The 72,089-nt window shown below is 32.4% G+C and overlaps 2 protein-coding genes and 1 long non-coding RNA gene across 3 annotated transcripts; all 3 read left to right on the top strand.

Moving 5' to 3' along the window:
• The first annotated feature begins 26,103 nt into the window (after nt 1-26,103).
• LOC143075501 (uncharacterized) lies at nt 26,104-41,872 on the top strand. The gene is made up of 10 exons (XM_076250937.1): nt 26,104-26,276; nt 26,921-26,995; nt 30,163-30,254; nt 30,473-30,767; nt 31,092-31,162; nt 31,659-32,784; nt 33,974-35,572; nt 37,255-38,322; nt 38,945-39,064; nt 40,432-41,872. The coding sequence occupies exons 1-10, from the start codon at nt 26,273-26,275 to the stop codon at nt 41,718-41,720; spliced, it is 5,739 nt and encodes a 1,912-aa protein (XP_076107052.1). The 5' UTR covers nt 26,104-26,272; the 3' UTR covers nt 41,721-41,872.
• A 5,568-nt stretch (nt 41,873-47,440) lies between these two features.
• Nucleotides 47,441-55,675, top strand: LOC143078991 (uncharacterized). The gene is made up of 5 exons (XR_012979327.1): nt 47,441-47,560; nt 49,944-50,068; nt 51,468-51,769; nt 53,167-53,347; nt 55,360-55,675. It is a non-coding gene; the product is annotated as an uncharacterized LOC143078991 (long non-coding RNA).
• A 746-nt stretch (nt 55,676-56,421) lies between these two features.
• LOC143061050 (uncharacterized) lies at nt 56,422-66,329 on the top strand. Its single transcript, XM_076233670.1, has 6 exons — nt 56,422-56,676; nt 57,474-57,878; nt 58,598-58,858; nt 60,022-60,180; nt 65,507-66,111; nt 66,321-66,329. The coding sequence occupies exons 1-6, from the start codon at nt 56,556-56,558 to the stop codon at nt 66,327-66,329; spliced, it is 1,560 nt and encodes a 519-aa protein (XP_076089785.1). The 5' UTR covers nt 56,422-56,555.
• The last annotated feature ends 5,760 nt before the right edge of the window (nt 66,330-72,089 follow it).

Genomic DNA, 72,089 nt, shown 5'->3' with positions numbered 1-72,089 from the left:
ATGCTTGAAATTTTTATACAACCACAGAAATTTTTGCGGTCCTAAATAGGTATCCTGTCGTCGTCGTCCGAAGACAGATGGTTTCCATATAATAACTTAACTATAAGCAAAAAGAAATAAATAAAATTATAACACAATGTTTATAACCACAAAAGGAAGCTTGGGATTGATTTTGGGGGTTATAGTCCATAAGGTTTAGGTTCCAAAGGTGCCCAAAACAAGCATTAATTTAGTGTCAGTACAAAAAGTTGTGTATAAGTATTTCAATTGCTCTGAAATTGTACCATAATGTTTAATACCATAAGTAGAAGGTTGGGGTATATTTTAAGGGTTATTGGGGCAAACAGTCGAGGAATTGAGGGCCAAAAACAAGCATGTTTGTAGAGTCGAGACCATAAATTGTCCAGAATAGTTGTTGAATTACCTAAAACCAATGCTTTATGAAATCTTCTTTGAAAATTAGAGTTGTCTTTCTCTGTCCAGAATAGTAGTTTAATCATCTTAAATTAATGCTTTATACAATATACAATGCAAAATTCACTTTACTACCAACTGATAAATTAAAGCAGTCTTTAATAACCATTCAGTGATTACAAGCACTTTGATTATCATTCTAGGGTTATGCCCTTTTACAAATGGAAACATTGAAGAATTATTTAGTCTTAACTTAAGTTTGTTTTAACTAAATCTAGTGAACCATACCAATAGTAAGCAAATACATATGAAAAAGATGTGGTATGCTTTCCAATGAGACAGTTCTCCACAAGAGACCAAATGACACAGAAGTTAACAACTATAGGTCACTGTACGGACATAAACAATAGGTAAAGCCAATACCGCATAATCAGCTATAAAAGGCACCGAAATGACAATATAAAACAATTCAAACGAGAAAACTAATGACCTTATTTATGTTAAAAAAAAAATAAACAAAAAACTTATATGTAACACATAAATAAACGACAATCACCGAGTTACAGGCTCCTTATATCATCTTCTCAAATCTAGATATCATCTCCCATATATAGAAAAAAAACGTGTGAAAAAATTAATCTATTATGTGTTGCTCTCCTAGATACAAAATGTATCCAAAATCAAAGATGTAGAACATATTCTATCATAATCCTTCGGTAACTAGTGTTATTACTGTCTCCTCCATGCCTGTCATGAACATAAAAAAAAATATTAAATAAATAACAGTTCTAATGCTCAGGTTGGTTGTCACCGTGCAACACAGTTAATAATATAAAAAACATATATGAGACAACTATCAACAAAAGACCAAAATGACACAAACATTAACAGTTATAGGTCACCGTACGGCCTTCAATAATGAGCAAAGCCCATACCGCATATATAGTCAGCTATAAAAGGCCCCGATAACACAATGTAAAACAATTCAAGCGAGAAAACTAATGGCCTCATTTATGTAAAAAAATGAACAAAAAACAAATATGTAACACATAAACAAACGACAACCACTGAATTACAGGCTCCTGACTTGGGACAGGCACATACAAAAATAATGTGGCGGGGTTAAACATGTTAGTGGGATCCCAAGCCTCCCCCTAACCTGGGACCCCTACAACATAAGAACAAACTATAAAAATCAGTTAAAAAGGCTTAACTCATCAGATAGACAAAAAAATAACACCATAAAGGAAAAACATAGAACTCCTTTTGTCATAAGACACTGTCAAACATCCAAACATACTATCCACACTCATCTGTGTCCACACTTGTTTAATGACAAAATACTGGATATTGTTGATGAATTTAACTACTTAGGAATAGTTCTAACAAAAACAGGCAATTTTAATAAAACAAAACAGTTTAATGTAGAAAGAGCTACCAAGGCTCTTTACGAAGTGTTAAGACTAGGTCGTCTGCATAATCTTTCTATATGTAGTCAGCTGGATTTATTTGATAAAATGGTAAAACCAATATAACTGTACGGTTGTGAAGTATGGGGTATTGACAATAATGACATGATTGAAAGGGTACTGACATCTAAAATTTCAAAATTTATAAACGAACAATTTTAATAAAGTTTGTTAAATCATGTCAGTAACCGAAGTACTGACTACTGAGCTGATTATACCCTCGGGGACTTATAGTCCACCAGCAGAGGTATCGACCCAGTGAAGTAAAAAAAAAATGGAAACAACACGTTTAATAATTTCTTGCGTCCGAAGCGCTTTTCTGGATTTACCTTCATTAGGAACGCTCAAAGCCAAACATTTGAAATCCGAAGATGTAAAAGTACCGAAACCGTTGAAGAGCTATATGTCAAAAATACCTAAAAATAAAAAAAGGCCAAATTCATCTAAAGCCAACTTGCCTGAGGGAGTTGAAACCTTAGTTTTCTTAACAAATTCAAAATTTATAAACGGACAATTTTAATAAAGTTTGTTTAATCATGTCAGTACATTATGAGATGTTCCGAAAAGTGTAAATATTACCTTTTTGCACATAGCCTTATCCCTCTTTCCATGTCAAAATCAGTTAAAATAAAACATCCAAAAGTTTATTTCAGCTCTCTTCTTTCATTTCCACCCCAGAAAAACTTAGAAATGTATGAGAAAGGGAAATAAAAAAAGTAAAGAAAAAATACACTATTTTTAAAGGGAACTATATTATGTTTTCTCAAAATGGCAACTGGACAACGAAAAGCGGGATCATTAATTGTAGTCATTAATTTTTGGCCCAGTGACAGCCAATATGTACTAAACACTAAAAAATAGCATAAATGTTTAAGACCGTCGTAATTCGAAGGAGACACTAATTTAAATCATTGAAACAAGTTCATAGATTTTATTTAGATAAAAATAGCTACTAATATAATGTCTTTTCTTCTGCCGACCGTCCGTCCGTCCGTCTGTCCCACTTCATGTTAAAGTTGTTGGTTAAACTTTTTAGTCGAGTTAGTTTTTGATAAAGTTGTATTCAAATCACTTGGCCACTTAACAAAGATTTAAGCTCAAATATGTCCTCAATATTTATGCAAACAAAAGTTTACGACATTGAATGTTTGGTAAACAGACACCAGATAAGATAAATGGGATATGTGTCCATGGGACACAGATGATAACCCTGCTTGCTTATATAAGATTAAAGCGGAACATAACTTAGGAACGGTAAAAATTAAGTGCTTAATATGTGTTTTGTGGTAATAAGCATTGTTTATAAGATTCATAACATTTGTTTGAGGCAAACAAAAGTTAGAAAAAGGAGAAATTAAATTCAGCATTTTTTCCATTTATAAAAATGTATAACTCTAGAACAGTAAAGGTGAGGCCACCAAAATTCCAACCTAATTTATGTTTTGTGGTAAAAGACATTGCATATAAGTTTCATAAAATTTGTTTGAGGCAAACGAAATTTAGAGAAAGGAGAAAATAAATTCAGCATTTTTTCCATTTATAAAGGGGCATAACCGTAGAATGGAAAAAGTGTCGCTACCCGAATTCAAACTTTATCTGAGTTTTGTATTAATAAGCATTGTGTATAAGTTTCATAACATTTGTTATAGAATGGAAACCAATTTTGGGACATACGGACGGATAATTTGGTAATTTTTAACCCCCTTCCTTTACGACCGGTGTGTGTTTTGTTTGTGGCACAAAAAAAGAATATCACTGTAACAATAAAAGAAAATATCTTTATTTGTGAGAGCTCATTAGATTTTCATCAATATGATTATCAAAATTAAAATTTTAGATGAAGGTATTTCACAAATACAAAATGTATTATACATTAAGTTTTATCTTGCCAGTTTTTACTAGATTAGTGCAAGTTTTTCAGTGCTCTAACTATTCTAAATGATTAACACATGTTCCTATATAGATAAGAACTTCCCAGGACTGGTGTCAGTTTGATCACAGGCTTTGGTCAGTCAGCATCGTTTATCTTTAGATTAATTACTTGCTATCTATATATATTTCTAATCATGTTGCTGGACAAAGAAATATCAGAGTTTAGTGCTGAAATGTATTTAGAACTTATAATGACGTATAATAATGATATTCATTATGATGAATTACATAGTTTTAAAGAGGAGGAGGATTTAAGGACGTTAAGTGTTTTGAAATTAAAAAACCGGTTAGAAAAAAGTTTGTCTGTTTCCATTGCCAAAGTGGAAAAGATGTTGAAAAGGGAACTAGAATCTAGTGACTTAATTAGACTTTGCCATATTGGCATAGAATTGGCAAATGCCAACTCAAGTGATAGTAGGAGACAAGAGAAAAAGAGAAAATCAGGGAATGATGATAGCTCACCAAGTAAAAAGATATCTGGAGAACCTACAGTAAGTTAAAATTATGCAATTATTGGTGAAGTAATTTTATTTTCATGCTCCCTGGGTAAATGCATTACAAGTTGCCATATGGAGTTACATTGTATATGTAAAAGTAGAAGTTACTGTAATAGAGAGTTTGAGCTCTGGTGAATGAATAGAAGTGTTGAATATGGCTTTAATTTGGCATCAGGGGTACTCCTGAGCAGGTGTGTCTGTGAATCTGTTGATTCGAAAATGCAGAATACCTTCAAAAAGTGAATGAGTTGTAATGCAGGTTTTAGATCAAATCCACAGTGGGCATGCATATTAGAACGGGAACTGTGGTAGTTTAGATCTCATGTCAATGAAATGGTCAAAATTTTTAAAAAAAAATAATCTGGGAGCAGGTATACTTGTATAGTATAGAGAATTAAAAAAGAAATGATGTGTGAAGGAAAACACAGTGGGCATAAAAAGAATAAGAACTGTGGAGTTATTTTAAGGAAACAACAGTTTCTATGAATTTTACATCGGTATACAGATGAAGGCATGTGTATTTCAGTGAAATAGCTTAAGTAACTTATTAAGACGGTCTAAGTTAAGATTTTAACGACGACTAGATATTTTATATTATTTTAATTTTTTATCTGTTACTTTATTAAAGTTAACAGCAACACATAAAAGACATCGATGTGAACACGTATAAGTCTTTAATTAAATAATGTGTGCACATATTTCTTTCATATTAATAGTAGTTCAATAAAAAAAATTGTTTCCGATTTTACAGCATACATGTGATAATTGTGCGTCAGGAGAGATGTCTTTTAGAGAAGAAGAGTTAAATGGCAGGATACTTGAATTAGACTCTTTACTTCAGAGTACAAAATATTCTAAACAGAAACTCGTATTACAAAAAAGTATTGTATCATTTCTAAGTGATTTAAATCCTCAAAAATCATTAAATGACGCCCTACCATCTGACATTAGGAAATTCTTGGTATACAAAGATGATAGCGGAAAAACCCAAATTCATAAAGCACAATGTAAAAATAGGGGAGTCAAAGGAAAATTTCAATGTGGATGTCCCCTTCGACTTTCAGCTGGATCGGTTGATAGTTTGATTGGTCAACTAAGGGCAATTTTTCGTGATCACGGTCGTGGCACAGATTGGAATGTAGACTCAGTTAAAGCTTCATTTTTTATAACAAAAAAACGTAAGGAAAAGTTTTGTGCTCTTCGAGAATCTATCCTTAAAAATCAACTTGTCCAATTACTATTCTCCAGAAATTTGTAGGAATATGCATTTCTTTGTCTTTGGCAATTCCTGGAGCAAAATTATATACATCAACGTGTAACAGGGCAATTTCAAAGGCTATTAAAGGTCCAATGTTTATTATAATAGATGAAGATCTACGAAAAGAGTTACAATATTGGAGTTTCATAGACAACTGGACAAAACCCTTCCCTTGGGTTAACGAACGTCATAATGTATTATCTTTGTCACTTTCTTCTGGTGCGTCCGATTATAAATGGGGAGCTATTTTTAATAATGAAGGAGTAAGACATGATTTTTCTGATTATTGGAATGGTGAAACTAAAGACCTACCTATCATGGTTAAGGAAGCTCTAGCATTAAAAAACGCCCTCATTTGTATAAAAACACTGATAATAAACAAGAGAGTAACTGCAGAAGTAGATAATCAAGCTGTAGTCTATGCTTGGAATAATCAATACTCAAAACACAACTTAATCAATGAAATAATTGAAAGAAATTTTTCAGTTAACGTTTCAGCAAAATTGTAATCTTTCTTTGTCTTATATTCATACTTCTGAAAACCCTTCTGATTATTTGTCTAGAGTGTATTCTAAGTCAATGCATCTATTTCAAAAAGAACTTGGATTTACATACAACAAAAATTTGGACCACATTCAGTTGATATGTTTTCATTAGATAGTAATGCTATGTTAGATAATGAAGGTTTTGAAATATCCCATTTTACTCCTTATAAAACACCATTATCGTCCGGTGTAGATGCCTTTGCACAGATTTACAAGTCAAGTGAAATTTATTACGCATTTCCACCATTCTGTTTAATCTCCGCAGTTGTCAAATTTATTATACAAGAAAAATTACATGCACTTTAATTTTTCCTGACTTTAAACCGGTGAAGCCATGGTTTACGGTTATTTTATCTTATTCTAAAGAGATTGTTACTATTGGTTATAAAGGAGACAAGGGAGTTTTATTGTATCCTTCAAAGAAAGGGTTTTTACCAGATAAAAGAGGTCTTCAGTGCAATTTATGTGCTGCAAAATTTTCTTTCATTGGAGACAATAATACATGTGCAGATAAGTATTCGAAAATCATTTCCACAAATCCCCAAAAAATCATTCCAGTGTTATTCATTGGGGATTCTATAATTCGATTTTTGACAGATGTTTATGATAATGTACATGAAGTGTCAAATGGCGGTGCAAAATTGATGGATTCTTTCCATTGTTTGATACGTTTGATTGATATATTAGATGTATTCGTTGTTATTTTTCATTCTGGAACTAATGATTTAAATAAACATTTTAAACCTGGAGACATCCAATTAAAAAACGCAAAAAAGGATATACAGTATGTTTTCAGTTCTATACGTGATTTACAAACAAAGCATTATATAGCATTTGTTTTCTCTGGATGTATAAAAACATGCAATGATGTAGTAAACTTTAGAATTAATGATTTCAATACACACAGTAAAGAATTGTGTAGAAGGTTTAATTTTTTCTTTATTGATAACTCGAACATTTCAAAGAGAGGACTTGTAGATAGTGTACATTTAAATGAGACAGGAAGAAACATGTTTATTCAGAACCTGAATGGATTTATGAGCTAATAGTGTGAAATATAGCATGCATGTTAGTGATATAGTTTAGTGATATGTATGGCGCGGAATCAGGGTCAAAAATACTTATTTACGTATAAACATAATTATTTCTGTATATACGGAATTCGATTTATGTATATACGTAAATCGAATTCCGTATATACAGAAATACTATCTTTCTGTCTTTACATAAATATTTCTGTATATACGGAATTATTTCTGTATATACGTAATTCGATTTCTGTATATACGTTATTCGATTTCTGTGTATACGGAATTAATTTTGTATATACGTAATTCTATTTCTGTGTAGAGTGGGGCGCTCATATTCGCCGTGGACACAATTTCGCCGTTTTATGATTTTGAGGTGTAAAAACTTTAAAGGATGGTTGAAATGGAAGAAATATGCCGTTAAATTATATTTTTATAACAAATATGATTATTTTTGAAAATGAGACTAAATTTCGACACTTACGGCAAAGGACCGAAAAATGGACAACGATTTTCAGCCAATTTCCTGAATGAAAAAAACGATTTCAAAGAAGCATTCCTTAGTAATTCTTTGACTGATTGCCCTAAATTTCAGTTTTTTACACCTTTCAAATGTCTGCTATTCGTCTATAATGAAATTTATTTGATAAATATTGTTTAAAGCTGCAGTTATTTGGTTTTAAATAGATATGTAAAAACGGCGAATATGTGTCCCCCGTTGACAAAAAAATAGGAAATTTCATACACCCTTTAATCCAACTTTTCAGATGATTTTACTCAAAACAAACACGTTTTCAAGCTAAGAATATTTTGCATTTGAAGTTATCTTCATATAGAAATATCTGTATACTTCAAAAACATAAAGACCTAAACATAAACTGAAGAAAACATGGAAAGATATGGCGAAAATGATCACCCCACTCTATACGGAATTATTTCTGTATATACATAATTGGATTAACGTGTATACGTAAATATTTTTGTATATACGTAAATCGAATTATGTATATACACAAAGAAGTATTTTTGACCCTGATTCCGCGCCATAGATATGTAATTATTTGTTGTGGTAATAAAAATATGAATTACAACAATAAAGTTTTTTAGAATTTGTAAAATTAGTCAATTTTCTATAATCAATAAGAGTTGCTTGATTAATTGTTTGGTAAATATGCCTAGTGTGATTTATATCATGGTAAGAATACTTGGATACTGTCAGAATAAGTAGCTTTATCTGGTATTTGGATGTTGTGTCATTCGTCAGTATCATGTGCTTCTTATATATATATAGTTATCCAGTATATATGTTACAAAAAGTTTTCATTGTTGTTGATAAAATTTGCCAATAATCATTAAAAGTTTTTAGTTGAAATTTGTTGATGTAGTTTAAGGTTAATATATATTTTAAATTTAAATTCAAATTTAAAATTTGACGGAACAATTTTATTTTGGGGTCCTATGTTTTATTCAGTGAAATTTTCCAAACAATATTGAACATTCCAAACATTATTTTCAACATTTTAGAATTAAAAGAAATAATTAATTTGTTTTAATTGTAGGGAGGAAGGTAAATTATTTAATTGAGTATTGATAAGGATCATAGGGCTGTTGTTAGTTAAGGTGGCACTTGCAGTATTTTGATATGTTATTTAAGTAACGAGGTTTTGAGATGCTTTTCAATCCAAATCTTATATATTGGGACATGGGAATCATTTATAATAGAACACTATTCTAAATGATTAACACATGTTCCTATATAGATAAGAACTTCCCAGGACTGGTGTCAGTTTGATCACAGGTGAGGGATGAAAGTATTGTTGATTTAGTACATACAACATGGAAGAACTGGTCAAATGATGAGGTTACATGTGGACTATGGAAATATTGTCATGACATCTCAGGAGATGATAACACTGATAAGGGATTAATATATCACAATATATTTATTTATTCTATTCTGTGCCTGTTACACCCCATTGCAGTTATAGGACAAACGCCAGATTTTGAGTTTCTTCAGCAAAATAGCCAGAACATTATCCAATTAACAGATTATTGATAAATCATTTATTCAAACACTTGTTTATTTGTCGTCACAGCAGGAAAGCTTCTGATTACCACAATATTTTAGATGACTGACCAGAAATTACCACATGTGTACTATGTACTGTCAAAGTACTGTTCCAAATAAATAGATTGTTATCAGAATCAGCTAGGGGCAAATATTATGACTTTTGAATTTTATCCATAAAAGACCCCCCTTTTTATGATACAAATTTTGGCAATGCAAACATTTGAAAACAGAGTATTTGTATTCAGTATTTTATTTTTTATATTTAAGCATATAACTAAATCTACAATATAAATATGAATAAGAAATTACTGATTTTGCAAAATATTTTTTTGTAAACTGGAATGAAACTTGAGAAGTTATCGAAATTAAATGTTCTTTTACCACAGGCACACTTTGAAAATGTTTTCTCTTTTAAGCTTAGAAACGGTGTCAAAAATCCAACACAAGTTTTGACATTTTTAATAGTTCCAGTTTTAAAATTCGCTATTTGTCAAGCCTGCAAGTAAAGTGGCCAAATCTAGAAATAACAATCCTTCTATGGGGAACGGATTTATATACGTTTTTCTTGTTTCCAAATCCCTACATTTCTATTGTATTATTGCAACATGCATGTGCACTTTTGAAAAATAAAATACTGTTTTTGAACTAAACTATAATCCTTCTCTAGTGTCTCAACATTTAAATTTATTCTTCAGTTATTTTCCTATTTAAAACGTCAACATTTTTGTTAAACCTTCACATTATTTATATAACTAACAAACATATCTTCTACACAATTACAGCATGCAGAGAATTTTTTTTAATTTTTTTTCTCGATATTTTACCGTTATTTTGTCTTGGGTTAAAGTTTCAAATATCAATAACTTTATACAATTTTTTTAACCGGGACAGAATTTTCTTCATGATTAAAAAAGGCAACTTAAGAAAAGAAAAAAAATGTTTTAATGACCCCGCAACTGAAAGTTGAGAGGGGTCATATTGTTTTACTCCTGGTCCGTAAGTCCTGCTCCCTTCCATCTTTCTGTCCGTCTGTCCCTTTATGGGTATATAGCTTTTCCACATAATTTTTATGAATTTGAATGCTAGGAAGTTTTCACTTTACTGGCTGTATGTGCATGAAGATGTTCAAGTGGTCAGGGTTTTGATTTTTGTCGAGCCTGTGACTTTTGTCGCAGAACGTGATATACGGAGTGATTCTGGTGGCAGCGTAAGTTAACTTCTTCAAAGCTTTACATAATCGAGAGGTCAACTATATTTGTTGTTAGGAATGATTGTGAGGTGTATATATCTGTCTGGCAGCTATCATCTGACCTTGACCTTATTTTTATGGTTCATTGGTCAATTGGTTAAGTTTTCATGGTTAAGTTTTTTTCTTAGATACATGTACTATAAGCAATAGGTGAACTATATTTAACGCACAGATTGATTGTAAGGTGTGCATGTCTGGTTCATCTGACTTTATTTTCATGATTTAGTTGATAATGTTTAGTTTTCCTGTTTAAGTCTGATTCATAGAAACCATAAGCATTAGGTCAACTATATTTGGTGTATTGAATGAATGTAAGCTATGTGTACATGTATTTTCGGTGTGGTTTGGCTGACCTTGACCTCATTATCTGGGATCATAAATCAATGGTCAGTAAAGAAGTCGAGACATTTATGATTGTGCACTCTTGCTATTAGAATTTGCTCTTTTGGGGAATAGTTGAATTTTGTCATTTTTAGAGTATATACTTGCATTAGAGGTGCATTGCGTTCTGGATAACTTTTTTTTTGTTTTCCAGACACAATAGTATCTTAAAAAAAATCCAACATTGACGTTGTTATAATACAGTTACTTCACAAGTGAAGTGCGGTGATATCATTTTGTCTAGTTTTTATTTGAACTGTTCCGTACTTTGCTAATGATTAGAACTATTTTTGTTAATAAATATTAAGATAGATCATACAGTCTAGGGTTTAAGTTAACAAATATCAATAACCCTTCTCAAACCTTAATTTTGAATTATTTTCCAAATACGGTAATGATAATTATAAAAAAAGTTTTCCAATAATTTTAATTCAAGAATTTATTAGGGTCATATTCAAATGTAGGTACTCCTAACGGTGCCTTGTTGCATCCCCTTTTCAAAATCCTTTATTAATTTAGTAATTAATTCCTGTAAAAATCCTTTCAAATATATTTATACAAAGAACTCTTTTAAAAATATTTATACTATATACACATATGTTGTATTCCTGGAACAGATTTCACGCTATAAGTTTCTATACAATAGTGTTCTACAAATTCTGAAATATACACTAATATATTGTTTCTGATTTGATCTATTTGTCTCTATGGTCAGTGGTCTGATAGTAGTCTCAGATTCTAATCTCTACCAGCAGGGAGTCTGATAAGAGGTTGTAATATGTTGAATGGGCTAATTAACATCAATAAATTGTGCAATTTGATATCTCCTAAATTTTAGGATGAAATTTGGCGTTTGTCCTATAACTGATTGATAGTTGTGGCTTTTGTATGTACAGATACACTGATATTTCATTTATAATTATATTGACACCTGACATAATTTGTATAGTTGTTGAGTCTCATGGTATACAAGGATTTCATCGTTAAGTGTATCGTTAAGTGTATCGGTAACTAAAGCTTGATCCTGTGAAAAAAAAAAAAAAAAAAAAAAAAAAAAAAAAAAAAAAAAACAGAAAGAAAAAAAAAAAAAACAGAAAGAAAAAAAACAAAAACAAAAACAAAAACAAACAAAAACAAAAAGCAAAAAACAACCCATTAAAAAGTTGAAGGTAGAAAATAGAACAAAAATGTCAGTTTATGGCTTATCATCTTCGTTCAGAGGCAAAATAAAGTATGAATTTATTATTTTATTTTAGAAAAGGCAAATTTTATTTGTCAAGACATTATCATTGAAGCTGGTGATAACTACAAATTGTAGAATATAGATTAGAAATATAAGCAATGAAAGGAATTTTCGCTATAGACAGGAACAAAATTTGTTAACACATTTTGTCTTTTGTCCCTTTAGCACCTCGTTTAGAGATGCTTTTCAATCCAAATCTTATATATTGGGACATGGGAATCATTTATAATAGAACACTATTGATTAAGTGGTAATGTATTTTCATTGGTTTGTTCAAAGTCAGTTGTTTATATTAAACATAATCATTTGCAACTCATAAATTAAATCTTGGTTATTGATTGCTTTATGTACAGTTGGAAATAAATCATGCATATGTGAACAAAATAAGAATTAATTTTTTTAGGTTAAATTCATGGTTTAAAAGTAAATTATTATAATTTGCACTAATAAACTGCAGTGATGACTATTTATCTGATTACTCAATCAGGGAGGCGACCGATTTCACTGAACTCCTCTGAAACCATACAAGGTCAAAAATATTTTTGATATGACGTTTGCACGTAGTGTTTTGTAACCTTCAAAATTTTTCTTTGAATTATCTTATTTTTACAGGAAACAAATTGTTTTCGTCAAATCGAAAGAGAGCTTTCTTCTGTCGATCCCAGTGTTGTTTTAATATGACATGAGATCTATACAACTGAAGGAAGCGACAAATTTCATTTAGCCGCAACTCCTCTAAAACAATACAAAATTGGAAATATTTGTAATATGGCATAAACATCATGAGTGCTTTGTACCTCTTAAATTTTGGGTGAACATGAGATGATTTCCACTTCCCTTGCTCCTTTAATTTCTGTGAAGCATAAATCATCATTTCTTTCCTACCCTCTTCATCGGGTTCTCGCTCCTATAATTGAGGGGTGAACATTGGGTAATTTCCAGTTCCCTCCCCCTTAATATTTTTTTTGGTGAAGCATAAATTATCCCTTTTTTCTATCCTCGTTACCTTGTTCACGCTTGCTGTCTCCAGGGACTTTCTATACTAACGATATGTTTCAGTTTAATAATTTAACATTCTTTTAAAATCTTATATTTTTAGCCATGGTAAATGGATTTTAATAAGATTTTATATTACCACATAAAATATACTTTGAAATACGCAAATAACTTCTAGCTTCAAGATACGAAACTAAGTTTATTGTTGAGGTTAAGCTTTACACGAGCGGCTTGGTAATTAAATAAAACCAATAGAGACGCGTCCCTGTTGTCTCTCAATTCCCTTCAACCTAACTCCCTTTCATTCCCAGGCTTCGATTCCATAACGGGTCATAGGGGGTTGGCGGGGGTTGGAACCTCCTTTTTAACCCCTCCTTTTTTGAACGAATACATTTGAATGGGACATATGGTTGGAAACGGCATCTCCTACAAAAGTTAAAAGGAAACAGAGCTATATGTCGACTCGTGTAACCCACCCCCCTTTTTGGTGAATTTATATTAAGTCCAATAAATGACCCAGACATAAAATCTAAAGTTAACAAAAATTAGAGGGTACATTACAGCAGTATTTAAACTATTCACCAAAGCTTCATAGGAATTGGTGAAATTATTTTTGAGCAATAGTCTGAAAACTGCAACCCAACCTCTTTTTATCCAAAACATCAAATCTGAAATTTCTAAAAATCGAGAGGGAAAATTTTGATACATTTCTTAAACTATCCTGGATTTCTTTCAAACTTGGACAGAAGCTTGTTTACGACCATAAGATAGTATCCAGAAGTAAATTTGTAAAAAAAAATCCATTTTTCCGTATTTTTCTTATAAATGGACTTAGTTTTTTCTGCTTGGAAATTTAACATTCACTCTGTGGTTAAAGTTTTTAAAATTTTAATTACATTCTTAAACTATCCTTGATTTGTACCAATTTATACAGAAGCTTGTTTATGGTCCAAAGCTAGTATCTAGAAGGAAAATTTGTTTCAATTTTGTACCTGTTTATCCATATTTTGCTTATAAATAGACTTAGTTTTTCTTCCAGTAAACATTACATACAGTTTGCAGATAAAGTTTTTGAAACATTTATAAGATTCATAAACTATCCTGGGTTTTAACCAAACTTGGACAAAAGCTTCTTACAATCATAAAGATAGTATTGAGAAGAATATTCTTATCATTTTTTTTCCGCATTTTCGTTTAGCCTGCGATTAACAGCAAAAGTATTCGAGACACTGTGTTCCGCGGAACCCTTGCGATTTTTTTTTTTGTGAAGCAAAGAAATGTTCTATTTAACTACCATCGTCACCTGTGTTCCGATCAACTCCCAATTCCCTCTTACCTAACTCCAACTCATTCCCTAGCCTCGATCCAAGAATCTAGTCCACCTCAGTAGCGGATTAGGGAGTTGAAGGTCCGAGGGTTGGGAAAACCTTTAAAAATTGGCGGGATACACCCGCTCGTATTTGAAATCATAATTGGTATTATGGACAATACACCAGGGATCCTCTTCATCTGGTTCCCATCCCTGTAATTGAGGGGTGAACATGGGGTAGTTCCTACTTCCATCACCCTTTTTTATGAAGCATAGAATTTTTCTATTTTACTACCCTCGTCACCTGGTTCCCGCCCGATTCTCCTTGGTTGGGAACCCCCTTTACAAAATGGCTGGATCCACCCCCTCGTATTTGATTTCATAATTGTTATATTATGTACAATACTCTAGAGATCAAATTTAAGAAAATATTTATTATCTGAATCAAATAGGAATAACAGCTAAAGGAAACCTTCCTTATGAAAGACATTAATTGTCATCCGCAGCCAAGCCGTATGATGAAAGCCGTATGATGACCATAATTTAATAATTACCACTATTACAGCTAACAGTAACAGTTACAGGGGCGGATCCGGCCATTTTAAAAAGGGGGGTTCCTAACCCATGACAAAAAGGGGGGTCCAACTGTATGTCCCCATTCAAATGCACTGATCGTCCAAAAAAAAGGGGTTCCAATCCCCGGAACCCCACCCACCCCCTGGATCCACCTTGTTCAGCAATTACCCTGTCCAATTGCATGGTACATGCATTTTGTATAGCTCAAGTTACACAGTGTGACCTCTAACACTTTCGATCGGCTAGATTGTCACATAATATGCAGACTAGTCGAATCGATGGTGAAGGGATATTCAGTAAAATTACAAATAGCATATAATAAATCATGGAAGTGGGGAGAAACCCTATTTAAAAAGCATATTTTTTTAATATAAATTCTCTGATGGAGATTTAATGTTTAATGATAATGATGGAGAGCTTAGTCGATATTTAAATTGAGGGATGTAACTGTAATTGAAAAATTTGAGTCGTCTGCAACGGTCAAATGTTCTATCTGGATGGACAATTTCGAAAATGTGACCTATTTGGTCAGATGAATATTTCTGTTGTTTATATTGTTGTTAACCACTCGTGTTGAAATCATGCAATATTCAACATGTTCAAATCCAGCTCGTTATGATAACTACATTGTGCTATGCAGTATCGTTTGTGAATATTTAATATTTATGGTAAACTGATACTTCTACTGCCTTGACCTTAAAAAGCAAAGCGATGCAGCTGTAAAACTGTGTATTCTATTAATATGTGTTATGATGACATGTGTATGTTGTGAACCAGACACAAGTTGTTTCCTTTTTCCCGTCTCCTTTTTTCGATATTCAAATTTTGAAAAATATTTTAACAAACTGAATTTTTTTTTTACAAAATTTGTGTTTCCTCATTTTTTTTTCATTTCCTTATTTGGTTTCTATTTCCTTATTCGGTTTCTGTTTCCTTACTCGATTTTTATTTCCTTATTCGGTTTCTATTTCCTTTTTCCGTTTTTCATTTCCTTATTCGATTTCTTTATTCGGTTTCTATTTCCATATTCAATTTTCATTTCCATTTATAGGTTTTTATTTCCTTATTCGATTTTTCATTTCCTTATTCGGTTTCTATTTCCATATTCCATTTTTCCTTTCCTTATTCGGTTTCTATTACTTTATACTTTAATAAAAAAATAAAAATCAAATAAGGAAATAGAAAACGGAAAAGGAATAGAATCTGAATAAGGAAATGAAAACTGAATCAGGAAAGAGAAACAAAATAAGGAAATACAAACCGAATAAAGAAATGTAAATAATATAAGAAAATAGAAACTGGATAAGGAAATAGAAACTGAATAAGGAAATAAAAACCGAATAAGGAAATGAAAATTGAATCAGGAAATAGAAACAAAATAAGGAAATGAAAAATCAAATAAGGAAATACAAACCGAATAAGGAAATGTAAATAATATAAAAAAATAGAAACTGAATAAGGAAATAGAAACCGAATAAGGAAATAGAAACCGAATAAGGAAAAATTGAGGAATAATAAAAATTTTAGGAAAAAGGATTTAGGAAAAAATCAGTTAGGACTTGAAATATTTTTCAAAATTTGAACATCGAAAAAGGAAAAAGGAAAACGGAAACAACTTGTGTCTGGTTTTACAATATTAAACATGGTCATATTCTTGAACTGACTAATCTAAAGCAGATACATTAAAGTATAAATACAATGTAGATTATGGAACGCCATGACTGCCTTATGTTAATGATCAACATTATATTAAGTGCTCACAACATTATATGCAGTGCTCACACCATTATATGCAGTGCTCACAACATTATATTAAGTGCTCACAACATTATATTAAGTGCTCACAACATTATACGCAGTGGTCCAAACATTATATGCAGTGGTCACAACATTATATGAAGTGGTCAAAACATTATATGAAGTGCTCACAACATTATATGAAGTGGTCACAACATTATACGTTTTTTGTTGTATGATGAGATTGATGTATGATGAGATTGATGTTTGATGAGATCATTCGGTAAACTTCGTTTTTTAGCGGAAATTACCGAATCCATAATTGGTAAATTACGGTAATGCCCAGCCGAAACAAATTTAAACAGTTATTAAAGTCATGTTATCATAAGGCAGTATACACTATTTAAAACTGATTGAAATAAGTAAGGAAAAGATGAAACTAAGAGGTGAATGATTGAAGTAGTTCTGTTCGTCGTAAGAAATACGAATGGCAAAATGTAAGTTAAATAATAAAATGTTTATTTAATGAAATATCGAAGGAAAATTTGTATGATATATTCCTCGAGTTCATTTCCTACTAAAAAACTTTAGCAAGGTGCCACTTTATAGTCCGTACTCCGTTTTAAAAAGCTTAATTACCTTTTAAATAAAACAGTCAGCATTCTATAACACATAAGTGCCATATTACGCTAGCGTATATATGTCATGATAGAGTCATTTTTGGCATCGATTTTCAGAATTTGGCATTTTTACATGAATAAGTATCTAACAGATATGGAAAATGCAGTTTAAAGCATTTCATTGTAGGTGTTTAACATAACTTTACATCAATTATTCCATTTTTTTACAAGCTTTTTAGCACGCCAAGTAGTTTGTCTTCTAAGTATGATCAGCAGTCTTATATAGAAATATAAACTTTCATTAGAAAAATTTACCCTTTCAAGACCCAGTTTAACATCTTCATTTAAAGTGATCATCTCTTATGAAAACTGAGTTTGTGGGGATGAATAAAACGTTTACTACGTTTGTTCGTCAGTTTGCACGGTTAATATATATAAAAAAGTGGTATGGTTGCCAATGAAACAACTTTCCACAAGAGACAAAATGACATCACAGAAATTAACAACTAAACGGCCACAGTACGGCCTTCAACAATGAGCAAAGCCCATACCGCATAGTCAGCTATAGAAGGCCCCGAATTGATAAACATAAAACATTCCTAATTTATGCACAAACAAACGATCGAAAAACTAACATGTATATAACACATTAACAAACGACAACCACTGAAATAAAGGCTCCTCCTGACTTGGGACAGCCACATATATACAGAATGTGCGGCGGGTTTTAACATGTTAGCGGGATACCAACCCTCCCTCTAACCTGGGACAGTGGCGTAACAGAACAACATAAGAACGAACTATGAAAATCAGTTGTAAAAGGCTTAACTCATCAGATGGGTACAAATATAAATACATCTAACAAGAAAATAGAGTGGACGTGGGCGGGTACTTGTATATCCCAACAACAAAAAGACACTATAAGTACTGATCTGAGAGTACTCGCAGTTACTGACAGCTAGTTCAAAGCCACTAACAACTAATAAAAAAAAACATGCATCTAAGTTTTGCATTTAGGTAAAGATTGAAACAAACTGTGAGTAAAAAAGAATGATTTACTATTATTGGATAGTAACGATTGTCCATGAAAAAAGAGTCATTTTCAATGCTCTTCAACTTTGTACTTGTTTGGATTTATAAATATTTTGATATGAGCGTCACTGATGAGTCTTATGTAGACGAAACGAGCATCTGGCGCACTAAATTATAATCCTGGTACCTTTGACAACTACTTGACCTAAATTAAAGGTTCTGGTTAAGGTACATTAAGATACAAAATATAATCAACTACAAGTCATAGAAGAATAATATATTTTAGATCGCACTTCTTTGATAACAATAGACCTCGAAAAAAGATTCAAATTTGTGTTTAGGTCCAGATGATAGCAACAACATATAACAGAGGAATGCTATTTGTTGCTGAGCACTTATTTTAAGTCCACACAATTTATTTTGTAACAGAAGCACACAAAAAAAACGATACTCGTTATTATGTCAATATATAATTGTAATATAAGTATATTAATTGAAAACTTCTAGTATTGTTTTACTGTGAATTCTTTTCGTTGTTGTTATTGGCGTTCTAATTCTTCTCACATACAAGCTTGTCTATAGTCTGGGGATTTCTGTTATTTTTGCTACTAATTTTTTTTTCATATCCCATGTTAGGATCAATGTAAAAGGTTGAAAAATTCATATCTGAATATTTTTTTCGTTATCTGGAAACTTTTAAGTTACTTTTGACGACGGATCTTGATTGTTTCTGTGGGGCTTCTTTCTCATGGATATGGATCACTCACGGGAAAAAAATGGAAAATTGTCGAAACTAATTTGACTTTTATGTATAGCATAGTCCGAATTATATTCTTAAAAGAATTTAAATTCACAAACTTTGTTATTTTGCACCAAACATTGCTATGACATGCCTTTTTAAAATATGATTGAAAACCGTAAATGTTTAAGTAAAATTCTATTTGCATTTGCTGACCAACATTGATAAAAAAAAATGCAATGAACAGTATACTTCTGACAGATATTTGGTTCTCCTTGAAAAATACTGGGTCATAACATACATGTATCTTAATTACAATCCCGAGTAATCTGAATATATTTATTCAGAAATGCACAATATAGGTGTATAAATCTACATGTTTTAATACGACTGCAAGAAAAAATGAAAAAAAAAATGGTCGTATATTGCTATCACGTCGTCGTCGTCAGCGTCGCCGAAGACAGATGTTTTCTGGATAATAACTTTTGTTTAAGTAAATAGAAATCAATCAAATTTTAACACAAGGTTTATAACCACTAAAGAAAGGTTGGGATTGATTGGGGGGGGGGGGGTTATGGTCTTAACTGTTTAGGAGCCAAAAAGGGGGTCGAAATAAACATTTTTGTAGTTTCCAGTCATTAAGTGTATGAATCTCTCTGAAATTATACCACAAGTTTCCAAACTACAAAAGGGATGGTTATGATTTGCTCGGAGGGGTAGGTGGGGGGGAGGTGTTATGGCTCAAACCGTTCAGGAATTAGAGGCAAAAAAAGAGGGAAAAACAAGGGTTTCTTGGTTAATGGTCAATTAAGACAATTTGAAACCAGTGTAAGGAAGGTAATCCAAATATATTAAGGTAATCCAGACATGTTTGATTACCTCCCTTACACTGCTTTAAAATTATGTGTAAAGATTTTTTTTTCCCATATCAGATTTCAGAAATTAAAAAGAAAAAAGTGGGGGATACATTTTTCTTTTCTTGAGGTTGGGGTCAGTATGCAACAGCATAGTATATTGCACAAACAACAAAAAAAGGAGGGTATTTTTTTAATTCTTGGAGGGGGTGGGGCAATTCGCAACAGCGTAGTGCAAAAGCAAAAAATTAAGTATAAATTCAAATTATATAACCAATTTTTAGTTCTTTGACTACAGTTATTCTGTGTCAGAAACCTATTATGTGTCAAATATTTAATTACATTCCAAATTCAGACCTGAATCAAGCGTGAATAGTGTGTCCATTTTTGTCCGAACGGTTCAGGGTTGGACCTCTGCGGTCGTATCCAACTGCGTTCGGCGAAGCAATTTAATAAAGACTTAAATATAATTTTATATAAATATTAGGTTGTAAATATGGTGAAACTGATCCTCAAAATAAGTTTACACTGCCCTGGTGTGGAATAAATTTGTGTTAAATTGATCATACTTCTTAATTTACTTATTTCAATCAGTTTTAAATACTGTATACTGTTTTAATGAATTTTGATAACATATATAATAATAACTGTTGAAATTTGTTTGCTGGGCATTAATTTACCGTAATTTACCAATTATGGATTCGGTAATTTCCGCTAAAAAACGAAGTTTATCGAATGATCTCATCATACATCAATCTCATCATACATCAATCTCATCATACAACAAAAAACGTATAATGTTGTGATCACTTCATATAATGTTGTGAGCACTTCATATAATGTTTTGACCACTTCATATAATGTTTGGACCACTGCGTATAATATTGTGAGCACTTAATATAATGTTGTGAGCACTTAATATAATGTAGTGAGCACTGCATATAATGGTGTGAGCACTGCATATAATGGTGTGAGCACTGCATATAATGTTGTGAGCACTTAATATAATGTTGTGAGCACTTAATATAATGTTGTGAGCACTGCATATAATGTTGTGAGCACTGCATATAATGATGTGAGCACTGCATATAATGATGTGAGCACTGCATATAATGATGTGAGCACTGCATATAATGTTGTGAGCACTTAATATAATGTTGTGAGCACTTTATATAATGTTGTGAGCACTGCATATAATGGTGTGAGCACTGCATATAATGATGTGAGCACTGCATATAATGTTGTGAGCACTGAATATAATGCTGGTCATTAACATAAGGCAGTCATGGCGTTCCATACTAATGTAGTATTGTTTTTGATTAAAACATGGGCTTTCTATTTCTACTGATTGTTTGTTTTTTTATAGTAGCACGGTGAATAAACCTCAGAACAGTTATGAATCCTGTAAATTAAAAATAATTGGGCAATTTTTCAACAATTTTTATGGACAAAACTTATGTTATATAATTGGAAGGAATTAAAATAAAACCAAATGGCACAATACATATAACATCATAATACAATGTAGCTAGTCAGTACTTGACTAATCAACCAATTCTCAATTCTGTCGCCTTGATGTAACAAAAAAAGTATATATATGACGCTCGAAATGCAACGAACACCAAAAACTTATAATTATGAGCGACCACAATATCTAGCACTTCGTCTTAACTTAGGCCTGCCTACATTCGGTAGGAGCCTTATTAAAGTTATCACTTTGTCTGTCTATCAATCTGTCCATCTATACTTTCTTATGTCGTATGGGATAACTCAAGTTTTCTTGTGACAGATCTCAAAATAACTTTAAGACAACATTTAGTACAACTAGGGGAAATTCCCTTTTAATATTTTTACTTTTCATATTCGAGATATTGGAATTGAGAAGATGACAGTATTCATAATATTGACTTTTCCATAATTCCCTGAAATTTTTGGTCTCAATTTTGTTCCTATTCCAATATTTTTTTTTCTCACATTCCAATTTACAAGGTTATGCATATTCCTAAATCGCATCAACCCTTGTGCTTTTCCATTTTTTTTTGTTTCCCAATACTTCAAAATAAAGCCTTTTTACTCATTCCATAACTTGTTCCCAGATGTTCACGATGTTGGATTGGCCACAAAAAAAAACATGAAATTGAATTTAGAAATGGGAAATGTGTTAAAGAGACAACAACCCGACCACAGAGCAGACAACAGCCACGTCAACTCTGTGTTTTTGTTAGATGTATTTCTATGTGTATCCGTCTCATGAGTTAAACCTTTTTCAACTAAGTTTGTTCTTATGTTGTATTGTTACAACACTGTGTCATGTTAAGGGAGGAATGGGATCCAACTAACATGTATAACCTTTCCCAAGTTAGAAGCCTGTAATTCAGTGGTTGTCGTTTGTTGCTGTGTTACCTATTTGTATTTCGTTCATTTTTTTATTGTACATAAACAAGTGTGGACACAAATCAGTGTGGATAGTTTATTTGGATGTTTGACAGTGTTTTCTGACATTGAGAGTTTTTTTCTCCCCAAGTAGGTTTCTATGTTGAACTGTGGTTCACAGTGACAGCCAACCTGCACCAAACCCTAATCAAAGTACTGAAGTACTAAACATCGGATGACCGCATGTGTTTGTGGATGGTCAAAAGCACTTGTCTCAGAAAAAATATGCTCATATCTATACCTGAAACTGAGGTTAATGTACAGAGAAATATTTTTTTTCTGAGACAAATTCGTGCGTGGATGATGAATAAATGACAGGACATCCAACCTCACCGTAATAACTATTATATTGTAGTGATACAAATCAGTATACACCGGTTTGTTGTTATATACTAGTATTATATTAATATAACAGTTAAAATTATATATAATTTTCTTCAATTTGTATATCATTCTATTCTACTATTCTAGTAAAAGTGCAGTGCAAGTGCATGGTGGACAGTCTTCTATAAATATTCGATTTTTCTAAAAAATTGGATATGGGTAGGCATTCATATTTTCCCCCATAACCAAACGTTCTTGAGATATTCTTCCGCATGCGTTAAGATATTATTAATGATTTTTTTTTTACTTCTATATATATATAGACACTTTTATATATATATATATATGTAGGACTCTAAAGTGCGAAGACACTATATATTTATAAAACTGTCCTCTCACAAAACATCTTCGCTCAAAGAAACATCCTTTTGATAATGTTACTTTCCAAATCTGATAGGAGTCAACACCGAGTGGGACACCACGTCGAGAAGGGGAAGAAAAAACTTTTGAATCCACCAGCTCCACATTTTAGAACCTGATGGTCTTAATGAAAAATAATGTAATAATGAACGTTGCAAAATTCAACCACCAATTTTGTAAATAATCTTGAACTTCATTCAAATTTTGAATTCTTTACGAGGCAGCTAAACTAATGTGCAACATCTACGATGAGCTTCAAAAGTTTCTAATCATGTACATCCGATGTCAACTTGTTGCAGCTAGTTTGTCTAGCAAAATATTGCGTTTATTGTTATCGCATTGTAAAAATAGACGTTACGCACAGTGTTCGGTTTAGTAATGGTAACGTTACTCGACGTAGTTTTCAATTATTTCAACCGACTTCTGTACAAAACGTTAAAGCTTTGCACTTTTTTTTAATACAGCTGACATTTTAATGTTTAACATCTTATTTAAAAAAATTAGACTGTAAACATGACTGATTATTTGTTTGACAAATAAACTTTCCATTCTCAATTGTATTTATTTCCTTATAACCATAACTTATTGAAAGTTCATATTTCAAATATTTGTCACTGCCCAAGCATGTCAATTGTTGCAAAATGCATATCCTCGATGATTCTTACGTTAAGTAATCACAAGTTTTTAAGTCTAGGCATACATGTATAGTATAATCGCGTGTAAACAGCCAGTATCAAAGCTGTTTAGTGCTTTAAGAGTATAGATGTTATCAACCCGCCTTCATCTGTAGTTTCCAAACTACAACGAGGGAATAATTTTAGGGTCTTTCTATCCGTACTACCAACATCCCAAATATGTGTCTTTCGAGAAGATTATAATGAAAAATAATCCTCGTTCGGCTCAATGGCAGCAACAGCTGCTATATATCCTCTCTTTGCTTGATCTATAATTTCAATTTCATCCTCAGCTTTTGGAAAGAAAACGGCTGTTTGGAATAGCTCATTATATTTAAAATTAACAAGAGGCTCTCAAGAGCCTGAATCGCTCACCTTAATTTTTTTGGTTAAATCTCTCATCAATGATTATTCTGGCTTTTCAATTTATTTAAATGTTCTTTGAATCGTCCTATTTTCTTCAAAAGCAAAAAAAAAAAAAACAAAATCATTTTCTCCTATGTTCTATTTTAGCCATAGGAGCTATGTTTCTTGACATACAAGGAAATAAAATATAAAATTTATACTAGATACTCTGAAACTCATTTAGCCTAAGTTTGGCTGAAATTGATATAGCAATTTCAAAGGAGAAGATTTTTTTAAAGTAAGTCAACATGATGAACAAATTGTGAAAAAAGTCTTTAAAGGGCAATAACTCCTTAAGGGGTCAATTGACAATTTTGGTCAAATTGACTTATTTGTAGATCTTACTTTGCTTAACAATTTTGCTATTAACAGTTTATCTGTATCTAAAATAATATTCAAGATAATAACCAAAAACTGCAAAATGTCTTCAAAATCATCAATTCAGGGGCATTATACCTGAAAAACCAGTTACCCAATTCGGCTGAAAATTTCAGGACAGGTAGACCTTGACCTAATAAATACTTTAACTTCTTGTCTTATTTGCTCTAAATGCTGGAGTTTTTGAGATATAAGCCAAAAACTGCATTTTACCCCCATGTTCTATTTTTAGCCATGGCGGCCATGTTTTTTTCACAAAATGGAAAATAAAACACATTCTTTATTCTAGATACCCTAAGGATCATTCAGCTAAAGTTTGGTTGTAATTGGTTCAGTAGTTTCAGAGGAGAAGATCTTTGAAATAGTTTACGACGACGACGGACGGACGACGACGACGGACGGACGACGACGGACGCCAAGTGATGGCAAGAGCTCACCTTTCCTTTTAGGAAAGGAGCTAAAAAGTGATGCAGTCCTTGCAATAGAATCAGTATTTTTCACATGGAAGTCAAATTTTATTATTGATTTGTTAAAAGAAATTATTAAAAATTATATCCAAAAAAATATATTATTACACGGAACGTGTCAAATGCTAAAGACACAAAAATGCAAAACTTTCAGTCAATGGAAAATAAAATTATATATATTACGTTAAATTGACATTCCCTGCAAAAAACGTTCAATTTGGACGTGATAACATTTTGGGGAGACACGGATATTTTGATGGAAATTGATGAAAAAATTACCGTTACCTTAACATTGAAGGCTTGAACAAATCTTTAAAAAAATCACATTTCAGTAGTAACATTTGTTTTCATAGTTCATTTGTCTGTCACAAATTTAAAATACCCTAAATTATCACGGAACTGAACAATCTTGAACGATGGCTCTATGGTAACATTTAGGGGAGCCACGGAAAATACTGAAAAAAAATAAAATGAGAGAAGCTGTGTTAGACATAAAAATGTGTTCGTAAAATTCAATAAAATCACATTTGCATGTAGAGGTGGCGAACCTTTTCTATACTTTATGTGAAAATATTATCGAAGTGCTTGCTTTCATTTTTGTAAAATCGAATTTTCAAATCTTACAGCTCTATATATGGAGTTTCGAAAATGGCCACTAGATAGCGAACTGAAATGATAGTTATCGTAACCGTTTCATACCATGAACATGATCATATTATGTCCCACCTGTACAAATTTCATCGAAATCCATTCAGTAGTTTTTGTTTTTTCTTCGTTTATATTTAGATGGTCAGTTATTGTTGTTACGTCTTATAATTACACGGCAAAAATGGCATTTTATGAACATGGAATCATTGTGTAATTATGTAATAATACATAACATTAAAATTATTAAAATCGGGTTTTATTTAATTTCGATTAAAATGATGAATCAAGACAAGTAATTATTTAATAATACGCAGAATTGATATGTTTTTGTCCTACTTATGCACCAAGAAATGGTCAAATGAAACATAGACCGAATACCGTGCGTAACGTCATAGTAAGTATGCGAACGGCAAACAAAGGCATTAACGTCACTGACGTTCCCGTGTTAACGTTGACTTCCGCCCAAGTCATTTTCAAGGAAATCATTGTAGTGTTCAGATTTCAAGAAACATTGCTTTATCAGATATCTACAATTTGAATTGTACAAGAACATATATTGGTGAACAATCGGCCATGGGTAAGTTTTTATTATTATCTTTGTATCTAATATTGGACTTTTGATAATGAATATAATAATAATAGCATATATAAGAATAAACATATTTAAACCGAGGAAAATGCTGTTATTTATTCATTTGTTTAATCGTATAGAGTTAATTCGTACCATTTATACCAACTCAATGATACGCGGCAATGGGAACCCAACGAAAATTCGGTGTAATATATTTTTTATCGCTTCCTTTACGGTAGTGGTTTTCCTCATTGTTGAATTCCATACATTACCTTATAGTTATTTGCATTAAGGCCTTTATGTCTCAGTTGGATAATTGTCTCATATGAAATTATACCATATATTTTCATACCAGTTGCTCTGAAAGGATAAATTGGATTCTTAAGTATCGCGGTGATAGCACCTCCGTTAGTCATTAGGCTTTAGTGATACCTGCTAGTCATTTACAAAAACGGTAAAATAACAAAAAAAAACTTACCTCCGAGGAAAAAAATCTGTATACGAGTATAAAAGAAAAGGTATAGATGACAAATCACTAGACTTTTCCTTACCTTTAATAAAAGCCTGCAACAGGGACTTGAATATATATTATATTGTATTGATGTCATTTTCGACAGCCAGAACTTTATTCAATTTTGGTATCGTTCTAGATATCCATGGTGAATGCCGATTGTCATCTTATATGTTAGACATCTTGAGGATTACTGGTCCTTTAACAAAGAACCGTAAGTAGAATGAATTAATTGGAAACTTCCTTTGATACAAAATGTATGATTCAATAGTGAGGGTTTTTATTCGACTTTTCAGTGTTTTGCTATGTTCTTGAAACATCTATATCCAATCTTTCATAGTCCTGTATGAATTTTATTTTGTTTTCTCTGACACCTGCTTTAGACTTGTTTTTTTTAAGAGTGTATAGTTTCTTTTGGAACTTTTGTTTTATTCAAATTCAAATTCAAATATTTATTGCTTATTGAATACCTAATTATGTTAGCAAGAAATAGTTATCCCGGCCGATAAAGCTGCTAATAATATTATTCTTGTTTCACGTAAATTTTACATTGAGGTTCTGACAAAAGAAATCACCAATTCACCAACATTCCAACTGACTCCATTTTTAGAAAACGACATCTGTAACAAACATAAACTTTTAGCTACCGCTTTACAAGCAGAGCCAAATACAATGAAAGTCCCAACTATGTACTGGCTTCCGAAGCTACACAAAACACCTTACAAATATAGATTTATTTCGTCTTCAAGCCATTGTTCCACTACTAAATTGTCTATTCTTCTTACCAGCACACTTGGTACAATTAAAAACTGATAATTAATTGTTCAAATAAGGCCTTCGAAAATAGTGGAATTAATTACTTTTGGAGTGTAAAGAACTCGTTGGAAGTACTTGATAAATTGCATGCTTATATTGGTGATTTTAAATCTGTTCAAAGTTTTGATTTTTCTACCCTGTATACCACATTGCCTCACATTCTCATTAAGAAAAAATTCACACACCTAATTAAATGGGCATTTAAAAAGTTAGAATGTGAATATATATGTTCAAACTCTTTTAGGTCATTTTTTAGTAGCAATAAACAAAAAAAACTATGTCAGTTGGAATGCTTTGATACTATATATGCCCTTGAATTTTTACTAGATAACATTTTTGTTCGCTTTGGGGATTCCGTATATCGTCAGATTATCGGAATTCCAATGGGGACTAACTGTGCACCACTTATTGCGGACCTGTTTTTGTATTGCTATGAGTTACAATTTATGACAAAAATAAGCAAAGACCCATCGAAACAACATCTGATAAACAAATTTAATAATACTTTTAGATATTTGGATGATATTTTGGCTTTCAATAATGACGACTTCATTATGTATATTAAAGAAATTCATCCTGTTGAACTTACTTTAAATAAAGCTAATACTTACAATGACCACTGCCCTTTCCTCGATCTTGATATCTATATCACGAACGGAAAGCTGAATACTAAAATTTATGATAAAAGAGATGATTTTTCATTTCCTATCGTTAATTATCCATTTTTAGATGGTGACGTTCCCTTGTCACCATCTTACGGTGTTTATATATCTCAACTTGTACGATTCGCTCGTGTATGTAACAATATTTTAGATTTTAACGAGAGAAATTTATGTATTACTGAAAAATTATTACACCAGGGTTTTCGATATCACAAACTAGTCAAAACATTTTCTAAATTTTATCATCGGTATAAGGACATCATTCGTAAATATAGCTCAACATGCAGACTTCTTATACGTTCAGGTATTTCACATCCAATGTTTTATGGAAATATTCTTTATAAAGCACAAAGGTGTCAGTATTCACCTCAAAAACTAACAAAACCTTTGAATAGACTTATTAAGAAGGGATATAGTTACTATACTGTTGTCAGGTCATTAAAGATTGCATATTTTGGCGTTAATATTGATTCACTTATAGGGTCTTTGCATCGGAACTAAACACATTTATTCAAAAACCAGTTGTTGGCATGACACGGGTTATTTTCTTCTCATATATGTAATGATGGTATGATACTAAACCTCTAAGGGAGGATTGTGCCTGATGTTCATATGATGAAATCATAATCTTTCAGTCAATTTAATTGAAGTCTGGAGCTGGCATGTCAGTTAACTGCTAGTAGTCTGTTGTTATTTATGTATTATTGTCATTTTGTTTATTTTCTTTGGTGACATCTTCTGACATCAGACTCGGACTTCTCTTGAACTGAATTTTAATGTGCGTATTGTTATGCGTTTACTTTTCTACATTGGCTAGAGGTATATGGGGAGGGTTGAGATCTCACAAACATGTTTAACCCCGCCGCATTTTTGCGCCTGTCCCAAGTTAGGAGCCTCTGGCCTATGTTAGTCTTGTATTATTTTAATTTTAGTTTCTTGTGTACAATTTGGAAATTAGTATGGCGTTCATTATCACTGAACTAGTATATATTTGTTTAGGGGCCAGCTGAAGGACGCCTCCGGATGCGGGAATTTCTCGCTACATTGAAGACCTGTTGGTGACCTTCTGCTGTTGTTTTTTTCTATGGTCGGGTTGTTGTCTCTTTGGCACATTCCCCATTTCCATTCTCAATTTTATTTACGCTTTTTGAGCTTTAATCCGTGTCAAAACAAATCACAGTTCAGATAATAGCATGTATTACTGTCTAACCAATACAAGGAGGAAAGATGAGTTTCAAAATTCAAGAAAAACATGTCAAATCAGTTTCCTTATGGAGATGCTTTGTAGTCAGTTTGAAGGAAAAATGAAAGTAGGAGGTTGATAAAATCACCAGACATTTAATATAAAAATAAGATAATGTGATATGATTGCCAATGAGACAACTATCTACCAAAGTTGGCCTGTTTTGAGGGAATCCGTGGCGAACATGTTACTAGGGCAAACGGGCCAGATACCGTTTTCAGGCAACACGTACACCCTTATCAATTATTCATTTTGCTACTCTTCCTCACATGCATGAAGCATATCATGACATTTCATAACTTGAATAATTCAATCCCTCTCCGTGTCCAATTTTCGTTCACGCGTTTATGCAGTAGCCATCGTAGATCAGCGGAATATAACGACTGCATTATTCGTGTTAGACATTTAATTTTCATTTTTAATACAATACAAAGTGATACACAAAGGATATCGTACATGGGATTTAACTGTAAACCTTGTTCCCCCATTACTATAACAAGCACTGACAGAAACCCTAAAACATTTGTTACAACATAAGTCCAATGCAAGACATATAAAACAGACTAGTTAATAACATTGCTTAAATTTAAGTGGTGGCCAATTATGATAAAGCAATTTGATATATTAAATCTTGATTTAACTTCAAATAATTTTATACAGAGATTGAGCAGTTCAAAGATTTATCAGAAATACAGGAAACCAGACAAAGAATTATGGACATAAAACGTAATGGGCGAGAATTCTTTCTTCAGGTAAGATTAAAAGATACCCAGGTCTTTGTAGATTTGAATCGCTTTGCCGTCATTATTAAAAATATTATGTTTAGATGCAGTAAAGTTTTTGAAGACATCAAATGAAATGACACTTTAATATTAATTTGTAATCGAATAGCATGGATATTTCTTTTTTTATTATTTATATTATTAATAGATCTCTTCACATTGAGATACAAATTTTCGATTGCTTCCAGAATTCAAATAACAATCGTCACAAATTGGCATTGCGATCACCAAGAAGGTTCGAAAACAACACCGAGAGGTTCGAAAACAACACCGAGAGGTTCGAAAACAGCACCGAGACTGAGACTGATGGTGATAGATTATTCAAAGCAACAGCAATACTCAAAGAATTGCTTCCTAAATACTTCAGTCGTCAGTATGGCAATATGAAAGACAAAGAAACACAAACAGAAAACAACACAGAGAAAACAGTTGATATGAACAAACTGAAAACTTTAATGGAGTATGCAGTTGAAAAAATTCCAGGTAGGTTTTAAAGTGATGAAAAATAAATTGCGGCCATGCTTAAACGCAAATAGTAGTGTCGTTTCTTATTATAAGGCATTTCCACTCTTCACACGGAAATAACTTAAGTTGTTTTTAACCACGAAATTCTGTGTATATGAGCATAAAACACAAATGATTTTAAGTTACACGAAAACTATGATGATGAAAAAGAGACATAAAAACATGGTAAAAATATGGCGGATATTTCATATATCGTCCATGGGTAAATATATCCAGAAATATTATAAACATATATGTTGTGTTTTTTTTTATGTGTATTTTATTGCGTTGTTTGCTTTTCAGATAGTTCGATCAGCAATGTAAAGGTTTTCCTTGACTGCTGCATGGGCAAACTTGTTAACAAAAATGATGAGGTAAGCACATTTTTCTAATCCTATAAATAGCAGTAAAAATGCTAATTTGTTAATAATGATTGATAACATACATATTAAAGATATTTAAAACGCAAAAAAGTGATATTGGATGTTCATGTTTCTGGGAAAATCATTTCATGTACCCCTCACCCATTTTCTCAAAATTTTGGATAAAATGACTGACTTGATTAGTAATAAAATTTGAAGAAAAAAAAACTTATTGCAAATACACAATTTTTGTATAGAGTTAAGTTTGATAATGATATTTATTAAATTGTTTGCTATATTCCACTTATATCACATGTGTTGAAAATAATATCAGAACGAGATTTCAATGAAACTTCAGAAGAATACATTCTTAAGATCACCCAATACGGAAAATAATCACGATGATCATTGCTTGAGAAAATAAAGCATCAGTACCATTGATATTTACCTAATTTATACAACAATTTCAATAACTTGCATTCTATTATATATTTTTTTTCATTTTCAGGCTATGTCATTTTTTTGTAATAGATATACACATGACAATAATGATTTGACTGATGGTAGTAAAAATGAACTGTTCAGAAATAACACAGACATCGACGAAATTTGGAATAGTCATAGGAATTCTAAATATATGATCGATGATGATTATTTTGAGACCCGGATGCAATCAATTATCACCACAACAATTGACGCTTGCAATAAGCGCACCAGGAGCCTAGGATGTAAACCAAGTAAAGATAAAATTATAGTTGATTACTTGAACACCAGAAATCGTATTGCCGGTGAAAAAATGTACTATAATCAAAGTAAAGTATCTGCTGATGTTGCAGATTCCGTTGACATTTCAAATGAAAAGTATACATTTGATCATGAAATGGAAAGACATGGTATCTCTTTAGAAACAACATACAACAACAATAAGGAAATGTTTTTAAATGTCATGGGTTCCAGTAGAACAGTAAGTCCCCCGACAACGTTTGAATATTATTCTTCTGAAGACGATCTACGGGCAGCAAATGTTTCCCAATCAACAACAACATTAATGTTATCTACATACGGAGATAAATCATCAGACAGGGAGATATTTGTTGAAAAGGCACAAACAAACAAACCGTTTATGATAATGAAACAAAATCACCAAAGGGACGAAGAACACATTGGCATTAAACCTAATGAATCAAAGTCACATCCGTCTACATTTTCATACTATCTACCAGAGAGTGCGGTGCCATTTAACTGGGCAAGAAACGGTCCTGATCCATGCGATGACGTTGTTGATGACGAATACTATAGAGAAGAGTTAGTAGTGCCAAAACTGGATCTTATGTTCACAAGGGTGGAGGATGTGCCGATATCGGTTCATGATACTGATAGTTCGTTCTGGTCAGAAAGCCAATCTTCTAACAGAAGCTTTCAGATGTATTTGCGAAGTAAAAGTGAAGATGCAGACAAAACTGGAAAAACCACAGAAGAATCATCATTTAATCATTCTGCTAGACCAAATGTAACCAGTAATCTTTTAGTTGCACCTGATTTTGATTTAGATGAATCTTTTGAAAAGATACCAGAATATGCAGTAAAACCCATCAAAAACCTAATTGATAGAATTGGTTATGATTTGAACACAGGTAAACATACTTTTACTTTTCTTTCGATGTTGATTATCCGTCTTTGCATATAAGTCAGTCTATTGTAGGTTTAGTTCAATTTGTTCACTACACTGCCTTCAATCAAAACTATTGATTAGGATGTGACATTTAGATATTAAATTAAATTCTTTTCAATTATATTTTGTGGGTTATAAAATGTCTATTATTGATAGCTGCGTCGGGAATATAGCTATCTTCTAGATATATACTTTACTCGTGACTAAACATCTACTTTTATTCAAAATCATTCATTGTAAGAATGAGCAACCTCTTTTCTATTAGGTTAATTACAGAATGGTCGAGTAAAGCCGGTTGACTGCAACACCATGATTTAATTCTTGTTCGTCTATCCCCAAATTAAGAGAAATGCATATTATGTTTGATTTAAGAAATAGCATATCTTTCATTTACCCTTAATATACGTTGTACGTGGTAAGTGGAAAATCACAAGTTATCGTTTTTTTATCAACTGGTATATTTGAATGCAACAACTCATACATTTGTAACAGATCATTCCTCATGCTTGATCTTTCTTATAACACTTGACAAGAAGTCAGTTTTCCATTCTATTTCATTTTAGTCAAATCATACAATTGAAACAGAATTTGTACACGATCAAAACTACTCTCATAGTTATAAAAGGGAACTAAAAACTACCACACTGCGTATTATTCGTACCTTTTCTCTAACTCAAAATAACGAAAACATTTGAAATATGACGTCATGTACGATCGAGATTCCTGACTCACACAGAAACATCAAAATGTGACAGACTAGTAGAGAATTTTGTCTATCTAAATATTGAATGTTGAAATTGTTTTGGTTTTTCCAACATGATTATTATATAACTTTTAAGACATGACAAACTTGACCCTTCAAGGTGTATACTTGTACGTCATAGTGAAAGCACAGAATTAAATCATATTTCAAGTAAATTAATTTTTAAAAATTATACATTGAAAAACTGTATAATATTGCATATGAAATATGGTAATTAATTTACATGTGTATTAAGGCAAAACAATATTTTTGTTACAACTAAGTTGCATTCGCTAACAATGATCTATATTTATAATGTTATCTTAGTGAACTGTAAAACAACATTTTGTTAAGGTAAATTGTAAAATGTCTTATTAGTGAAACACACATTTCTTCTTAACTATAACAGAACTCAGAGAAAAGAGAAAACGAATTTTAGAGAGTGCAAATACACGAATTTTACATGAAGAGAAAGAACTGGATTCGAATTCTGTCGATGTCAGTTATAAAACTTCTAATCAAGAAGAAAATGCATTCGAAACATTCGATCTTGAATTATTATCTCCTAATACTAAGACTGATATGAAAAAACGCATTTTGAAGTCGGCAAAATGGGTTCTTGCTGTTGTTACATACATGGAGACGAAAAAAGATTTAGACGGTTGTAAAAGTCTTTTCCAGATTGAAAATTTGAACAATGACGTAGTCACAAGAGACATAAATAGCTATGAAAATCTATCATCAACAAAATCACATCCAAGTAATGATCAATTTGGCAGTCGAAGTTTATATGAATCAGACAAATCAAGCAACTCAAGTCAGTCCAGAGGAAGAGGATGCTCGTTTGAAAAGTTTGATAAACCAACTGAAACAGTTTTCATTAGCAGTCCTAGCAGTTTAGTTCATGTATCTGTTTCAGAGAGTGCTTTACAAAATGAAGCAGACAATCCGGCTTATAATGATCAAATAAGGACGAAACTAGAGGAATTGACAGATTGCAAAGAATTTAAAATGGAGTCGATTAAACCCCAGGAACAAAATAGTCTCTATGAAAACACCAACGACGATATATCAGATAACCAACCACATATATCCTTTTCTAGTGAGTCGCTGAGTTCTGATATTATTCCAAATATCATAAGTAGTGTACTTGATACTCTACAAAGAGACCACGCTAATCGTATGTCCGATCTTATCGACGACTTGTCAAACGAAAGCTGCTCTTGGGATATTCCAACGATCCCACCGGAATCCCCACATAACGGTTTGAACACGTTGTGTGACACTTCTACAATTAAACCAGAATTCCGCGCAGACGGTCACATGGTAACGGACCCGATGACAACAGAAAAACTTAGTAATGTCAAGGATGCATCCATTAACAATGAGGAAACGTTGATACAAAAGACACTACATGCACCACAGAAATTTTTAAAACGTAATGAAAGTAAGAAACAAAATGTTGTAAATCTCAATTATGAGATTGTAACACCCCTCTACAGTGATCATAAAGAATTGCCTGTCCATTTAAAAAATGGTCGTTTGGAAAATAACCCCAACAATCAACAAAACTGTTACAGTGCTGAAGTCAAATCGGTATCTGAATGTCTACGTACACCATTAGCAACATCGAACTGGCCGTCCGTAATACAAGGCATTGACAAAACTGAAATTAGAACCATATCTGAATGTCCATCAACGCCTTCATGCAGATCAGATTGGGCATCTACAGAATCAGACTTCAGCGAAAAGGTATGTCAAACCAGTCTTTTCGAATGTTCAGAAAAGAAAAATAGGACATACGATGGTGTTTCAGTGTGCAAGGAAGAAGATGGCATAAATAACAACAGAAGAAATCAGAATGTTGATGCTTTCATTCCCACCAAGAAAATCGAAGATATTTCAAATCCTCTGAACCAGCTCGATAGTGATGATCTACTCCTAAAAAGCATAGAGACAACGGATGAACCCAGTTACTTGTCTGGTAGCAAGATGAATAACATTGCAGGTAAAATAGTTATAATAACATCAACAGTTATGTTTTGCTTTCATGACAAATGAGTAGGTCCAGTAAGACCCCTTTTTGACCCCAAAATATAGCAGTTTTACAAAATAGGTCAAACGTAAACTGTTAGCTATTTATTAGAAAGTAGAATACTTCTACTACATAAATATGGAGTTTTTGACAATACAATGAACACGTGTGGGGTACTAGCATCATACAGTCGTGCTAAATTACTGAAATTTTAGCATTTGAGTTACATATTATACTGTTTTCGTCTCAAATGAAAGTGGTCGCATTTGTGCTCATTCTTAATATTTAAATGCAAGTTGTATTTGATGATAATACATAACATATATAAAGATTGAGCGTGAAGACGGATGCGGCCACTTTCATTTATAACAAAAAATATCTGAAAAGTGACATATTATGGCATATTTGAAATATTTTTCATATCTAAGCTTGAATTTAAGCGTATTTAATGAATAAATTGGTTAAATTTTTCACATAAAAAAATTGAATCGACTGAAGTAGACACTTAAATGTTTAAAAACTATTCAAAATCTTTCATCAGATAAACTTGAAATTTGAGGCCAAAATATGCCTTACCGGACCTACTCCTTTTCATAATAAATATAATTGATACTGACGTAGATGTTCAGTTAGTTGAAGTAAAATACCTAAAAGTATAACAAACTATCTATATATCCCAATACTTAATGTTTATGGAAATTATTTAGGGACCATGAACCTCTTACAGCCTGTGTTGTAGTTTGTCGTCTGCTCATTTTTCTTCTTGTTTTCAGTGTTTCTCGTGTTTCCAGTCCCAATAGAACCTATGATACTGTATTCTCATTTGTATCTTTTTAATTTTTTACTCAATTATTTTGTTTTTAAATATGCAACGTTTTACTGATTTTTCCTTTGGTGAATAGAAAAATAACTTAATAACAAAAGTCAAAAACATCGGAGAACCGAATACAATAACATAGAATATAGTAATCAAAGATACCAGACTTATGATTTAATACGCCAGACGCGCGTTTCGTCTACATTAGACTCATCAGTGCCGCTCGGATCAAAAGAGATAGAAAGCCAAAACACGAACAAAGTTGAAGAGCATTGAGGACCCAAAATTCAAAAAAGTTGTGCCAAATACGGTTACGGTAATTTACACCTTGGATAAGACAATCCTTAGTATTTCGAATAATTCATACTTTTGCAAACAGTAAATTTACAAAAAATGAACATAACCTATAATTGATATTCATGTCAACACGGAATTGACGAATACTAGACTACCATCGGGGACGAAACGACCACCAGTAGTGGCATTGACCCAAGGGCGTAAATAGTTATCAAAGGTACTAGACTTATAATATTATACGCCAGAGAAGACAGCATTAGTTGAAATTTTTCAGTCAAGCGTTTTCACATTATATTAATATGCAAACGACACAACAGATTATAATGCCTTTTATAAATTGATTGTTGTTGCCCTTTTTTGTCAAATATTCAATACACCATGCATATTTAGGACGAGAACAAGTTAAAAATTCATATAAAATATATCGGTTCTGCAATGTTAGTCGATCAGGATGATGGTTGGGTCATTTAGACTGAAACTGGAAATTCAGGCTGTGTCAATTTACGCTTTTATAAAACAAAGCTACTATTGACTTTTTTAGGACATCAAAGTACTGAACATGAAAACTATTTCAAAATTGGTCAGTGTGACAAGGAACATTATACTGATACTTATGAAATCAACAACTTTGAAGATACATCGAAGAAAAGTGACCAGTCGTCTACATTCAGTGTTTTTTTCAAAAAAACCGATATAAAACATGATGTGGCAGGCAACATGAATATTTGTTCATTAAATAGTAGTCATTCAGGTGACACAGCACCTGTTGATCTTGTTGTTTCAGCTGCAAACAGTGAAACAAAAATAAAAATGAAAAAAGTTTTTACTGTTGATGAGATTCTTAAGACCAAAAGTCATTTGTCGTGCTTAAACAAAGAACATGAAACACACCTTGACATTGATTTAGTCGAAAATGTTGGACCAGCGGGCAGTAAAATTAAAGAAAATAAAGTTAATTTTGATGAAGCATCTGTCAAGAGCAATGGTTCCTGGGACAGGGACGGATCAGAACGTCAAAACTTACTGAATAATGATGATGCATCTGTAACAAGTTGTTGTTCTTGGGATAGCAATTCAGAAATTGTCAAACCCGATATAAAACATGATGTGGCAGGCAACATGAATATTTGTTCATTAAATAGTAGTCCTTCAGGTGACACAGCACCTGTTGATCTTGTTGTTTCAGCTGCAAACAGTGAAACAAAAATGAAAAATAGGCATATAGACAATGAAGTTTTTACTGTTGATGAGATTCTTAAGACCAAAAGTCATTTGTTGTGCTTAAACAAAGAACATGAAACACACCTTGACATTGATTTAGTCGAAAATATTGGACCAGCGGGCAGTAAAATTAAAGAAAATACAGTTAATTTTGATGAAGCATCTGTCAAGAGCAATGGTTCCTGGGACAGCGACGGATCAGAACGTCAAATCTTAATGAATAATGATGATGCATCTGTAACAAGTTGTTGTTCTTGGGATAGCAATTCAGAAATTGACAAAGACGATTCTATAAATATGACAGCTAGTAAACATATACAGAGTTTGCTTGAATCAGACAGTACAAAAATGCAAATACATGGAAATAGACAACTGGAGCCTTTACAAGGTATGTATGAACACTCTTTAGTCTAACTTAGTGGTTTACGATGTCCGGAAAGTTCATTTTATTCTTTTAAAATTTGATCATTTTTTAAAACTGCTCCTAACATAAATATCATTGATTGAACACCAGGTTACAACAAGTTTTTTTTACTATAATGGCTTGAACAGTTTACCATGCAATCAAATAAGAATTGATATTTTGAAATATTTTTATACCATTTTTATATCAAGTAAGAAAAGGTGAAATCGCCAAAAAGAAAGAAAATAACAGAATCCAATGGTCAAAAATCAAAAACTAAAAAGAAAGCAAACAAAATAATAGCTCAATCGTACCGGTACATCAGACAAAAGACGATCATGAAAATTCAAGTACAAAAATATAAAAAATTTAAAAAATTTGAACCAACCGTTTTATCAGGAAAATTACACTGGTTATATAGCAGTTTGACAAACACTTATTTTGATCATTGAGCAGCTTAATATTCCATTAACAACACAACGTAATTAAAACGTATAGCTGATTTTACAGAGTGATCTCCCTGTAGTGTTATCTCATTTAGATAGTCTTAAGCTTAATGTTGCTTTATTGAAGTTTTCTTAATTTTTGAGGGATATTATACTTTCAGAACAAAATGAAACCAAAAATATTATTGCAGACATCAAACATATTGATCAATCTACTGTACGAATTCCTAAAATGGATGCGTTGGTTGGTAATGAATTAAAGACACAACTATCAAACAAAGGTACTTATAGTAATAATGAATCGATAGAAAGCATAGGATCTTGGCAACATAGAAAGTACAAAAAGACTGTTTTCAACAAAAATCTATACAATCTGAAACTAAGTCAAAAGGTAAATGATAATAAATGAAAAAATGTTGAATCTCAAAATTGGTTTTAAAAAAAACAAACTCATTCTTTGTAAATCGTTTTCTTTTAAAAATCCTAATTTTTTCAACATAAAACAAATTAAAGAACAAACTCAATCTCCAGGCTTCTTTGTTGTTTGTTTAATAAGGTGACAATCGGTAAACTGCGGCTTCAGAACACGACATTTGAATTATATTTCTAGTACCTTTGATAACCAATTGATTAGCTACCAAATTTTCACATCATAATAGTCCCATTTTTTTTTACGATTATACGAACAAACTCGTCATAGATTCTAGGATTGAAACGATATGGATGCGTAAAAAATGATAAAACCGTACACAGAAGTTGATGATGTATTAATGGATTGGTTCAAGAATTGGATAAACACAATCTTATTAAAATATTAAATCCTTTAATTGCTCCCGTTCTGATATGTCGCGCATCAATGGGATAAACATTATATTTCACCAGTCACTTGTTTCATATGACTTTGATATAAACTGCCATGAAAATAGTCAAAAAAAGTACTGTTTTGAATTTAACGAATGCTCCTACGGTTACATGTAACTATAATATTACAAGTTAATACCGTATATGCATTCATAAACCATCTATATATGTAGGAGTTGGAGGTGTGATAGGTACACTGATGTGCGTTGGTTACGTTGGTGTGCTATGGTCTTCACAGACGTGTGATGGTACTTTCGCTGATATCTTCTCCGAGCTGTGATGGTCCTTTCGTTGATATTCGTTTGTCTATATACATGACGCGTGATGGCTTTTAGTATGAAAAGTATATGTTTTCAATTGCTATTTAAAGCCTTCATTATTGTCCGAGTTTTTGGTCGAGGTAGTTTCTTATGAAGTTGAAGTCCAATCAACTTGAAACTTATTACACATTTTCGTTATGATATGATCTTTCTAAATCTAATGCCAAATTAATAGTTTTTACCCCATTTTCACGGTCCACTGAACATAGAAAATGATAGTGCGGATGGGACATCCGTGTAATAGGGACACATTCTTGTTTTGTAATCCATTGCACTCCAGCGTTGATTGCCAACATGCGAAGCTATTAACAAGATAGCGTCACAGTGCCACCATCGCAAATCAACGTGATAAAAATCACACTTTATCTTCTCAGCGTGACTAACACATTTCAGAGTACAATCGCCGTTATCAGTCCTACACATATATGTCACATATTTTAATCAACAAATTCCTCTTTATTATGCAGGTAAATTTGAGATTCCAATAGATGACGAAGATGTCTTTTTATCAAAGAAGTGTATTTCAACGTTACACAAGTGTGTGCCAGATGAAGTTCTCTCAAAAAGACATTTGAATGAAGAATTAAACAGAAATAAATTGGAAAATACAGAAATTGCATTTGAAGACATCGAAAATCTTGATGGAGCAATTAAAACAGTTGGAAGAAATGTTTTGTATCGAGGAGCATTGGTAATTGATGACGGTGGCGGTGATACAACCGACGACTGTTCAGTCATCGATATGCCAAAAAGTGAATTAGAAAGATGGCAAGAATCTAAAAATCAATCATTACAGAAATGCGATGAAGATCAAAATATTGCCATAGAACAGATACAACCATGTTTATTTCAAAGGATGATACCTGATCACAAAAATAACCAGAATGATAAAACTATCAGTAAATCAAGTATTCAGGCTTTATTGCCATTACGAGGAACACCAATGTTGAATCCAACACAGAAGATGTCAAATGCTATTACTTCTACTAAATCTTTCGATTATGTGTACAATTCACCACACCAAATGCCAAGTTTTAAACCATTAGAAACAACCAACATAGGAAAGCCCTTAAAACGTCAAGGAATTCTCGCCCCCCTCAAACCAATACAAGAAACGATTAAGCAAGAAAAAGTGAAATCGCCAAAAAGAAAAAAAATAACAGAATCCAATGTTCAAAAATCAAAAACTAAAAAGAAAGCAAACAAAATAAAAGCTCAACCGGTACATCAGACAAAAGATGTTCATGAAAATTCAAGTACAGAAACATTTTCTATGCCATCGTTTGAACTTGCAGACAATTTTCAACTAGAAATTAATACTCAAAGGGACAATCACTTGAGATCTAATATCCAAATGGATGACGACTTTATTCAGAACTCGCCAGATAGTTCAGAATCATCTTGTAAAAGAAATTTCCGTGATTATATGGATAAAAGAAAGATGGACGATGATTTTGCGATAAATTCATACCAGAGTTCAGATTCTGAAAATTCAGGACGAAATGTAAACTACAACTGCAACGAGGATCCTACTACTGGTATCAATGTAGTTGTTTCTCAGAAGAGATACAGACAAAAAAAGGCTTCATTGAAATCTGTTATTGGTAAACCACCTGTTTGCAATAACACGTTTAGCATTAAAAGTGTGAACACTGCATGGACACCTGATTACCGAATATGGGACCCTCTTCGTATGGTTGATGGATCTGTTTGTCAAACATTTGATTACATTGGGGAGACGAAAATTCAAATTTAGTGTTTTCAAAGGCTTTCAGTTCAACAAGCAGGTTTTTAGAAAAAAATCAAATGATAAGAACTAAGATTTGTTTCATTAGAAAAAAAGATTTTTGTTGATTATTGTAAAATTTTACATTCTGTTATTCAGAATAAAAACCAAATATTGAAAAAGTGTTCATCTCTGTACCGCTGCATGAAATATTTTATGCTACAGTCACTTATAACATGACGTAAATGAATAAAGAAAGAAAAATATAAGACGTATTATTAAATGTATCAGATAACCGAGGGAAATAACAAGTTCATCTTACATTCAGCCAAGACATGACAACTTTGAAAACTAAAAAAATGCTGAATATAAATTGTCGTGTTGTTTTGTTGGTTCAAAATCACAGGGGGAAACCCACACGTTCAAACAACACATAACTAGATATTACAAATAAGCATACAGTCTAAACAGATCAACAGAAACCTAAAAAAAGCACCAGGGAAACCATAGATTGTTTGAAAGAGTAAGCAGCTTCTGCTCCACCAGTGGCACCCTTTGTGTTACTCATTGCAAAAAAATATCTGATATTATCGAATATTATGAAAAATATCCAACAAGTAACTTGAAACTCATTATTTTAAGAAAGTGAAACACTAAGACACTAATAATATCTTTAGAAGGTACCCATTATTAAGTTGAAAAGTTAGATATGGCTTCAAGTGGCCATGATAGCTCCAAATTGTTTTCTTTCAAAGATAGTCTTCTTGAACCACTGTTCCAATTAAAACCAAACTTGCAATATGTGTCCCTTCGAATGTTTGCTACTTTGGTGCTAATTAAAATCCAAAACTGGCTGTCGGATAAGGTGAAAAAAAAAGGAGAAAAGTTGTGGTACGATTGCCAATGAGATTCCTCTCCACAAGATACCAAATGACACACAAAATTAAGTTTATATATAAACCCTATGTGAATTGAAATAAGCTTTTCTTTTCCAGAAAGTATGAATTCTTATTATAGAAGGTACTTTCCGAGTGATGCTACTTTTGTCCAGTTAGTCAGAGTTGTCTTTTTTGTTTTCGTAAATTTCGATATACAGTTTTCTTTGTAATATATTATTGTAATCATTAATTTGTTATATCAAATTGTAAAAAGTAAATTAGCATGTCCCTAAAAGTCTTCTGTAATTTTGATTTAATTTAGCAAATAAAATATGTTTAAACTAAACCAATATAAAAAAAAAAGATGTGGTATGATTGGCAATGAGACAACTCTCCACAAGAGACCAAAATGACACAGAATTTAACAACTACATGTCACCGTACGGCCTTTAACCATGAGCAAAGCCATACCGCATAGACAGCTATAAAAGGCCCCGAAACTAACGGCCTTATTTATGTATTAACAGGATTCTGTCTTCTTTTTTTTTTTTTTTATCTATGTACCTTAACCTAAATTCAGGTATAGAGATATCAATTTTTTGTCTTAGAACTTGCGGACATCTGATGTTCAGTTCTTAAGTTCTTAAATTTTTCTTGAGAATATGAATTAAAATGAATTCGTTAGTAAAACAACGTTTACGCGTTCAAACCGTTGTGATAGTTTCGTCATTGCCTAATATTTTCAGGTCCTGTCCATGATTCAGAAAAATGTGAGGCAGTTAGACCAAAGGGAAAATATACAACAAATTGCCGATGAACAAACTAATTAGTTGTTTTAGACAATTCATTCCTCCTTTCCTCTTTTTTAAAATCTTTTAAGAAAAGTTAAAACATGACAAGACACGACAAGACAATATTTTATTTGAGTCTCACCTCTTATAAAATATTTTCATTATATTACAACTTCACATATAAAACAAGAGCCACTCTAAAAAAAAAGTTATGAGAGACTATAAGAATGGTATATACATTTACACATTTTTTTTTAATTACGCATTAAATATAAAACATAATACTTAATAAAATTATACATTTTAAGAATATAATAAACATTTTCTTTTCAGTAAAATATCATAGTATATTTTAGCAGTATAAAAGTAAACTCTTTCATCACTAAATAGTAAATACTCGTCATCTGACATACTATTAAAATCATGACAAAAAGAATTAGCATGACTAAACAATACAGCACAAAAGTCTGCATAGAGTGGATATTTTAAAATTACATGTTTCTCAGCTTCAATGATATTATCATTACAATTAAATAAAGGCAACAGTAGTATACCGCTGTTCAAAAATCGTAAATCTATGGACAAAAAACAAAATCGGGGTAATAAACATAAAACTGAGAGAAGCGCATTAAATATAAGAGGAGAACAACGATACAACATTAAAATGTAACACACACAGCAACGGACTAAGCATTAGACAAAATCCGATGAGAATAACCAATATAACATCAAAACCAAATACATGAATTTGGGATAGAAAAGTACCGTGACACGTCTTATAGTAATGTGAATTCACACTCAAATATAGGAGAAAAACAAACGACACAACGGAAACACAACGTAAAAATGTTACACACACAGAAAAGAACTACGATATAACAATGACCATTTTCCTGACTTGGTACAGGACATTTTAAAAGAAAAAAATGGTGGGTTGAACCTGGTTTTGTGGCATTCAGTTTTATACAAATCAATAGCTGAGCATTCTATATCCTTGATTGCATTTTAGTTAACAATATATCACAACTACAATATTACAAAATATTCTTTAAAACTTAGTCATTACTCTGATGCACCAGTTTTTAATTGGTTTATTTTCGTACTTAAATGACCACATACATACTCGTTTGTTCAATCTATCATTGTCCATTTAACAAAATCTTGACCTTAATTTAAAATCAGCTGTCAACAGCTTTACATTGCATGGAATCCAGCCCATATCACCAAACAGAGATAAGTTTGGTGTATATTTTTCTACACTTATAAAAAATTTCATCGCTCTGTTTTTAACTGCATTTATGCTAGATTATTCTCTTGTTCCCCATATTGAATCACTATAATCGATAACTGACAATACTATTGTGTCAAAAAACTTTGTAGAAGCAGAGTAACAAAAACCACCATTTGATTTACATTTTGCGATCAATAACCCAAGAACTCTACTTGCAGACTTGGCAATAGCTTTTGCCATTAAATCATAATTTAAAAAGTCTGTAAGATGTAAACCAAGGTAATATAAAAAAGAAGATGTGGTATGATTGCCAATGAGACAACTATCCACAAAAGACCAAAATGACACAGACATTTACAACTATAGGTCACCGTACGGCCTTCAACAATGAGCAAAGCCCATACCGCATAGTCAGCTATAAAAGGTAAGTATATTGTATTACAATTTCAATATTATCATTACCAAGCATACATGTATTAATAGACGTTGGAGATCTAGGGGTTATAAAATGAATAATCTTAGATTTATTCAAATTAACACTAGTATCATTTTCAATACACAACATATGTAATACCTAAGAGCGTCGGTAAGTCTGATTCATTTTCAGCAAGTAAAACAATATCATCAGCACAGAGCAAAGTACAGTTTTTCTCTTCCTCTAGCGGAATACCAACATATAAACTTTTAACCTCATTTACTAAATTATTAATAAAAATATTAGATAAAATGGCTATAACAAACATAAGATCACATTTAACATTCTTTTGGATTATCTTCTAAATTCTTTAATTCCTCTTGCATACTATACCAGTATTGGCGTTTGGAAAGTCGCAAATATATCATAAAATTGAGAATGGAAATGGGGAATGTGTCAAAGAGACAACAACCCGACCAAATAAAAAACAACAGCAGAGGGTCACCAACAGGTCTTCAATGTAGCGAGAAATTCCCGCACCCGGAGGTGTCCTTCAGCTGGCCCCTAAACAAATATGTACTAGTCCAGTGATAATGAACGCCATACTAATTTCCAAATTGTACACAAGAAACTAAAATTAAAATAATACAAGACTAACAAAGGCCAGAGGCTCCTGACTTGGGACAGGCGCAAAAATGCGGCGGGGTTAAACATGTTTGTGAGATCTCAACCCTCCCCCTATACCTCTAACCAATGTAGTAAAGTAAACGCATAACAATACGCACATTAAAATTCAGTTCAAGAGAAATCCGAGTCTGATGTCAGAAGATGTAACCAAAGAAAATAAACAAAATGACAATAATACATAAATAACAACAGACTACTAGCAGTTAACTGACATGCCAGCTCCAGACTTCAATTAAACTGACTGAAAGATTATGATTTCATCATATGAACATGCATATTTAGAGCATACGTCGAATACTTTGAAATCCCCCCTTTTTATGAATTCATATCAAGTCCAATAAATGATCCAGAGGTAAAATCTAAAGTTTATTAAAATTGACCTTACAACATTAGATTTAAACTATTCACCAAAGTTTCATAGGAATTGGTGAAAGTGTTTTGAGCTATAGTCTGAAAATTGTACCCCCCCCCCTATGGGTACAGGTAAACCATTAATTTAAATGTTCAACGAAAAACAAATTTCTATAAAGTTCTATCCAGACATTGGCAGAACCACGAAATCCAATATCGACGAAAATGCAAGGTTTCCGCAATCCACGAAAATTACTACCAAAGAAAATAAAAGAATCCACAGAAGTTCCCCCTTACTATTTTTTTTTTGTAAAGCATATCAATTTACTAAAAAAAAATTAGGTTTGTCTGAAGAAATAAAAAAAAAATCTTCAATCAATTTAGTGACTTAATTCATCAATTCATTTGGTGACTTAATACACTGACCCCTGATATTAAGGGGGGGACATCCGCCAGTTAGGATGAAACTACACCAGGGCATCAAGTCATTACTTAACTGCAATTGAATGTTACTTGTTTAATACAGCTTTAGATTAACACATGTATACAATGATGTTTGGTTTACAATGGAGAGCGAAGAGAGAGGGCGAGCTAAAACATAGTTAACAGTTCCGGACAATAGAGCCTATTATGGCGATCGGATGATTCTCATTTCCCTCTCTCTAACAATTTGTTTGTCAGTGAGGCATATTTCCCCCGCCGCTTGTTTCCTATCCTCTTCATTTGTTTCCCGCCCCTGTAATTAAGGGGTGAACATGGGGTTGTTCTCACTTTCATATTCCCTTACTGTTAGGATGTTTCTATTTTACTACCCTCGTCATCTGGACCCCCCCCCCACCGGCGACTCCAAATTCCTCTCCAACCTAACTCCCACTCATTCCCAGGATTTGGTCTCTTGTAAAGAGTTGTCTCGTTGACAATCACACCACATATTTTTTATAATAGGATTAAACGCCTTTTTAAAAGGAATGTTTTGGTGTACATAAATTGGACCAAGTTACAAAATTCGGACTTGTAATAAATTCCTTCAAAAAGGCGTCACTTTAATCCTTTAATAATAGGTGTGGTCTAAGATATTTACTGAACTTTCTTATCTTATTTTTCTCGCCCTACCCCATGTTTTACCAATTTATGTGAGAAAACCATTCCCAAACATGTTTTAAGATGCAATGAAAGGGTATTCATGAAAGGAAACGTTATATTTCTCTAAGCCGATAACAAATATCAAGTGCATGCGTAACGTAAACAACTATTTTAGCACCATTGATTGACTTTCTAAAGATGAAATTCAATAAAACATTTGTAAGGATATAATGTCTTTAAAAGTATAGGTAGATTTTTCAAATATTGATTACAACTATTAGTCAACTGGCAATGTTCCAAGTAAAATGGACGTCATTCATGATGATAGATAGCTCGAAAATTAAAAGAGATATGTTTTCAAAAATTCAAAAAATGTAACTTATACCTTGGAAAGATAATCAAGCATGAAAGCTAATGATATAAACAAATAAAGGGTAAGTGTTTACTGTTCAGTGACCAGTAATATTTATAAACAACCTTTACGTATGAAATGTTTTATTGAAGAATAACAAGGATGTTAAATACAACAAGTCTTACTGTTCAGATGTCACAGTCCACTGATGAATAACCAGTTACAGGTTACAGGTTATCTACAGAAATAATGATTTTAAAACAAATTGTACGTCAAAAATCGATAAAAGGAAAAGACAAACAAAAGTAAAATGGGGACTAAAAGCAAATTGCGGACAAAATGCACCAAGTCGGTATCATCCATTAAAACGGTGAGGATTAGATGAATAAGATGTCCGAAAGTTCTTGATCGCTGGTGACAGCCGTCCTAATGCCCTAGTTACCAATATGATGATTAAACATGAAAGAGAACAACACGCTGGGTTAACAAAACAGAAATTATTGCTAACATGTTCATTTATTGAAATTTCCCTAAATGAAAGCACCCCATATATTGATTTTACATTTGATTAATTTGATATCAATTAATTAAAGATCAATTATATGATCAATGATATGAGGAAACTAGCGAAGTATCATGAAACATCCTTTTGACAAACAGTAATTATTTGATGAATAGGCCGCAGAATTGTTCTTTTTATTAAAGTGATCAACCCCATATAGACTGATATATCGTCTTCGCATTGAATTAAAGCCATTCCAAGAAAAAGTAGCGTTTCCCCTTAAACTAAAAACACCACGTGATAATGGGACTTCACCAGATTAGTCCAGTTGCGAATGTTTCACGCGAGGATATTTCAGGACGATTAGTGATTGAGAGTGAATAAAATAAGTGTGTTCTACAAATTGGGTTAATCGGGACAAAAGACGGGTAGCTTGAAGTATCACTGCAAAAAATAGTACTTTGGATATTGACTGACAGTTTGCTCTACAACAGGTCCTTACAACGCTTATAAACCACCTTGTCTTCGATTTGTTGTTTCTCTCAAAACACGTTTATATCAACGAAATAAGGGAAACGCCATTTGGACTTTTCGTATAAGCTCTTGTCTCTGACCTTCTTAAGATTTGTTTTTAAATTATTTAGCAAGTTATCTCAACACAACTTAACGTTATTATTGGTGGAGTATCTGCTTATTTATTCATCCGTATAACAACAAGCGTAGTATCGGTTTAACTGCTGAACGGGACAAATCTATGTTCTTGTACATCAAGCAACCATTGGGATTAAGTTTGTTAGACACGATGGTATTGATGAGGGCTCTTTGAGTGTCATCAGCACTTGAAATTTTTTATTGTAAACTTGCTGTCTTATGTGGGTTTGTTTTTTCTTTTTCTTTCAACTGATACAACTGTTGGAAAATGAATGTTCTGCCTATCAACGCCACATCATAATTTGTAAAGTTTCGACGATGCTTTAATTATTCATTTTTTAACTTCCTTTGTGAAAAGTGTTGCACTTTTGTTGCTTTCGATATATCACACGTTTGACCCACAGATGAGTCACAAAAATCTGTATCAAGTTGATCTAAAATTATTTATCTTTTTTTCACAATAGAATAGCCGTATAAAATATCATATCTGTTTGAGGCACTTCTTGTCTATCAATTGGCTTATGTGCTTTGTCGTCTATAGAGGATCAATTGTTTTATGGTCATTTTTTTTCTATCGAGTGTCTATATGCCAATTTGTTTTTCTTTATTTTTCTTTGTTGACATATTTGGCTGTTTTTATATAAATAAAGACTATAACACAATGTCGACTGCTATACAACAATTTATGACAGTTTTGACAATTATGTCTTTTTGTTTTGCTCATGAATTGTTTTCAATATAATGGAATTATATGCGACTGTCATACAAGTGAGAAGTTTGTCTAGCTTATATCAAACCATGTTTAATCCACCTTTTCTACAAAAGGATATGCCTGTAGCAAGTCAGGTATATGACAGTTGCTTCCGTTCGTTTGATGTGTTTAAACTTTTGTTTGATTTTGCCATTTGACAAATGACTTCCCATTTTGAATTTTTATTGAGTTCGGTTATTTTATAATTTTACTTTTTTGTTAAACTTATTATATACAGTATACCTTTTGTTTGGTTTCACAAATTTGGTAAAACCATGAAAAGGGTTGACTGAAATTAAAAACTTAAAATATCTGGTTACCATTTGATATTCTGGAAGTGGAAGCAGTGGTGATTTTGGAAATGAATAAATGGCCTAGTTAGACCTAGAATGAAGGATGAAAATTTATATTAGCAACAGTTGAAAATGAAAGTTTGCTCCATAAAACATATCATGCCTCCTCCCCACCACCTTTTTTTCCATTTCGAGAAAAATCAAATAGTCTTACCCCCATTTAATTAATATCAGCATATAATTTGACACATGCTAACCTTATTTGCAGATAAATGACTGTTGAACAAAAGATGTGACTTTTGGAAAAATAGAATATGGCTGGATTTAACTTTAGACGGCAACCGTTCGCATTTACGTCATGGATTCCTTCTGTTCAGCCAGGACAAATTCAAGGTAATGGCAATATCACTTTAGTTCAACGTAAAACACATAAAAGGATAAAATAAATAAAAAGATAACATTAAGACAGCAGTACCATTTCCGAAACAAATATTGAAAATGGATGTCCAATGATGAAAAATCTTTTGCAGTATTGTTTTCATATGATTGACCATGCATGAACAGAAACAGTCGCGATAAATTATATGTGTTTTTATGTATATTGAATTTGTTTGAAATTTTGAATTAGATTTAAATGTTAATTGCCCTCTGTAATTTTCAATTCGAAAACTTAAGTTTTGACTTGTACTCTTTAATTGAAACAATTACACTGACAATGGCGAAAGGGTACGAGCCTTTTGGAAATCATTGTGTTTGAATGTACACTCTAATCTTGAAATTACCAACTTTAATCATGGAGTAATCGACTTTAATATATATATTATCGACTGAAACATCGAAACTATCAACTTTTATTTTTGAATTATCAAAAATACCTACATATTTGATGTGTTTAACCTTTTGTTTGATTATGCAATTTGATTAGGGACTTTCCGTTTTAATGTTTTAAAGAACTATGTTAATTCATGACGCAAATGAATTAAATTTAGAAGCCATACTTCAACTGTGGATCTACGGTGTAGTCCTACCTCAACGAAGTGTTGCATTAAAAAAAAAGGAAATAAATATTCGTAAGGCTCATTTCGATGCATTTCTATAACAAATTATCGAGGTGTTACATTGATTGATTGATTGGTGTTTGCTTTACGCCGCATGACCACAAAAAGGCTATATTGCGGAGAGAGCTTATTTAAATAGTTTTAAAATCAGACAAAAGGTTTCACCACTTTTAAAATGAGGTGTTACAAAGTATTAATGAGATGGATATGAAAAATAGAATATAAACAAAATAAAAAGATCTGTGTTTCCACGAGTTTTCTCAAATTTACATTGCTTTTAAGATTTTACAAAGAAACCGATTGTTTCTGTGAGAAACTTGTCATCACGAACAAAAAATGTTCACGTCTAACAGTAATGTTTTTATCTAATTTTTGTGTAAAAGCCTGTTTTTCTAAGTAGCAAAACCTATCTTGTATCACGCGACAAGAACATGTCAACGTTCCAGCTTAATAAATCACTTTCAACTCCAAGGTTGTACCATAAGTATAACTAAATGTACGAGTTTGGTATCTAATTTTTTTTTTAATCGATTAATATTATGTATGCTAGACACACGTTTCGTCTACAAAAGACTCATCACTGACGCTAGGATAAGTTTTAAAAGGTCAAATGAATCAAATGAAACTAGTAACTGGACATTTTACCAGGTTTTCTTTTTTTTCTTTCTTATTTTTATGTTTAATGTTTTTAATAATGAATTTCTTACCCACAAATATTCTATTTTTACATGCAGCAGACGACAACAACGCAGAAGAAAACATTGGAGTAGATGAAATGTGTTCCTCTGCTGATCCCTTTATCCGTAAATTTTATGGTGACAAGGGGAACCAAGAGTTGTCTAAAGGGAATTATGGTGCTTCATTACCATTATACTCAGTTGCCCTTTCTGGCTTTGATCCCAACAATGCAAAAGACTATATTGAACTCTCCAATTTGTTGAGGAATATGTCAGAATGCCACCTTCAGTTGGGGAATATTGATGATGCATATAAAACGGCAAGAGATAGTTTAGAATATAATCCTTCATGTTACGGGGTGAGTGCACTATTAGCATCTGTTAAGATTAAAAGGAAGCTTTGATATAAAAGGTTTGATATATAAATTATCAATCGAAAGAGCGAATAAATTAATATTGTTATATAAAAATGTTAAATGAGTACGTAATGTTTTAAAAACAAATCAATATTTTTCAATACTAAGTCTTCGATGAATTTTCATAAGTTGCGTGCTTATAATATAGCTGGACATCTTGTAGATATCCGAAATAAAATATTGTACTTGTTCTGTTTCGTTATAGCCTGCTAATATCTTTATCACACGGCAATAGGGTCGATGTAGCATAAATATTTTGAATGTTATCATTCATTAATCAACTGTAATTAAAAAAAAATGAGTACTCTTATGTGTATAATTGTGTACAGAGAATAAGGTTTAATGAACTATGTATGTATATTTCTTTCTATCTTGTTCACCATTGTAAACTGTCTAGAATGTTAATAAAGTTCTATAAGTTTTAAGTTCTTAACTTACCTGCTTCAGATTAAAAGAGGGACGAAAGATACCAAAGGGACAGTCAAACTCATAAATCGAAAATAAACTGACAACGCCATGGCTAATAATGGAAAAGACAAACAGACAAGAAACCAAAGGGACAGTCAAACTCATAAATCGAAAATAAACTGACAACGCCATGGCTAATAATGGAAAAGACAAACAGACAAACAAAAGTACACATGTCACAACATAGAAAACTAAAGAATGAACAACACGAACCCCAAGATCCTATTTAAGACGTAAGATAGACATGTTATATATCATATTTAAAATTATTATAACAGTAATGTAGCTTTAAATATCCAAAGAGAACATTACTTTATTTATCAATGCCAGACATGAATTGGCAGATAACATTTTGTTTTCCTCAACAAAGTCAACCTACTAACATCAAGGATAATTTGTATTTTACAACATAGCATACATGTACCTTTGGTTATCACAGAAACAGTTCATATGGTGACTAAATCAGTTATACTGAGAGCAAAATTATCATATACATTTTTACCAATATTCTTTATTTATTGATTATCGTTGATCATCTCAACGAGATTGATTTTTTTGCTTGAGCCGGTACGGCGAAAGTGAGAAAAGCAATCGAGTTGAGATGACAAATGATAATCTGTTTATCGCTATTTTACCTATGACGACGTTGTCAAATTCATGTCAATTGCATTGTCAACGCCAGGTGCGCCCTTAGTTTCCATCGATAATTTTTCATATCACTTGACTCTGCTGAGAAAGGAAATTATTATTCAGCAAGATCAAATATTTTTTTTTGTAAAATAGCGATAAAATATGTTATCACTTTGCTATCGTGCAATTTAAAAAAGCTTACACTAGATCTTCTACATATATAATACTTTCCTAAATTTCAGGCACAGTTAATATTGGGTGATGTATTTGCTGCTCAAAATAAACACGAAGAAGCTTTTAAGAATTATTCCCATTCCCTTTCGAACTTATGTAGACAATGTATGGATAAGTCTATAGAGTCAATAGTAGCAAATATCCTTAAGAAATGTTGCATCCACTATATGCATTTGGATCAATCGAAATGTGAGTATCCTTTCTAATTCATAACATATGACTGTCAAAATTGTTTCAATCCCGCCCCATTATTAATAACGGTCTGCCAATGTCCAGTTTATAATTATTCGTTGCGATTTACGTTTTTTTAGTATTTGTTTTGCAATGTAATATAAAAAAAAGGCGAATGACACTAAAATGGATATTCAAAATCATAAGTTGAAAATAAAATGATAACACCACGAAAAAGGACTATAGAGAAGTATACGAAACACAACATAGAATACTAAATGCTGAGCTACTGAAAGGATGCAATCAAAGTAAAATATATATACATATACATGAATTGTCGAGAAAATGCGAAATTATAAAAATGAATCCCAAATGACAGGTGATGTATGAAATAAGCAACATTGATTGTTGGTGCGTAATTTAATCATGCTTCTCATAATTAAATATAGTAATCTGTGAAAAAATGTATAACTTTCATATGAAAACAAATTTAACAGAAGTAATCATACAAAAAAAAGGCTGCAATAAAAGAAAATTTTTGACTAAGATTTATTTCACCAGTTTGAAAGCAAAGAGAGAATGTGCTATAATGCCACTTTTTACTCATTGATTCAAAAGTGTATTTAATAAACAGCTGCGCCATGAGCGCATGATACGCCCGACGTCTTATGTGGAAGTCTTATGCAATAATCATAATTATTCCATATTGATATTATTTTAGTAGGTTTCTCTATATGAAGTGAATTTTGAATAAAAAAGCATATTCACCTGAGAAAGTGTTATTCACCGCGCTAAACGTCACGCGCTTTTACATGCAACGTTATGGTAAAATGTTTCATGTACAATTTGTTTTGGTATATGTGTGTCATTAAATACATTTTCTTCTCTCGGAATATGGAATAAAACAATTACTGTCTTTTGTTTTGGTAAATGTGGGGTTTAATTGACTTTTGAAAAACTGATATTCACTTCGGCCGTCGGCCTCAGTGAATATCAGTTTTTCAAAAGTCAATAAAACCGCATATATACCTCATCAAAAGACAGTAATTGTATATTATTGCATAAGACTTCCACATAAGACACCAAAAAGTATACAGATCTTTAGATTAATACAACAAAAAAGTGTGTAAAGTTTTAAGCAATAATCATAAATCGTTTTTGAGATACGGCACAACATGTAAAAAAAAACCTCCCCCTTTTTTACAAAATACTAATAACTCAAAAATGAAATTTTGAATCATCACCAAAAAGTATACAGATATTGAGATTAATATAACAAAGACATGTGTAAAGTTTTAAGCACTAATCATAAATAGTTTTTGAGATATGGCGCGACATGTAAAAAAACCCTCCCCCTTTTTTACAAAATACTCAATAACTCAAAAATGAAATTTTGAATCATCACCAAAAAGTATACAGATATTGAGATTAATACAACTAAGAAGTGTTTAAAGTTTTAAGTCATAATCAAGAATCGTTTTTGAGATACAGTGCGACATGTGAAAAAAACACACCCCTGTTTTAGTTATTAAGTGCCGTAACTCAAAAAGTTTAAATCTTATTTTCACCAAAAAGTATACAGATCATTTGACCATCATAAGAAACAACTATATTAAGTTTCATGAAATTTGGATAAGTCGTTCTCAAGTTACGGTGCGACATGTTTACGCCGGACAGACGGACAGACAGACAGACGGACGGACGGACACAGGACATTTGTATACCATAATAAGTCCCGTCAAAATTTTGACGGGCGTATAAAAACAAGATGAAAGTAGTTTATTTCAAACACGTCATCAATAAAAAAAAGTGTAAAAAAATACCGAAGGGGAAGTCCATGAAAATTGACAAAATCAAGCGCTATCAATAAACAGGACAAGTGACCAACAACTGTCCTGTTCCTGGCTTAGTACATGCACTTTCCGAAGCAATGTGGTGGGTTAAACTTGGTTTTATAGTAAGCTTAAACTCCTACTTGTATGAAATAATGATATCGTTTTCTTGTATCAAATACAATTTTTATCTAATAGATCCAAGTGATATTCAACAGGCATTGGGTATACCTATCATGTACAATGTATGGATAGATGTCTTATACGGTTTTATGGTAGAAAAGAATAAAAATGCAGTCATATTTGTGGACACTGTAATGTCGTATGCAGAGAAACGTGGAACAACGATGAAGAAGTTTAGTCTCCGCCCTCTTTGTGATATGAGTTTTATACAGTGTTGTCCTCAAAGTGTTTCTTTTATCTTTTCCCTTATAAATTATGGTTGCGATTACACACTATTATCATTCGACGAAGGAGATACATTTATTCATGCAGCTGTGGAAATGGCATTAGCAACAGGTATACAAAAATAGCTATAGCATTGAATGCCTTTTCAATGAATTATTGACACAACATAAGAATGGGTAGAAGATTATTCTAATTTTGAATATTTTCTTTACGTTGTCAGTCCGCCCGTCAAATATTGTTTCTACATTGTCAAAGGAATACCAAATCAAGGCGTGCTTCATAATATACCATAAAGCTTCGTTTGAGCATGTTTTACAATGTAAAGGGTTTTCTCATTCATCACTAATGAGCTTCATACTTATCGAATACTAAGTACTTAAGGAAAATTAGTATTATTATCATTAGTGTGTCATAGCTCTCAGCTCAGTCAATATTAATACCAAATGTTGACTCGCCATGATGTGTCACTAGTGGAAAAAGATCCGCCTATCCAACAGCACCTGATTTCACTCACGGGTTTTGGTAAAATATTTTGTGCTTCTAAATATTTAGTTTTCATTGTAATTTTGTTGTATAGATTTTTGTTTGAATTGCTGTTATATTTCTTTTGGTCCTGTCGGGCTTTCTTTGACGTATGATGTTTGCATTGTCCCCTTTCTTTATCACTAAAAAACATTGAAGTCTTCAACACTAGTTCATTTGTAACTTATTTTTCACATTGACATAATATCATGTTAGTGTATTAATCAACACAGCAAAAGCATATGCAACTGGAAACTAAAGTTTACCAAAGACCACAATGCCTAGATATTAAATTGAGATTTTTTTTCTTTTTAGGAGATATCAGTGTTCTAAGATTCATTTGTCATGAAATCAAAAGAAAAAAACTTTCTATATTTCTTTGCGACAGTTCTGGTAACACAGCGCTTCATTTGGCTACTAAACAAAAAACTAGGTATTACAACTGTAAGGTTGATGTTATAAAAATGCTTCTTGGAGCCGGAATCAATCCTCTTTTAAAAAACAATGACAAGAAAATTGCCTTCGAGTTGCTGCTTGAAGATGAAAAGAGATCTATACAGCTTCTTCAAAAATACAACCCACCAGGTAATAAAATATACAGCATTTTTAAGATAATATAAGGACGCAAGTAAAAAACACAGTTAGCTGTCAGTTTATTTTCAATTTATGAGTTTGACTGTCTATCTGGTTTCTTTCGTTCCTCTTTTACTTTGATATTGAAAGTGAAAATGAGAATGAAATATACATGTTTTAAAATATTGATTATGAAAACGTGGAAAGGCATTTTTGACAGGTATTAATCTTAGCATAAAAACAGCAGATAGTCTTTAACATACTTGCAAAGTATTAGTTATTAAAACAAAAAATGTCGAAGCAAAAATAAACGGACAAAGATTGAAGTTCAAGTAAATTTATGCACACTATTTTTCACCTAAGCTTTGCTCACTTCATGTTTTACAAGCAAGTCAAGGACATTAAATAGTGCGTGAAAATTACCGAAAGCGCAGTATTAAAAAAAAATATGTTCGTTTATAAATATATAAGGGCAACAGCAGTATACCGGTGTTCAAAAGTCATAAATCGATTGACGGAAAAAAATCGGGCTTGCGCACTAAAATCAAGGGAATCACATCAACAATGAGAGGAAAACAAAGGAACAACAGGAACACCAAAGTGCAACAAAAACAAACACCAACACACATTAAATCGAACTATTTGATACCAACTACCATATTCCTGACTTGGTACAGGACATCTTAAGAAATGATGATGGATTGAACATGGTTTAATGGCATGCCAAACCTCCCGCTTTATAACTTTTGCACATCATTAAATCTTCTTAAATGTAGTTAAAAGTCGAAAATCATTTACAGTAATTATAGTTACAGTATTACCATGCAGAAAAGAGAGAAGTGTTCAAGTAAAACAACAGATTAGTATGAAAGGTGATGTAACAAAGGAGAAAGACGAATCAAATATGAGAATTTTGGAAAGTACACCAAGAGAAAAACAAACTAATCAACTAGGAGCAAAGAAAAAAGAGAAAGTCGTCGACAAAACGAATTTAGAAAGAGAACATAACCAAACACATTTGCTGGAGGATAAATGTCATGGGTGTCGAGACAAGTTTATCAAATTTCAAAAGGCTATACTAGAGGATTCAACCACGTCTTTGGTGGAACTTTCAAGACTAATCAAATTAAAACACAAGGGCCCAATCCACAAAGAAATTACCGAAAACTCAATCAAACTTATAACCGATTTTCTTGCAGAATCAGAAGTGATTGGTAAGTCGAAATGATAGAACTTGGTATTCATTGGATTAGGCACATACTTTCAAACATATTCATCTCCTCAGTTTACATGCTCTATTTCAATTCTATGGTTTCAGTTTTTTAGTGTATCAAAATTACGAAGTTTACGAAAAGATTAAGTAGCAGCTGCTCAAGACAGGTTGACTGGTTGCAATGTTCTGTTCTAAACATTGGTATAGATCAATTAACGTGTACATTAAAACCGATAGCATATGTTTGAGTTATTCACTTGTCAATGAGTCTTTTGTTTTTGTTTATGATTTTTTTATGAAGCTGGCCTAAGGGAAGATTAGTTTTATAACTAATTGTGTAACCCTCTTAAGATAAAGTAGTGTTGTTGTTGTTGTTGTTATCAGAGTCAAGATGTGATTTCAAAGCTTATTATTTTATAATAATGTATTTTAACCATTTGTCAATGCATAGTAGTGGCTTTTAAAATCAGATTTTCTACGACAATATTCAAAGTTTGTATTTTGGGGTTGGGATAAAGATATCTAATCTATTACAAATACTTTGCTAAAAGAGACCTTAAACAAACAAAAAATGCAAATGATTTCCTGGAAAGAACTTATATACGATATCCAATAAAATTGAGAAAAGAATATAATACAGATACAGAATATATAAATCTATTAGTTTCATGTGTAAAAAAAAAAGAACAAAAAACTATGATATGAATATCAATATTTCAGATATTCCACCAGAATTATGCCGAATATCACAAAAACTATTCAATCGGATCATTGACGATTTAAAACATCAACAGAAATGGTTACCGGTTTGTAAACTTGCCGTGATACATTCAAAAGTTCACGGAGAAAACCAGTATTCTGGGTTTGCAGCTGGCATTCCACTGGATATAGTATTATATCATCTTACAGAGAATAATTTTTCACGAAAAGCTATAGAAATCATTGACTGGTTCTTTCATAATGGCGGAACAGTAGCAGACGGTAATTACCACTATTAAAGATTTGTTCTAAATACGCCTTTGAAAACAATGTCACAATCAGTAATATTTAATTTTGAACGACATAAGTCAGGTCTTTGATTTATTGGTTGATTGTGCATTTCCCGAAATATAGAAACTATATTTATGTTAAGGATTTACTTTAGTGAGCAACAGCAATTGTGCACGGTCCTTGTATCTTCTCAAATGCATGATTGAATTTGTCTATTCACATTATCTATTGCATGATACAGAATGACAATATCCCATTTATTTTGAATTGATAATTGTTAATTTAGGTCTTAGTGATATTCACAACAATATACTGGATAAACCAAGAACTAAACTTCGAAAAAGGCAACACGAGTTCAATAAAAAAAGCATCTTGGAATTATTACTAAAATAAGATGCTGTGCACAAAAAACTAATAAATGTAGTTCCTGTATCTTCTTCCAGATATGTCATCATTTCTTTGTGCCCTGAGTGTGGAGAAACATTTTCAATAAATATCAATTTTTTAATTTTTTTGTCAACAGTCGTAGTTATCATCAGCTCAGTAGTCAGTTTTTCGGTACTGATATGATTCATAACAAATCTGTTAAATCCTCCGTTGATAATGTTTTAAATTAAAAAAAAACTTAGGTTGCAACTCCCGCAGACAAAGTTGACCTTAGAGTAATTATGGTTATATAGCTCTTTAACTGTTTTGGTCCGTGTTCAATTGTGGCTTTCAAATATCCGGCTTTGAGCCTTCCTGGTGAAGGTAAATCCAGAAAAGCATTTCGTATGCATGCTATTAATATTGTGTTGTTTTCATTTTATGCCAAAAGTCATATCACATTAGCCAATTAAAAACATACAACTAAAAGTAAAAAGGGGAATCCTAGAGTAGCGAGTTTTATATCGTCAAACTAGTCAACATGAGCTATGTGAGTTTTAACCGTTTCACTTATCCTATGTTATGTTTCTTTGTTTGTTCCTAGTTATAAGCCTATAGTAGATAATTCTTAGAGTGTGCAGCCTCGTACGAACACGACACATACAATAGATACAAATTACACAATGCATTTAAAAAACTAATTTGAACAAGACAACAAATTTTAATATATCAGTCACTACATTTGATTGCATACATATATAAGTTTTGACGTTGATTATCTTTCTTAGGAGGCAGAAATTGTATTAAAATTTTTACTGAAAGGAAGCACTATCAGTTAATAGAAACTTTAGTCTGCATTAATGAATGCGACCCTCGACATTTAAGCATATACTCTGGCGATACACCGATCCATGCAGCCTTAGATATAGCTGTACAGATTGATCATGGTATTGTATAGTAAAATACATTTAACATAAAAAAAAAATTAAAAAGAGGTTAGCGATCTATATTTTTTTTTTTTACGTTTTTTTTCATAATTTTTTTATTGACAAAAGTCTTTTTCTTCATTAAGCATAATTAGAAGTCTAAATACTCTTACAATCCACAATTAGTTTTCTTCCAAAAAGAGAGGAGAAAGATTTAGGAGGAATATACAAACTCCTAAATGAAAAATAAACTGACAATGCCATGGACAAAAAACAAAAACAAAAAGACAAGCTATAGTATACAAAACAAAACATAGAAAACAAAAAAGACTGTGCAAAATAAACCCAATTAAAACAAGCTGGTGGTCTAAATTGTTCCCTAAAGATAAGTTAGCAGATACTGCTCCACAGGTGACTACAATAAATGAATGAAATAATTCCCCAAAAGAACTACTGTGTATTCATTATTATTCGTTGGATGCCAATTTTTGTAGATTTCGTGGGTACAAAACAATCATGAATTTAAATGTTCAACGAAATACAGCTTTCAATTAGGTTATATGCAGACGACTTGGCAGAACCACGAAATCACATATACACGAAAGACAAGTTTTCAGTAATACACGAAAATTGGTACCCACGAAAATCAATAAATCCACAGTATGATATCAAACTGCATTACTGCGATAGAGACATGTACCATATTTTATACGCAATTTGTTTGCAGCTGTTCAAATGGGTAAAACAAACATTGAAAGGAATTTCATGTATGTTCACAGAAAAGCTAAATTGAGAAATGATCAACTCGTAAATTATATCTTTGCTTGCTAGGAAAACTTTAATCCAATACTTTTAATTAAAAAAATGCTATTATAGATCCTCATATCATTCAAACTATTTAAACCTGTTTGCACTACTTTTTTGAGTATTCTGGTGTGATTTATTGATTCATTTTATTTATGATTATCAAAAATAATCAAAACCTTACTAGCGTACGCTCTACTTTTGTCAAAAGGGGAGCTAATGTGTTGTCTTTGAGACCCAAAAAGTGAAGCTTCAATATATTCTGAACATTATGACTATGTCATCGCTAGAAAACTTATAGTTATAAAGTATATGCATTTTAGTTCGGAAATGAGTTGATAACTTGACAGAAATTGACTAAAGTACAACGTTGAACTTGAATAAATTTGGTTCTGTTTGTGTTCTTTTGATTATATAGCGTATAAATAATGTTGTATATGTATAGTATTCTTATTTTTTTTGGTAAAGGTTGCTGGTGTTGGTAAAATTCAGAAAAGCGCTGAATTATTAAAATGTTATTTATATTTACGGGACCAACCGTTATAGTCCGGCGGCTACAAGCATATTTTAGACGAATTGTGCACATCCTGTTACAAGCATGAAATTTGGCATAGACCTTCCTCAACTATTACTCTTTTATTTCAGATAGGGAGGCGTTTGAAAAAATTGTCTCACTTCCGGTAAAATCCAAAATGGCGGACGTCATACTTAAATCAGCCCAATATCGAAGGCTAGCGTGTAAAAATGTGTTATTATCATGCTAATATCATAATATTTGGTACAGACCTTTGTTTTTTACTACTTTTGGATAAATTAAATAGATTAGATGTCTTCAGAAACCCCACTTTCGGTTAAAATCCAATATGGCTGACATTGTACTTAAATAAGCTTATTTTTTAGGGAGGGTAACTGAAATGTGTTTTAACGTATTGCTACTATCATTACATTGTGTATGAACCTTTCTTTGGTGTTTCTGATGGATACAATGCATAAGACATATGTCTTAAAAACCCTTTCTTCCGGGTTTATCCAAAATGGCGGACAGAGAAATATCAATTTTTTATTCAAATTTTCATTTTTTTCAATATGTAAAGAAATGATTTTATTTTGTGCTGGTCATTAAACTTTTGGCTTAAAGTTATCCTCAAAACCACTTATTCTAGCATGTTGTAAATATTTGGATATAAAGTTGACACTTCCGGTTAAAAATATGACGTAAATTTCAAAGATGAGTCCTCAATCTCTTCGATTTAGAGTTTTGGATAGATTGATTAAAACAAAATAAAATCACTATAGTACTAAAAATTATTTAAAATTATTACTATTTGGCCAAGAATACATGTTTATTCACAGTCACCATGACATGCACACATCGCAGTGCACGGGATACCTGATTTTCTACACTAAAAATGACCGCGGAATCCTTTCTTACATCCACAATGTATAAGCTTTTGACAAAATGATGAGGCCTCAAAAAGAGTTTTTCAAAAGTTATCCTCTTTGTCCCCGCCTGGAGTGGGTAGCATAAGAGCCAATCCCAAGCTCGTCTCCCTAAACACCTGCCTAAGTATATTGCATTATTTACATGCTGGAAAAGACTAGACCAAGTTGAGGGAATAGTCTCGAAAAGCCGTCCCTGTTGCGCAAATAGTTATTTTCTTGCTTCGTTAACCATGTTATACCCATCTGCTAAGTTTGTGCGATCTTACAGTAAAACCCCGGTGATTTAGTCTGATTAATTATCATTCTTTTTGTTAAAGTCACATCTTTAAATGCAATCAATGTCTCCCACATAGTCTTTTCCCCCCTTTCAAGGAAAGAGAGAACCATATCACAACAGGTAAAGACATGGATGACAATAAGTGTTTCAGATCACCCAGATCACTCATTGCCTAGTGCATTTGAAAGGCCATTGATAGATATTAATCCAAAGTCTTTTGCCCTCCCAAACACAACGTCTACCCCTATGTCACGGAATAGCGAAACAGTATTGACAACATCATCATTAACGACTGTTCGAATCATGACTCGTTTAAGTGCGTGTTTCACTGCATCAGACACATGCACCATGATTTTAGTGTCTGCCTCTAAATGTGAACTTGGTGCTGAACTTGAAATACATTACGTGGTGGATAAGATAGAATATCCTGACCATTTGTTGCTATAACTACCATACGCATCCAAGACTTCATCCACTCGTATTTCAGTTTCAAGGTATTTTATTTAGGTAAGGACATAATACCCAATCATCATACTCAGTAGGCCGCAATTCACAATCGGAGAGCTGATTTCCAACATTTACAAAGACTGTGGTATTGTTTCTCACATCTTAAAAAATTCTGCAAAAACACATATTTTCTTGCCTTGTTAACCTAATCTGTTTCTTTTTTTTTTTTATCTTCCAACAAAACCACGTATCGTTTTCAATGACATTAAACATCAAATCCATATGGTGATGTTGACTGGTCAATCATCATTCTAAATGCTATAGTCACATCTTCAAACTCCATTAATGTCACCAACGCAGTTCCTTTTCCAGCGAACGTGTTATCTTTTAATGCCTAGTGCATTTGAAAGGTCATTGATTGATATATATCTTATACTTTTCCCCTTCTAAATGCAAACCAAAGTTTGTCTGCCCTATGTCACGGAATAGCGAAACAGCAATGACATCAGTATCGACTGTTTGAGTCATGACTCAGTTAAGTCTATGTTTCACTGCATCAGACACATCTATCTTGATTCTAGTGTCAGTCTCTTCGTGTAAACATGGTACTAAACTTGAAACATCATCAAGTGGTGGATAACACTAAACATCCTGAGCATGTGTTGCTTCAACTACCTTGTACTCAAAATTGTATTGAGCAAGCTCCTGTGAATGAAAACTTAAAAGTTCTTTCTTACTGTCGTCATCTCTCAGAAAACTTTCCCATCTTTGAGGATGTTTTTAATCCTGGGTTCGTCTGTGTATTCCCTTTCCCCTAAATGTTGCCCTTGCTTCTTTTAGCAGCTTTAAAACTACCAGTATTTCGCTATTCCGTAACAAAGGGGCAGACGAACTATTGATTGTATTTGGGGAGGCAAAAATCTTTGGATTAATATCTATCAATGGCCTTTCAAATGCACTAGGCAATGAGTGATCACACACTTTTATTTCTGACCAATACCTTATGACGGGTTGTGATACTGTTCTCTCTTTGCTTGAAAAGGAAAAAAAAGACTGCGTGGGAGACATTAATGGTATTTGAAGATGTGACTTTAACATAAAGAATGATGATTGATCAGCCTAAATCACCGGGGTTGTACTGTACAAACTTATCAGATCTAACATGATTAACGAACCAAGAAAGTCAATTTTTGCACAAAAGGGAAATCTCATTTTAAGTGAGGCTATTCCCACGACTTGTTCTAGTCTTTTCAAGCATGTAAAACGTGTAATATACTAATGCAGGTGTTTAGTGAGACGAGCTTTGGATTGACTCTTATGCTACGTAGTCTTGTCACTAATGGATTGCGAAGGGACAAAGAGGGTCCCTTTAAAAAAAAACTTTCTGAGACCTCATCATTTTTTCAGAAGCTTGTACATTATGGATGTAAGAAAGGATGCCGCGGTTATTTTTAATGTGTAAAATCGGGTCTCCCGTGCACTGCCTTGTGTGCATGTGGTGGTGATTGTGAATAAGCATGTATTCTTGGCCAAATAGAAGTAGTTTTAAATATTTTTTAGTACTATAGTGATTTTATTTTGTTTAAATCAATCTATCCAAAACTCTACATCGAAGAAATAGATTGAGGACTCATCTTTAAAATTTACGTCATATTTTTACCGGAAGTGTCAACTTTATATCTTAGCATTTACAACATGCTAGAATAAGTGGTTTTGGGGATAACTTAAAGCCAAAAGTTTAATGACCAGCACAAAATAAAATCATTTTCTTTACATTTTGAAGAAAGTTGAAAATTTGAATAAAAAATTGATATTTCTCTGTCCGCCATTTTGGATACTTCCGGAAGTAAGGGTTTTTAAGACATATGTCTTATACATTGTCTCCATCAGAAGCACCAAAGAAAGGTTCATACACAATGTAATTATAGTAGCAATACGTTAAAACACATTTCAATTACCCTCCCTAAAAAATAAGCTTATTTAAGTACAATGTCCGCCATATTGGATTTTAACCGGAAGTGGGGTTTCTGAAGACATCTAATCTATTTAATTTATTCAAAAGTAGTAAAACACAAAGGTCTGTACCAAATATTATGATAGTAGCATGATAATAGGACATTTTTACACGCTAGCCTTCGATATTGGGCTGATTTAAGTATAATGTCCGCCATTTTGGATTTTACCGGAAGTGAGACATTTTTTTTCAAATGCCTCCCTATCTGAAATAAAAGAGTAATAGTTGAGGAAGGTCTATGCCAAATTTCATGCTTGTAACAGGATGTGCACAATTTTTTACAAAGCCGCCGGACTATTATGAATTATAATTATTAATGTAATAATGTATATGTATACACATTACTTTAATATTTCTTTCAGATGATTTATCAATTTTCAAGAAGTGTATGGAATTGTATGACAAAAATTCTATACGATATAGATATTTGAACCCTGAACGACGAGATGAAAATGGTGATACATTGTACCACTTAATTGCCAAACACAAGTTAAGCAAATCAACTCAGAAGTTGGCTGATATTCTACAAAAGAGGCAAATTCGGTATAAAATTCAAAACAAAGAAGGAAAATATCCTCATGATTATGTAAAAGTAGATGACCCACGGTCCAAAATCTTTCAGAAAGCCATTGAGTATGAAACCAACACTTTGAGGAAATCCCAAAAACTGTGTAAAACCATAGATATGCCTAAAACACAGAGCGCAAGTGTTGCGACAAATTTGAATACTGAAACTATAAGAACGAAATCAAATACCAGTGATTACAAAGAGATCAATACACCAAACGACAAGGAAGAAAATGACAAACCGGTAGTAGCTAAACTCGATATAAAAATTGAAGACGAACCAGAGATTAAAGAATCAAATCTCTCACAGATAAAACAGATGATAAAAAGTTTGGAGAATAAGCAAAAACCTAAAGCAGAAAAAGACGATAAGGATGGAACCGAGCACAACCTTTCACATGTAAGGCGGCAGTATATTGATCTTGACATCACATGGCTGCTAATAATCCATTGCACGTCCATTCATCTAAGCATTGTATCATAAAAACTCGATTACTTTTTCCTTAAATGATAATTTATATGTTTCGTCAAAAAGGTTTTAACTTTTTGACATTTGATTATTAAAAATTATTCAGATTAAATTTATGAATTTGATCAATAACACATTAGGCAAAATAAGCATAAGCATTTACAAGATGCACATATTTTACAACTTTGTTACAAATTACATAAATGTCAAAATAATTAATGCTAATTAATTGCACGGTTAAAATTGTTGATATTTCAGGAATCAGGTCACTCGTCAAGAAAAAAGTGAATTCAGATGATTCTCAATTTGATGTAAGTGCCTAAAAATAGTGTCTTTAAATATTTCAGTTTGTGTTCCTTACGAAATAAAGGGTATATAGCATTTGCACGTATTATTTCATTGGCTATACCAAACTTCCTTCCGGAAAATCTGTTGGGATTAACAAAATTCAGATACGTAGAAAGTATTGAGTATAAGGAAAGTTTGGCGTTCGCAAACATTTGAGATATAAACATTCAATATGTTTCTGTGACAAGTCAGTCGCCTTTAATTTGGTGATATTCATGCGTTTCTAGTATTTCTCGTTGGAATTATTTTACGTGTTGACATGTCGGGACCGTGGTGTATGTGTGATATTTTTTTATGACATGATAATTTTAAAGCTCCTTCGTTTGACGATTCTTATTGCCTATTCTTACATTTTTTACATTTATAGTAGATATAGTGAGACTGGTTATGCATGGCATTATTTTTTATATTGACTTCATTACGGATACAAAATTGTACTTATAGGAATTTAAACACTTCAAGTGATCCATTTAACAGTATTGACATGTAGGGATATACATAAGGGCATTGTGAGCATAAATCCTTATTTTCATGTAACATATGACTATTGTCTGAGATTATACATAAACTTCTTTTCTGCTTTTTTAGATCACCCGTGAAATGTTTCAAGATCCAGTATGGGAGATGGCATATACTTATGACTTTCGGAAGTGTATGAGGGACACTCATATCATGCCAGCTATTAAGAAAAGGATACAATAGTCCGGCGGCTTTGTAAAAAATTGTGCACATCCTGTTACAAGCATGAAATTTGGCATAGACCTTCCTCAACTATTACTCTTTTATTTCAGATAGGGAGGCATTTGAAAAAAAATGTCTCACTTCCGGTAAAATCCAAAATGGCGGACATTATACTTAAATCAGCCCAATATCGAAGGCTAGCGTGTAAAAATGTCCTATTATCATGCTACTATCATAATATTTGGTACAGACCTTTGTGTTTTACTACTTTTGAATAAATTAAATAGATTAGATGTCTTCAGAAACCCCACTTCCGGTTAAAATCCAATATGGCGGACATTGTACTTAAATAAGCTTATTTTTTAGGGAGGGTAATTGAAATGTGTTTTAACGTATTGCTACTATAATTACATTGTGTATGAACCTTTCTTTGGTGCTTCTGATGGAGACAATGTATAAGACATATGTCTTAAAAACCCTTACTTCCGGAAGTATCCAAAATGGCGGACAGAGAAATATCAATTTTTTATTCAAATTTTCAACTTTCTTCAAAATGTAAAGAAAATGATTTTATTTTGTGCTGGTCATTAAACTTTTGGCTTTAAGTTATCCCCAAAACCACTTATTCTAGCATGTTGTAAATGCTAAGATATAAAGTTGACACTTCCGGTAAAAATATGACGTAAATTTTAAAGATGAGTCCTCAATCTATTTCTTCGATGTAGAGTTTTGGATAGATTGATTTAAACAAAATAAAATCACTATAGTACTAAAAAATATTTAAAACTACTTCTATTTGGCCAAGAATACATGCTTATTCACAATCACCACCACATGCACACAAGGCAGTGCACGGGAGACCCGATTTTACACATTAAAAATAACCGCGGCATCCTTTCTTACATTCATAATGTACAAGCTTCTGAAAAAATGATGAGGTCTCAGAAAGTTTTTTTTTAAAGGGACCCTCTTTGTCCCTTCGCAATCCATTAGTGACAAGACTACGTAGCATAAGAGTCAATCCAAAGCTCGTCTCACTAAACACCTGCATTAGTATATTACACGTTTTACATGCTTGAAAAGACTAGAACAAGTCGTGGGAATAGCCTCACTTAAAATGAGATTTCCCTTTTGTGCAAAAATTGACTTTCTTGGTTCGTTAATCATGTTAGATCTGATAAGTTTGTACAGTACAACCCCGGTGATTTAGGCTGATCAATCATCATTCTTTATGTTAAAGTCACATCTTCAAATACCATTAATGTCTCCCACGCAGTCTTTTTTTTCCTTTTCAAGCAAAGAGAGAACAGTATCACAACCCGTCATAAGGTATTGGTCAGAAATAAAAGTGTGTGATCACTCATTGCCTAGTGCATTTGAAAGGCCATTGATAGATATTAATCCAAAGATTTTTGCCTCCCCAAATACAATCAATAGTTCGTCTGCCCCTTTGTTACGGAATAGCGAAATACTGGTAGTTTTAAAGCTGCTAAAAGAAGCAAGGGCAACATTTAGGGGAAAGGGAATACACAGACGAACCCAGGATTAAAAACATCCTCAAAGATGGGAAAGTTTTCTGAGAGATGACGACAGTAAGAAAGAACTTTTAAGTTTTCATTCACAGGAGCTTGCTCAATACAATTTTGAGTACAAGGTAGTTGAAGCAACACATGCTCAGGATGTTTAGTGTTATCCACCACTTGATGATGTTTCAAGTTTAGTACCATGTTTACACGAAGAGACTGACACTAGAATCAAGATAGATGTGTCTGATGCAGTGAAACATAGACTTAACTGAGTCATGACTCAAACAGTCGATACTGATGTCATTGCTGTTTCGCTATTCCGTGACATAGGGCAGACAAACTTTGGTTTGCATTTAGAAGGGGAAAAGTATAAGATATATATCAATCAATGACCTTTCAAATGCACTAGGCATTAAAAGATAACACGTTCGCTGGAAAAGGAACTGCGTTGGTGACATTAATGGAGTTTGAAGATGTGACTATAGCATTTAGAATGATGATTGACCAGTCAACATCACCATATGGATTTGATGTTTAATGTCATTGAAAACGATACGTGGTTTTGTTGGAAGATAAAAAAAAAAAAGAAACAGATTAGGTTAACAAGGCAAGAAAATATGTGTTTTTGCAGAATTTTTTAAGATGTGAGAAACAATACCACAGTCTTTGTAAATGTTGGAAATCAGCTCTCCGATTGTGAATTGCGGCCTACTGAGTATGATGATTGGGTATTATGTCCTTACCTAAATAAAATACCTTGAAACTGAAATACGAGTGGATGAAGTCTTGGATGCGTATGGTAGTTATAGCAACAAATGGTCAGGATATTCTATCTTATCCACCACGTAATGTATTTCAAGTTCAGCACCAAGTTCACATTTAGAGGCAGACACTAAAATCATGGTGCATGTGTCTGATGCAGTGAAACACGCACTTAAACGAGTCATGATTCGAACAGTCGTTAATGATGATGTTGTCAATACTGTTTCGCTATTCCGTGACATAGGGGTAGACGTTGTGTTTGGGAGGGCAAAAGACTTTGGATTAATATCTATCAATGGCCTTTCAAATGCACTAGGCAATGAGTGATCTGGGTGATCTGAAACACTTATTGTCATCCATGTCTTTACCTGTTGTGATATGGTTCTCTCTTTCCTTGAAAGGGGGGAAAAGACTATGTGGGAGACATTGATTGCATTTAAAGATGTGACTTTAACAAAAAGAATGATAATTAATCAGACTAAATCACCGGGGTTTTACTGTAAGATCGCACAAACTTAGCAGATGGGTATAACATGGTTAACGAAGCAAGAAAATAACTATTTGCGCAACAGGGACGGCTTTTCGAGACTATTCCCTCAACTTGGTCTAGTCTTTTCCAGCATGTAAATAATGCAATATACTTAGGCAGGTGTTTAGGGAGACGAGCTTGGGATTGGCTCTTATGCTACCCACTCCAGGCGGGGACAAAGAGGATAACTTTTGAAAAACTCTTTTTGAGGCCTCATCATTTTGTCAAAAGCTTATACATTGTGGATGTAAGAAAGGATTCCGCGGTCATTTTTAGTGTAGAAAATCAGGTATCCCGTGCACTGCGATGTGTGCATGTCATGGTGACTGTGAATAAACATGTATTCTTGGCCAAATAGTAATAATTTTAAATAATTTTTAGTACTATAGTGATTTTATTTTGTTTTAATCAATCTATCCAAAACTCTAAATCGAAGAGATTGAGGACTCATCTTTGAAATTTACGTCATATTTTTAACCGGAAGTGTCAACTTTATATCCAAATATTTACAACATGCTAGAATAAGTGGTTTTGAGGATAACTTTAAGCCAAAAGTTTAATGACCAGCACAAAATAAAATCATTTCTTTACATATTGAAAAAAATGAAAATTTGAATAAAAAATTGATATTTCTCTGTCCGCCATTTTGGATAAACCCGGAAGAAAGGGTTTTTAAGACATATGTCTTATGCATTGTATCCATCAGAAACACCAAAGAAAGGTTCATACACAATGTAATGATAGTAGCAATACGTTAAAACACATTTCAGTTACCCTCCCTAAAAAATAAGCTTATTTAAGTACAATGTCAGCCATATTGGATTTTAACCGAAAGTGGGGTTTCTGAAGACATCTAATCTATTTAATTTATCCAAAAGTAGTAAAAAACAAAGGTCTGTACCAAATATTATGATATTAGCATGATAATAACACATTTTTACACGCTAGCCTTCGATATTGGGCTGATTTAAGTATGACGTCCGCCATTTTGGATTTTACCGGAAGTGAGACAATTTTTTCAAACGCCTCCCTATCTGAAATAAAAGAGTAATAGTTGAGGAAGGTCTATGCCAAATTTCATGCTTGTAACAGGATGTGCACAATTCGTCTAAAATATGCTTGTAGCCGCCGGACTACATCTAATCTATTTAATTTATCCAAAAGTAGTAAAAAACAAAGGTCTGTACCAAATATTATGATATTAGCATGATAATAACACATTTTTACACGCTAGCCTTCGATATTGGGCTGATTTAAGTATGACGTCCGCCATTTTGGATTTTACCGGAAGTGAGACAATTTTTTCAAACGCCTCCCTATCTGAAATAAAAGAGTAATAGTTGAGGAAGGTCTATGCCAAATTTCATGCTTGTAACAGGATGTGCACAATTCGTCTAAAATATGCTTGTAGCCGCCGGACTACAAGAAACAATAAAGAGTCTTGTGTCTGGACAATGGACAAACGTTCTTTGTAAAAAAAATTACATACAAGTTCCAAACAAATTGACCTGTACGAGGCAAAACTTAGTAAAGGTAGCAGACTAATCTGGGAAGTTGCGATCGCATTTTCACCACGACTAACCAACGACAATAATCCTTTATACACCCAAGTAATTATACTTTGGGATGTTGTCATGGAACATAAAAATATACACAAGTCGGTGGAAAGAATTGTTAAGTGTTATGAAAAAGGATCAAAAAGTTTAATTAAGAAAAAATTACAAATTAATAAGAATGATTTCGATAATACTTCTGTGAAACATCCTAGTATTTATGAGCCTGCTTGTGAGGGAAGTGCTCCGTCACAAATAATAAATCTGTATCCTCCAGCAAATTCGAATGACAATGAATACACTACAATAAAGTTCTATACGTTTTCATCAAATGTTGCCTTTTCAATTTTACATGAACGTAATAGTCCAGTCAATCTAGCATAAATTTGACCCTAACCCCAAAGTAATTGCAACAGAAGGTTTTAAAGTTTTAATCTTTAGCATTATACCACAAATATACACAGAAAAAAGTCCCATAAAATCTAACTTGAGGAAGACTAAAAAATCTCC

This window comes from Mytilus galloprovincialis, chromosome 1 (genome assembly GCF_965363235.1).
Source record: "Mytilus galloprovincialis chromosome 1, xbMytGall1.hap1.1, whole genome shotgun sequence".
In the NCBI taxonomy this organism is placed as follows: domain Eukaryota; kingdom Metazoa; phylum Mollusca; class Bivalvia; order Mytilida; family Mytilidae; genus Mytilus; species Mytilus galloprovincialis.
This window is presented reverse-complemented; position numbering and strand designations above follow the sequence as displayed.

Bases quoted from the DNA above. Each gene is read 5' to 3' on its own strand.
- LOC143061050 (XM_076233670.1), top strand. From the start codon at position 56,556: ATGCTTCTTGGAGCCGGAATCAATCCTCTTTTAAAAAACAATGACAAG. The intron at 56,677-57,473 runs GTAATAAAATAT...CAGTAATTATAG, and splicing joins TCAAAAATACAACCCACCAG to TTACAGTATTACCATGCAGA. The intron at 60,181-65,506 runs GTATTGTATAGT...TATTTCTTTCAG, and splicing joins AGCTGTACAGATTGATCATG to ATGATTTATCAATTTTCAAG.
- LOC143075501 (XM_076250937.1), top strand. The intron at 30,768-31,091 runs GTAGGTTTTAAA...TTTGCTTTTCAG, and splicing joins TGCAGTTGAAAAAATTCCAG to ATAGTTCGATCAGCAATGTA. The intron at 35,573-37,254 runs GTAAAATAGTTA...TGACTTTTTTAG, and splicing joins CAAGATGAATAACATTGCAG to GACATCAAAGTACTGAACAT.